The 72,089-nt window shown below is 42.0% G+C and overlaps 1 protein-coding gene and 1 long non-coding RNA gene across 6 annotated transcripts; one reads left to right on the plus strand and one right to left on the minus strand.

Annotated features, from left to right (window-relative positions):
* Positions 1-766: 766 nt before the first annotated feature.
* On the plus strand, positions 767-4,155 carry LOC309367444. Of its 2 annotated transcripts, XR_014167179.1 has the most exons (3): positions 767-1,762; positions 2,730-2,819; positions 4,015-4,155. It is a non-coding gene; the product is annotated as an uncharacterized lncRNA (long non-coding RNA). The 2 variants fall into 2 exon arrangements; XR_014167178.1 differs by having other exon boundaries at positions 2,730-4,155.
* A 2,526-nt stretch (positions 4,156-6,681) lies between these two features.
* HEY2 (hes related family bHLH transcription factor with YRPW motif 2) lies at positions 6,682-30,782 on the minus strand. Of its 4 annotated transcripts, none has more exons than XM_081907207.1 (5): positions 30,597-30,782; positions 21,847-21,925; positions 21,653-21,736; positions 12,842-12,923; positions 6,682-8,742 (listed from the first exon to the last, which is right to left on the minus strand). In XM_081907207.1, the coding sequence occupies exons 2-5, from the start codon at positions 21,868-21,870 to the stop codon at positions 8,069-8,071; spliced, it is 864 nt and encodes a 287-aa protein (XP_081763333.1). In that variant the 5' UTR covers positions 21,871-21,925; positions 30,597-30,782; the 3' UTR covers positions 6,682-8,068. The 4 variants fall into 4 exon arrangements, with proteins under 4 accessions (XP_081763333.1, XP_081763335.1, XP_081763332.1 ...); XM_081907209.1 differs by lacking the exon at positions 30,597-30,782 and adding an exon at positions 29,947-30,073; XM_081907206.1 differs by lacking the exon at positions 30,597-30,782 and adding an exon at positions 26,725-27,114.
* Positions 30,783-72,089: the final 41,307 nt, after the last annotated feature.

The following is a 72,089-nucleotide window of genomic DNA, read 5'->3' on the forward strand; positions in this document are numbered from 1 at the left end:
AGAAAGATTGAGATCCAGGAGCCGGTTGCTAAAGAACTTAACGCAACTGCAGCAGCGCGCCCGATTCCTAAAATTGGACGTGCAAGTTTTTCAATAGATGCAAGGAAGAAAGAGCGATGGGCATCCCGGGGACTGGAGAAGCCCGTTTCTCGGGCTGCATCCACCGGGCACGAGGAGGCGCTCAAACAGAAAGAAGTGGAGGCTCTGCGAAGGAAGGCTCTCGTCCTCCTGCGCTGAGAAACCGCAGAGGCGAAGAAGGGAAGAGCCGCAAAAGCAGCAGAGGGGCTTGGGGGGGTTTCGACGGCATCCCTGCGCAGCCTGCCCTGTGTGCAAGTTCGTGGCGGCGCACAAGTGGCTGCGTACAACTGAGAACTGGGTTTGGGCCAGGAGGGTGTGGGGATTGCCTGCTTCCGAGGGATGTTCTGTGTGTGGACATTTTACTGGGAATCCAGTCCAGCTTCAGCTTTGATCTGCAGCGATGTCGCTGTTTCAGAGCTGTCCTCTCTCTCGCACATCACCTTATCTGCAAATCTAGATTGTGTTTGTGGGTTGGGAGCCTTTATGAGCATCAGGTTTGGCAAATTTTATTACGGCCGCATAATTTTATTGATGCCGTACTAAATACTTTTGTTTTTGCGTTTCCACAATCAGGTGCTTTTTATCATTTTTTTTCTTTTGCAGTTAATTACAAACTCATGCTGGAGTTATGTAGGTTTGACACGTGTTGAGAATGTTTAAAGAATAAACAAAAACATGTGTGGTTTTTTTGGAGGGCGAGGGGTGAACAGTCATTGCTCTTTGAAAATTTGAATTTCTCCTTATTTCTATGAGCCATCGCTCTGCCCTGTAGGATATTTTGAAAAATATACTTCATGGTGAATCCGGAAGTATACCGCGCAAACAACGAATACGTTACTCTACACTTCTATCTCTGTGTTGAAAACACGGGCCGGACAAAGAGAACGCATTTACGCCCATTCTCGCGATATCCGAGAACTTGGCAGACTGGCTAGAAGGGCGACCTATTTTTTGTCAGCGGCTGACAAAAGCAACCTAGCCTGCTGCGCTGAGGAGGCGGAGCCAGCGTCAACGTTCAGTTGCAAAGCAGGGCACTAAATAGGAACGGTTTTAAGGTGCGGGAGCAGAAAGTCATGCTGATAGGTCATTTAACATCAAGAGGCGGGATGACATTTATAGGCGGAATTTATTCAGATTAAGGGAAGGTAAACCAATGGAATACTTTCTCATAAAGAAGCAGACAACCGTATTGCACAGCTCCCTGGTGGTCTAGTGGTTAGGATTCGGCGCTCTCACCGCCGCGGCCCGGGTTCGATTCCCGGTCAGGGAAGTTGCTTTTATTGTCGTTACGGTAGTTTCGATGTCATGTTGTTCAACGAGGATCCGAGATGGACGCAAATGTTCTTTCACTCCGTATATTTGCATTTTTTTTGCATTCAATCTGTGGGTGAACTTTCCACTTAAAGTACTATTCAGCTTCATAGCTTGCATCCCTATTTCTATGGAGTAACAGAAATGCAGTACTCCAAAGCCTCAACAATTTCTATGTTTTTACCAGTAGTAGTTGTAATTATTATGTTTTTATTTTTTAAAATAATTTTTATTAAAGATTTTCATAGTTTTACAAAAGTACAAGCATTATCTCTTTTTTCAGGTTGTGATTTCTACAGATCAGTTGCATTTGTTGTGAGACATTGGTGTTACATGCAGTAAAATTCTGGGAAGAAAAAGAGGGGGAAGAGGGGTGGGTACATTCTTTTATGTACTTAGTGTCAATGTGGGGTTTAGTATCAGAGTCACTTGGGTAGGTTCTCTTTCTAGTTGCTTGTTATATTTCCTGACCTGAGCTCTTTAAAGAAAGGGTAGGATGCAAATGTCGTAGTAATGATAATACTAGGTTCCCCAGGCTTCTTTTCCATTCTTCAAAATATTTTGCAGCATTCCAAAAGCCACTTGCTCTACTGTTGCTTAGAATAAATACAGAAGTATCCCACAAGGGGGCATTCTAGTCCCATAACCAAACTTTCATTTGGGCCTAAAAGAAATTTCTGTGTGTGTTTTAAATGTAGTGATGCGACTTACAGTAGTACTTAAGACCTGTGTGCACAAATGAAAAAGCAGCTGTCCAAGCTATTTCTTTGTAGGAAATTGCGAGACTCCTACGCATCATGTGTGTGCACGCTTTTGGTTAATAATTCTTCCATACCAGGAATGTTTTTGGTTGAATGAAGTGGTCCTGAGGTGCCTTCCTCCTAGCTGAACAAGACTCTACTTTTAAACGAAACCATCCTTTTTTATAAATAATAGACGGGAGGACTCGTAGCTCCATTGTGTGGTCCATGTGTTACATGAAGATCCCCAATTAAAATGATCAGAAGCCTTAGATAGTGGCTCGGACTCATGCTTTCTTGAACACAGAACAAGCGGAAATTTCACACTTGTTCAAATGTTGAGATGCTGTTCTCTAACCAAAGAAATACATATGTTAGGCAAAAGTATTCATGTTAATGAAAATAATGTGCAAAAATTGCAAAAATATTCAACAACTTTGTACAAAAATGCATGTATTGAGGGGAATTTGCCTGAAATTTGTACACATCTAAAAAAAAAAAGTGGGAAAATTGAACTTAAGACTGTAAAAAATAAGAAACTGAAGGTTCATCCATCCCTTGCAGAAACTCAAGCCTTCTGTGTTGTCGCTTTGTTAACAGAATTCTGAATCAAAAAATGTTTTCCTCCAGCTCCCACTGAAACAGTTTGGAGTTCTAATAGCTTGTAGCCACCTGCAGGGAAAATATCAGGTAACTGTTTTACACATCTCATATATTGTAAATCGCTTTGGGATGCCTCAGGGAAAGCAATTCATCAATGCAAGAAGAAAACAAAATGTTCTGTACAGCTAATATGTCCACTTAGATCTGTAGGCTGTTTGCAATGAACACTCTCGTGTTAATTCAGCGTCTTAGAGGGCCCTCACCCACAAGCAAGCACTACTGTGAAAAGTAGTGTGTTTGCCCCATATAACCTGTCCCCTCTTGGTCTATGAAGGAACGATGGCTACATGCATCGGCCTCTCTCTGCACTGGTACAGAATGCACATCTGCTGGGGGCAACTCCAATAGGTGCACTGGCATGACTTGCACATGTAACCTTGCTATTTCCCCATTGTGTGAGGGCACTGTAGTATATAAAACACGTGTTGTACAGGAGAGTGCCTATGCAAAAGGCTAGCTGGCAAGAATTTGCCTCCTGAGCTTCTAGGAAGCTACTATCTCCCATGTTTCTAGAACATCTTGCAAGGAATATGGGTTCTCAGCATGGTAGCTATGCTACAGCCCTGTATCAAGAATAAGGATTGCTTCATGTGCTAAGCTTTTTCTCTGGCTGTGTGTGCACATGAAAGGTGGAGCTGAAAATCAATAATACTGTATTCTGTATATTATGGGCAAACATTGGGCAAGATCCAGCTGGCATTAAGTTTCGTAAGTCCCATTGTGTGTTTTTCGGTTTCCCCCCACTTAGGTTTAAATCTCTCCTCCTAGAATCAATGAGACATAACAGCGCTTAACTTCTGGTTGGATCATACTCAGTATTAGTAAATATTACGTGCACAAATACGGCAACCTTTTCATTCTCTTTACATCTGGGAAGTCTTTGGCACAGAGCAGAATGGTCCACACAGCGAGAAAGACTGCCTGGGAAGCAGGCTTTACATATTTCTGCTAAATTATTTCTGTTTGTGTGTGTGTGCGTGTGGCTTTTGCTTATAATTCTGCTACTGCTTTTGGGCATCCTTGGCTTTTGACGGTCACATCAAAAGAGTTGTTGTGGCGTGAGAACTGGTCAGTATTGAGCCAGATAATGCCTGGATTTATTACTGAGGTCGGTTCCCATGATTGTCAGTGGGCAGCAGGCACTGACTGTCGTAATCCTCATTCTCTTAGAAAAGCACATTGTGGTTGAATAGTGATTTACTAATGTGACTCATTCTTCCAGGTTTACCAGGTCCTGAAGGAAGACAAAGTGGCACTTAAAGGAGTAGCCAAATATGTTTTTCCTTCATTATTACTGGCCACAGTATTTTATCTGTGCAGATCAGTGTTTGTGGCTTAATCCAATAAATATATTTGCATCTGATTTGCTCGGGAGCCTTGCAATTTCTTTGCCCCTCCTTCTTAAAAGAAGCTAGGTAAAGGGAATATTTTGCATCTATTTTTAAAAGCATCATGATGCTGAATTGTTTCTCACTGTCTTAATACAGACACTAAGCTTAGCATTTGAATTAAATTATTTGCAAAACATTACATGGTTTAAACAGGATCTAAAAGGTTTAGAACATTTCTGGATTTTATCCCTTTCTCTTTTATTATGATAGTGCTGTACAGAAAAATATATATAGTTTTGATGATTTTTTTCTACACAGCATATCACTACAGCCAAACCAGTTCTGTAATGACAGAGCACAACACTGGAATAACACTTATGTCCCTTTGAGCAACTAGATTGTCATTCCCATGTGAACCTCATTGCTTTGCTCCCTGACAGCAACATGGGCACAAACTGTAGGAAAAGCAGGTTTTATTTGAAAGGGCTCAACTCATTCCTGCTTTGTTAATTCAGCATCTTATTACAGTACAAGTCCTATCCAGCCCTAGCATGCAAGCAAAGCTTTTCACTAGCATTTTCTAGCTGACATGTACACACTTCATTCTCTGCTGACATACGCTTACTTTCAGTTCAGGCAATATCCTCTAGATATTGGACCACAACTCCCATAATTCTTGCCCACTGGCCATGCTGGCTGGGGCTGATGGGAAATGAAATCAAGTGACATCAGCAGGGCCACAGGTTCCCCAACTCTGGTCTACAGTGGTACCTCGGATAACAGATGCTTCAGGTTACAGACTCCGCTAACCCAGAAATAGTATCTCGGGTTAAGAACTTTGCTTCAGGATGAGAACAGAAATCGTGCTCCAGCGGCACAGCAGCAGCAGGAGGCCCCATTAGCTAAAGTGGTACCTCAGATTAAGAACAGTTTCAGGTTAAAAACGGACCTCCAGAATGAATTAAGTTCTTAACCCGAAGTACCACTGTACAGGCTTCAGCCTGAGTACCTTTGAATGGGGCAGAACCTGAGCCATAGTTCAGAAGTGTATATGTGAAGTTACAGCTTAAACTTTGTTGCTGTATTCAAAGTAAAATATAAAAGATGGAATCAATGAAATACTGTGTGAGATAAAACAAAATATAGTGCCTAGTTTTACTTTTTAAAAAAACTGTTCTGTTATGTGAAGGCCATCTAGGAGAAGTGCAGAGGTGATGTTCTTGGCCCCTCCCAGATAATTTATTAACTGAGATAAGAAGCAGAGTGCCAATCTACGACAGAAACTGTGTGCTCACTTTGTTGTGGATTGTTCATGTTGGGGCCAATGGGACAACTATTTTTGTTTTCTGTGTCTTTGCAAATTGCCAAGGAGACAGCAGGGATCCTCTAAGGAGGGTCCTTAGAACTGCAACACAGACAATACCTTTTAATCTGCTTGTTCCCGTGTTAATATAAAATGTGAATATTTCAAGTAGGGATTGGGAGGTGGGAGGCAGAGAGAAATTGGATTTAAAGTTTGCATTTAAAGACAAGCCTCACTTTCTGAAATAGCTGAACCCAAGACACAGCCGTCGATCAAAATTCACACTTTGCAATGCAGTTCTCCAACCAAATATTGTGCATAAAAATGCATGCATTCATGAAAATAACGTACAAAAATGCATCATACTAGGGAAACAGCTTTTCAGAAATCCATTCAAAAATGTGTATAGTAGGAGAAATTTGCACTGAGGCACTGATGAATTTTCATGAGGACTTTTTAAAAAAAATGCAAACTGATGTGGAAATGTATGTAAAAAACCTAAGACAGGGAAAATGAGAAAAGCCATTCCTAACTGCTAGCCATCTTTTTTGCTTTGTTCTAGGTTCCCCTTTTGGGAACTAAAACCATTGAGGACGGGGGAGAATGGCTGCAGTTATCTATCTTTCTTATTTATCATGTATCACCAAACACTTTGAACCAATATAAGGCCAGCCTAGATGTTACGTGTGTGGTTGTACCTCATGTGCTTGGTTTTCATTAATTAAATAGCAGCCATGGGGGCAAAGCATGAAGGAGAGAAGATTTCTCCCTGGAGGAAAACTAACATTAGTAGCTTCTGTCCTGGGGGCAAGTAGAAATCATTGGGGAAGCATGGGGCACAGTCAGCACTGTAGTAGGATTAACCAGCTTGATGCCCTCTCCATCCTGCAGCCCCCATTCTGGATCAGCTCCCCTGCAACTGCTATTTAACCAACAAAAGCTAAGCATACAAAGGACCAGTCATGTGCAGAACAGTGTGTCTAGATCGGCCTTCCAAAGTCACTCTTAGGTTTGGACATTCAACTGTAGACGTTTTCAGTAGCATGATGTCCCCAGATATGGGGTACAATCAAGTTATGCAGAAACTGAGAGACCACATTGCACACTCAGAAGTTGTAGAATAGGTTAGTACTGTGCGTGTGCACAAGCACACACAGACCAGAAAGTGCAGGAAGTTTCTCCATCTGGGCTGATCTGAACTTCTACCTCAGTCAGACCTTTCACTTCCAGCGCACACACCAAAACAAATCAGAAGTCAGTCAAAAAAAGACTTCATTTAATTAGTGATACTTAAAGACTTTTGCATAGAAAAAAAAGGTTAACAAAATAATGCACAATTTTCCCACCCCACCCCTGACTAGGAACAGTATTTTTAAAACAAATATTTTAAAAGTATATTTTGCATAATGTTTAACATTCTCACTGCTTATTGCTTTCTCCACACAGCAGAGAAATGAAGTGCATAATAATACATGCTGTGCTTTTATTTAACTTGCTTCCCCGACCCACCCCCAACAACAAACTTTCTAGCTCTTGAGTCAATGAATTAAAATACTTGTTATGTCATGTTGCTGCAATAAAATAAAAAAAAGCAAAGCATTTTTGTAGCACTGCTTGTCTGGGTAGTAAGAACATAACTTTAACTCCCAACACTTTTGTTTGGGTTGAGAACTGAACAGATACAAAAACACTGGCAACGGAGAAAGACAACCCAAAGGATCCTGTTGCCTGCATTACAGCTACTCATTCATACCAATTCCCAACAGCTGACTATGAAGAGGACTTGCATCCCATCTGGAGGATGCGGTATTTTCACTTGCAAAGGGAATCAAATAAGTCAGATTTATCCTGGTGTTCACGCATGTACATGTAACACACTTGGCTATAATTTTATGCCATCTAGTGCCAGGATGCTCGAAGTCTTGTAAGACCAAGCACTGGAAAGATCAGTGCTTCTGTCAATATCATGCATGTCACCATCTGACAAGTCTGCACAAAGAAAGTGAATTGGATTAGATTAAATTTAGCGTATACACCCTCAATTATCTGCTTGGCTATTCCATAGTTTGTAATCTTGCACAGTTAGGTTGCTTAGATCCCACTCATGTCAAGCGAATACAGCCTTAGGGTATACATTTTGTTCAAGAATGGTATCTCTGTCCTGGATCTCTGTACTCTCCTCTCCAGTATTATTTGCATACTTGGACTTTTATTATTTGCCTTGTAAAGAAAAACACATACACGTGCACGCACACACACACACCCCGCACACATTTGGAAGAGGTCAGGCACTTGCGCATTTTAAACTTAGCGTTCATCTTTCAGGTAGGCTTCTTTAGCTATAAATCCAGCGCCCCTTTAACAAATAAAAATGCATGGCAAGAGGATTAATTCTACACTCTATACATTTCTCAGGAAACGCCTACAGGGGAGTCATCGTTCTTGAAGATCACTGTGGTCCCGTCTGGTGAACAAGAAAGACCTCCTGTTCATTTTGACCAATATTAAGGCAGAATATGTCTTACTATTTCCCTCCCGTCTTCTGGGAATCCAAAGGGCTACTTGACCTGTTAACAGTCTTTGTGTGAAAGACTTTCTATTGCAACTGTAAAATGCCCCAGGAAGGCTTGCGTAGATTTTTTTTAGAAAGCTCCAACTTCAGTCCCCCAGGGTCGGTAGGGTTTACTGCTTCCGTTCCCACTGGCTTGCTGCGGGCTGGCAGATGCTGATACGGACAGCGGTGGGCTGATTGCTGTTGCAGCTGCCACTGCGGCCGCTGCACTAGGTGGCAGCATTGGGAATGCCCCAGCGAAAGAGAGCGGAAAGCTCTGAGCTGCTGCTGCCGCTGCGGCATGTACGGTGGCCGAGAGCGAGAGGAGAGAGGTAGAAAGTGGCGGGACGCAGGGAGCAACGCTGCCGGCAGAGGGCACTCTAAGCGTAGAATCGGCATGGGCAAAAGTGGCCGTGAGCAGAGCAGATCCATGGGGAGGCACTTCTGATGCTGTCGAGAGTCTGCATGGGGAGATGTCAGAAGTATGGAGTCCATTCTGCTGCAGTAAAGCTGCAGGGAGATGGTGGAAAGCTGCCGCCCAGTGGTGAGGATGCAAAGGGTGGTGGTGATGTGCCATGGTTGAGGTCATTGCTGCAGCTTCCCTCTGAGAAGCACAGGAACTGAGATGAGAGACTAGTCTAACTCTTAGAGGGTCAGATGTGTCTAGACCTTCCACTGAACTCAGGTATCTCGCAACTTCAGTTAAGCATTCTCGAAACCCAATGCTAATGAAATCCATGGCGAGAGCATGAGCGTCAAAGTAACCTGGAACACAGAAAGCAAGAAATGAATTTAGCGACCCAATGGGATTTCTTTGTTTTTTCCTTTTCTTTTGGTCTTTCTTGAAATGGCAGCTCTATAATATTCTAGCTCAGGGGTCAACCAACCTTTTCATCTGGGGGCCAGTCCACTATCCCTCAGACCTTGTGGGGGGCCAGACTATATTTTTTGGGGGAAAATGAACAAATTTCTATGCTCTACAAATAACCCAGAGATGCATTTTAAATAAAAAGACACATTCTACTCATGTAAAAACACGCTGATTCCTGGACTGTCCGCAGGCCAGATTTAGAAGGTGATTGGGCCGGATCCGGCCCCCAGGCCTTAGTTTGCCTACCCATGTTCTAGCTCTTTCTCTTTAAGGCTCCCAGAACATTTTTTTCAAACGGCTTTTGTATTATGCATATGCTCACTGATGGAACTGAAATGTGCTAAAGTCAACTTGCAACCAGACATTACAGTGAGAAAGAATTAAGACCATCAGTGTCTGAGACTCTTCAAACACACCCACCCACCCACCCACCCACCCCCACACATTTTGAACAATAGGAAAAGGATTAAAAAGAGTAAACTTCCAATGCAAGATTTTCCACCATATTGCTGAAAAATGCCTGTGTATGTCACATACATGGCCACATAATAATTAGCCTTTGAAATCCTGATCCTTTTACAGTGATATTTAAATACAATATTTGCAATATTTCAATATTGTGGATTTGCTCCTCCATACAACTGGTGCTTGCCATTATTATTATTTTAACAAAAACAACAAGGTCTTCTCTGGGTGGGTGAAACAAAGAGCATCTCATTCTATTAAAGCTGTCGAGGACCCAGAATGCAGCAGCTTTATAAAGGGGTGAATCCTGCATTAGGAATCATTAGGAAAGGGAAAGATAAGAAAACTGTCCATATTATAATGCCGTTATACCAAATTATTTTGCAAGATCAAATCTGAAATAAAATGTACAACTCTGGTCAGAGAGTCTCAAAAAGGATATTGTAAAGCTTTTGAGGCCCATGACACAACTGCTTTGTATTTTAGAGGAGTGCAGCTTGGGAATGTCAATCATGGTGAAGGACTACTAGTAATGTGAATATTTAAGACCATGTGTGTGTTAGTAGGAACAGGAAGACACATTACCAGTAGTTAACCAAAGATAACCATTTATCTTTCCAAAGAAAAAAGTGGCTGTTGTCCACACTGATCAAATTCACGAATATTCCCCCTTCAAACAAACATTCCCAGCATCATTTTTGAAAATACCAGTTCTTAAGGTTCAGCAACCTCCCAAATTCTTTTTAAAATCAAGTACAGCACAGAAAGAGTTTGTTTTGCACACATATGAAGTCGTGCAAATTGTTACAAGGATACTAAGAATGTATCTTTTATTTGATGTGCAGTGCTTTGGTCTCCAGAGACAATCTGAAATAGTGTAGCAGGGGGAACTGGCAAGAAAGGAGGGGAACAGTTGTTAATGTTCCAGCAACCTCCATGTGAAATCCAGTTGTACCTTGCTTCTCAAATTTAATCCATTCCAGGAGTCCGTTCGACTCCCGAAACAGTTCGAGAACCAAGGCGTGGCTTCCTGCAGCCAATCGGAAGCCACGCCAGACATTCAGCTTCCGAAAAACGTTCGAAAACCGGAACAATCACTTTTGGTTTTTGATTGTTCGGGACTGAAACATTCAAGTTTAAAGGTGTTTGACTTCTGAGGTACGACTGTAGGTTGGTGGGGGGGGGGGCATGCAAATGGTGCCTCAACTGGGAGAACGTGACTTCTGCCTGGCCCATTCCCCTAATAAAGAATTGCGCAGACAGGCAGAGACACACCCCCAACCCCAGGCGACTCCCTAGTGGAATAATGACTCATGACAACGTGTTATGGGATTAAAATTGGCCACAACTTTATTATAAAGATTCAGATGTAGGGAGACCTTGGCTTAGGAATTGGGCATTTATCCCTCCCAGTCCCCAGCCGGGGATCTGGAGAACATCAGGGTTATCCAAAATGTGTGCGGATTGGGCTGGCTCTGGAAAACATATGTTTAAGCAGAGAGCCCGCCCCCCCCATTTTGCCGCAACGCAGGGGAGACCACTGACAACCTATCGGTGTATGGCCAATGACTCCCCTCAAAACAACCCCTTTAACGGGGAATCCTGAGATCACCGCCGCAGTGGGGGCATGGGTCACCGCTTCATCCCCCCCCCCCATTTAGGGAAGAAGATAGACTAAAGGATTCTGCCCAAGGCCTGAAACTGACCTTTTGCTACGGGAAGGCAAAACCTGCCAATGCAGGGAAATTCCTTCCTTCTCAGTCCTTTAACAGCAACCAATGACGCAGCAGTGCCCACATACCTGTGGAGACGAGGTTAACCTCCAAAAGAAGGCATAACTGAGGGAAGGCAGGGTGGGAGATGCTCTGGAGCCGAATGAGGACTCCCAGGTAAGTTCCACCCTCTATTGTGTGGCAGGGCGGTCCCACCCTACCTGGCCAACTCCCCTGGCAATGCCCCCCCTTGCCAGGATTAGTTAACTGTCTGAGGTTAGGCGGGACCCTCCAGGTATCTAGCATGGGAGGGGGCAAAGCCAGGTTGTATTTTAAGGAGCCGCGTAGGATCGGGGGGGGGGGCTGCGCGCAACCACGCAAAACACGCCCATTTAATGTGGGGAGCGATCATTCCCATCTTAATACTAATGCTCATGTTAATGCTAATGCAAATGTGTTTATACCAGGGACGGGGAACCATACTGGACTCCCAACTCTCATCAGCCCCAGCCAGTATGGCCAATTGTCAGGGATAATGGGGTTCCCTAACCTTGATTTATTACAGGAATGGGGAATAAATAAAACAACAACTGCTACTATGATGAAGAAGAAGAAGAAGAAGAAGATGGTGGTGGCCTTCCAGTTCTGGATGTAGTGCAACTCCTATCACCCCGGCCATGAACCATACTGAACAGAGCTGATATCCAACAATATCTAGAGGGCCGCAAGTTATTCAACTCCAATTTATACGGAGTTTGAGGATGCTCAAAACCCTTCACATACATTTGCACAGGAACTCAGACAGTCATAATGTAAGGTATACTTCCGACTGGAGAATGGGACTGAATATGAGACACAGTGGCTTGGGTAAGGCCACCAGTGAATGGGAAATACTGTGGAAAGATCTGAGCTACACAATTTCCAGCACTAAAGTCCTAATGATTACATATTTACCAGTGTTCAAAACTTCCTATTCACTTTGTCAATTTCCATTTACAAAACAACAAAAATAAAGTAACCCACTAAAACATATTAAGTTAACTTTCTAGGCTTCCAGATGTTTGGCTTCTGAATTTCTGTGTGCAGTGCAACTAGATTTTCAAAAATTCTCTAAACCAAAGCAGCTTGCTTTTCTTTTTCTTTTTTTCAAAAAACGAGATAAGAAAAGAGACATTATTCTCTTCGAAAGCCACATTCCCAATTCCACATCGCAAACATGCAGGCACACAAAATAAGCACTGATTGTGGATAGCTCTTTTTCTAGGGGTATTGGGTTTCCTCTTAACAATCCAACAGAAGATCCAAGCTTAGATGCTGTCCTGGTGAATGAATGGCACAGCCTAATTTTGCATGGAAAACATTCTTTCTAGAACAAAGGGCAATACATAAACAATAAGGAAAGTTTCCTCTGGATCCACTTCCCGTGGTATAGCAGCTGCATAATGAATTTTAACTTTGGTTTTTCATGCAGCACAATTGTTGCCGCAGCCCTCCTTGTTTATGTTTGGATGTTTGGGGTATTTGTTTTGTCTCCCTTGTGCCGATTTCAGTGCTCTTTGGAAACCCCAAACAAATCTCTGACTGGGCTGCCTGTGAATGAAGCCTTTACTCTCCCACAGTGTTATGAAAGCAAACACAAGCCCAGGGTCAAGTGGTTCTTTTGTCCCCGTAGTTCTTTCCCACGAGTTCAACCCTGCCTTTAGCATTGATTTCCAGTCCTTTAATCTAGAACTGCCTATCCCAGCTTGTCAAAGGGAGCGTTTGCTGAGATTTCCCCCTGCTAATATTAGAAACAGTACAAAAATCAATTCCTTACCTTTCCCGCCTGTCGCCTGGAGCATCTTCAAATGATCCACTGTCATTTGCAGGATTTCTGCTTTTTCTAATTTGGCAGATCCCTTTGAGATAAGAGGCACAAACAATAAAGGCTTAAAAGTATTGCCTGCTTTGATTTGGTATACCCTCTTTTGAGCTCCATCTTATGGTTTCAATTTTCCCAACCATTAGAGCATTCTCAGTTTAATTCTTCTACCCAGCATCTGTATCCCACACTTTATTTTTGCACACAAGTACTATATCACAGTTTCTAGTGTGGCATAAACTGAGCACACATTTTCTATGAAGCACAGAGTAGTGCAAACAAGGAAAACATGTATAGTAGATATACACATTCACAACTTTCAAAGTAGCATTTTAAAAAATCAATATTATTATTTATTTATTTTACACATTGCCTTTCCCCACCAGAACTGGGACTCAAGTCGGCTTAGACAAAATAAAAGAAGCTTGAATAAAACAGAAAGATAAAAGCTTTAAAAATAGTTAAAAGGTAATTGAACTTTAATAATCAAATTAAAACAATGTAAAAAAATCCACTATTAAAATACAGATACTAAAAACATTGCAGCACTGTTAAAAACCCTTTCCATAAAAGCAGTCAGTTCCCAAAAGGCCTACTGGAATAAAATAGTCTTAACCTGCTGACAAAAGGAAAACAAGGAGGGAGCCAGTCTAATCCCACTAGAGATGGAGTGCCAAAGTCTGGGAGCCACCACCAAGAAGGCCCTCTCCTATGTCTCCATAGATGTGCCTGTGAGGGTGGTAGGACTGAGAGAAGGGCCTGCTCTGAAGATTTTGGAGCCGAGGCAGGTTTGCATGGGAAAATACAGTTCTTCAGGTAGCCTGGGAATAAGACACATAGGGCTTATAACTGGCACTTTGAATTGTGTCTGGAACAGACCAGTGGAGCTGTTGGAACAAGGAAGTTGTATGCTTCCTATAAGCAGCTCTGGCCAACAGCTTGGCTGCAGTCAGAGCTGAATCCAGGAACACACCCAAACTGCGAAACGGCATCTTCAGGGGAAGTGTTACTCATCCAGCACAGGCTGAAACCCAGTTCCCTGTTCTGCCTTCCAAATGGCCAAGAGCACCTCTGTGTTGTCTGGATTGCATTTCAATTTGTTCACCCTCATCCATCTAGTCCATTAGTGATGGCAGACACTGGCTTAGAACCGATACAGCTTCCTTGGATTTAGGTGGAAAGGAGGAACAGAAATAGGTTTCGTCAGCACACTGGTGCCACAAAACCCCAAAAAACTCTGGATGACCTCTCCCAGAGGTTTTATTGTAAATGTTGAATAGCATGGGGGACAGAACAGAACCCTGAGGCACTCCACAGGCAAACGGGCAAGGCATCAAACAAGAGCCTCTCAGCACTACTTTCTGGGGCTGGATCTAGACATGTCAAAGAAGCAATTCAGTTAAACGCGTTGTAAACTCATACAGGGAAATCTGGTAGGGAAAGATGGGTCTCCACAGCGCCACCTTGTGTCACAGTGTTATATTGCATATACAACGCATATAACACACTTTTTCTTTACCAAATTACCGGTAATGGAGTCCCTGTAAAACAGTGCTCCCAAGTCCCATCCCAGCAAGGGGGCCCAGAAGGATACCATGGTTAAGCTGCTGAAAGGACCAGCAAAGCCAACAACAGGGACACATTCTCCTGGTCCAATTCCCAGCATAAGCCACCCACCAAGATGACAAAGACTGTATCTGTCCTACAACCAGACCTGAAACCAGATTGAAATTGACCTAGATAATCTGTCTCAGTAAGAAAAAGTGCCAAGATCCACACCAGGTCTGAAAGGCAAAGAAAATCTCAAAGTTGCACAATCTTATTTGCAAGCCCCAATAAAATAAACAGGAGTTATAGGACAGCAAGGTATTTATTTCTGCAATGAGTTTTGTGCAGAACAATGTCCCAGTGAATTGTGCCTAATGAATGGTACAGCAGTAATACCTAACAAGTTTATGCTCTGCAGCTAAGGAAAAATATACTTGGTTTTAATACAAATTTTGTTTAGTTAATTATATATTTTTATTTTTAAAAAGCATTTGTTTACAAATCAGGAATTCAGGAGAGGGGTGGTGTCTTTATCCCTGTACTTACCAAAAGGCTACCCACATTGACCCATAACTTAGCGAAACTAGACATTCTTGTTCAAATTATTCCTAGTCTTCACTTGGATAAAGAAGAGTATAGCTTCTCATTGAAAATCTAAACCCAATTCTGTGGAATGGATTCCCAAAAACAACCTATGAGACTTGGTTCATCTTTAAAATGGAAAAGTGAAACACACATGGTCCACATGAACAGGAGCCCCCCCCATGCATCCAACAAAGTGTCCTTCATCTTTAAAGCTCATTGTAGCATGTTAGCCTTTAAATGTGCCACAATACTTTGATAATATTTAAATCAAAGGGGAGGAAGAACATGTTTCAGCAATACATATACTTCAATATTCATCTTGCAAAAAATATCAAAACTCTTTTTTTTTTTTAAATGGCAAGCTGCTCTAAGGCTTAAGTTGCAGTAGGCATGTTGATGCCAGATAAGATGCCCATCTTCTGGGGTCATAAAATCATTTTTTGATTTTACTCTCACGGAAGAAAAACCCTTTCTCCATTTCAACAGGAACCAAACCAAAAACCTTCAGAACTGCCCTTATCTGCCCTTTCCCTTTCGGAAGCTTTGGGTGGGATTTAAGTAAGTTGTTGCATGTGTGAAACAAGATCCACTCCCATGTTGGAACTTCTTCCCATCTCCTCTTTCCTGTGCCCCCTAAATCTTGGGAAAATCCCAGAATCAGTTTAGGGGCACATACAGGGGAGGGGTGAAGTCCCATTGCATGAGCTTGTTCTCATGCTCATTCCCCACTTAGAGCAACATTGAATTCCACCTGTTATTTTCCAGTGCCACCAAAGCGAAACACTTGAGTTATATAACAAAGCACCAAGCTACATCCAATGCTGGCAGAGGCCAGCTTGTTTAGACTCCAGTCTGCCTCAATCACATAAAAAGCAAAGGAGTGGGGCAGCCCAATTTATATAGTAAAAGGGGTCAGTGGATGAGTGGAAGGGACAAACTATTCCAGGGCCTGCTGCTTATCTCCCCACAGCCTCTCTCCCCCCACCCAAGTCACTTTATCCATCTTGAGCTCATTTCTGACATATGAAGCCAGCTAGCAGGAAAGTAACGTTGGAAGGGGGGGTTATTGTGGGAGGGATGTGGGTTCAGCACCCCCTACTCATATGTCCCTTTTACTCTCCCATGTGATTAGGTGTAAAATCACGGGTCTACCCCTACAGTGTGCAGTTATGTTCAGAGCTCCATCCAAGACTTGCTATGGCCATCCCAGTTCTATCAAGGCAAAGACAACCTACGTTTCATCTTGCATTACCTCAAAGCACACTGCTTTTCAATAGCACCTATTCACGCATTCAGCTGCGAGTCAAGCCATCGAGTGCTGCGCTTGAACATGAGAAGTCCAAGTCTGTGCATCTTACTGAGCAACCAACTTCTAAAAGTTCTCTCTCAGCCTAACTAACTCTCAGGATAGCCCTCAGAATAAACGAGCAAATAACTGTGAAGCAATTTATGCACTCAAAATTGCTCTAGACATATTCAGGCTCCGCAACACTCTCATCCCTAAAAGTCCATTATCTTTATTGCTGGAACTCCATACACAATTTAAATATTCTGCAGTAAATTTCTAAGACTGCTATATGCCTTCAAATGAAAAGCTTGTGATTTCTACTTAGCGACTCAATGATTTATTTATTTTTGTTGGAAGCACCCTCTGGTTTCTGCCATCAGCCAAGGGACCAAGGGCCAATGGAAGGCGGCACTCTTGGCCTCCCAGGAAGGGCATCATGGCAAAGGCAAGAGCAGCATAGCCCAATCCATTCTCCATTGAAGGAGAAATTGCAAAGAGCTTGCTTCCCTATGAGGAAGAACCCTCTGATCCAACAGGGGAACCAAAGAGAAACATGCGCTGGCCCAGGGTACAAGCTTGTGTGCGCGCAAGTGTTGGATTGTAACACAATCAGTCAACTGAAAGACTGGGGTATGTCTTTAAAAAAAAAAGTTTAAGCAGAAATGATCACCTTTCCCTTTGAAGAGCCAACTGAATGTATCTATATATAGCAGTCATAGAAGTTGGCTGAAGAATATTCAACAGTCTCTTCAGTTGCACCAGTAAAGAGAATGGATGTGTAGCTTTTCTCAGAATGACTTGGAATACAACAAACCTGAATACTAATACTATTTTCTTTCTTTCTTTTTTTAAAAAGCCATTTGATCAAGACTAGACAGCAATGAGAACACGTGGCCTGGAAGACTGTATGAAAGTTTATTCCGATGGCCCTTTCCCCGTATTATTTATTATTTTTATAAATGTAATAAGCACAGTAAGCCTTGGCATTTTTAGATTTTATATGACCCGGGTTATCTTAGATTGCTTTGCTTTGCTTTTCCTTCCCCTGTCCTTATCTTTCCCCTGTATTACAACTTGTACTTTCCTCAGTGCTAATCTTTTCCATTGACCCAACACAAACATTTTTAGCAAGAGCTGAGTAATAGCTGCCTGATGCTGGGTAATTTCCAGGAGCTTTAGAAGCCTTTATAATGTTTGTGGTTTTCAAGAAGTAAACAATGCAATGGGACAATCAACTGTTGTCCCTTGTCCCACTTTCTCTGACTAGCTCAGGACAACTCCATGTTCCCATGCTGCCAAAGTCTGCTGAGCTTTGCAAGTTGCTAAAGGTATAGTGTGGGTAGCAGGAATGGTGTTTTGCCTGCTCATAGTCATTCCCCCCCCCCCGCCCCATCTGCTTGTATCTGCATTAAAGGTCTAGTCTGTGCATAGTATATACCATATATAAAACACATTAACCTTCCCTACACTCAGATATGAGAAGGAGTTGCAAGAATAGGGAGATCTACATATGGCCTAAAAAAAAAAGTGCTTGTTTTCTTCCAATGTGGGGTCGCTCCCTTAATAGAATATTTCATGACCATCGGGGGCGGGGGCGGGCGGGGAGTAGTGCTGGGATTCAAAATTGGAGATGTAATATTTCCAGAAAATTTGAAGCCACTGGGAAGAGGTCCCCCTCCCCAGTTTGGGTAAATATATATACGTGTGGAATATTTTAGGAATATATATATATATATATATATATATATATATATATATATATATGCAGGTTTTGGTGTCCTCGGGTGTCTTCCCGTGTAAAAGTTGGGGTGTCTAGGCGACGTTTCGACGAGGTCTCACTCGTCATCTTCAGGCTGGTGCTTTCGGCTTCTTGTTACTGGAACAGAGCAGGATCTCAGTGTTTGAGTTCCTATAAATACTGTTGAGGGGGTGTGGTGTATAGCCTCCAATGTTCTGGGCAGAGAGGAAGTTCCCAGGCTAGTGTGCCTTTTCTTCTTTTGTTCCTTAATTACTTGAGGGATATCTTGAGTGATTTCTTGAGTGATATCCTGAGTACCACTTAGGTGGGTCATTAGGTGTGGATTAGTTGCTAAAGTCTTTGTGTCTTGACCTCTTGAACTTTGTGAAGAGTTTTTCTGAGAAGATGGCTGTACTGCACTTAGTTGTGCTCTGGCTTGGCTTCGTGTATAGGGGCGAGCTGTGGTTTTGTGGCCTGTGTCAGCCAGATCTGTGTAGGGATTGCAGGGGGGTGCAGCATATACACACACACACACACACACACACACACATATGGAATATATATATATATATTTAGGGTGTGTGGGTGTGGGTGTGTGCACTTTCTTTTTTTATAAATATTTTTTATTAGTTTTCCGACACAAATATACAATTTTATCAAAATTTCCACAAATTTAGTTCTTTTTGGACTTCCTTCAGCTTCTCTGGCAATCATCCATATTTACCTCTCAATTACGCATTTCTCTCTGTGTGTGTGTGCTTTCAACCATTTACAGTTTGAAAGTCACTTTGTTACCTTAGGAACATAAAATGTATTATGGTTTGCCATAAAATTATCATGTCTGGTTTATTATAAAGTACAGTTTAATCGGACAATAATCCCAAATTGAATTTACCATATAAGACGCCCCCTTTTGGGGGTGACTCAGATTTAAGAAAATGGTGGGGGGGAGATGTCTCTGTGTATAAGGCGCCCCCTAATTTTTGACATTATTTTTTTAGGGAAAAACCTAGTCTTATACATGAAAAAATAGGGTACTTTTTAAAAGAAAATGTTTACAAACTGAGCTACAAGCTGCTGAACTCTAAGGAACCTGACCCATAAGAAACTTCTTTGACTATGCCAGGTTATGAGGAGCAGGCAAAAAACAATAAAAACAAAAGAAAACACCAACATTAGTAAAACAAAGAAAAATATTACATCCCCTCCAGTCCTGTGTCAAGCAGACATAAAGCACTAATTTCCATAAAAAGAAATGAGGGAAAAAGCAGGGGGATAACCAAGACTCAATGACTGTACATGAAATTTAATTAGCTCTGTTTTCTCAACTATTGCTTTCAGTTTCTACTTCTTCCAATTCTTCATATTTGTCATCACTATAGTTATCGTGGCCCTGAGGGTTGCCCAGTTTCAGTGGCGTAGCGTGGGTTGTCAGCATCCAGGGCAAGGCAAGTAATTTGCGCCCCCTAACCCGTGGATTTGCACCCCCTAACCCTACCCCCCAGATGTTGCGCCCGGCCCCCCCTGTACCCCCCACGCTACGCCACTGCCCAGTTTGAACTGACCTTCTCTATCCTTCCACAAAGAAGGCCCTGACACCTTCTTGCTTCCCTAGTGCCAATGGCAGCGCCCCCTAGAGGCAGAAATACATCTTCCTCTTTCATTTGAGAGCTGCACTAAGGACTCTCTTGTCCTCTTGTGTACAGGAATTGTAATCGTCTGACACTGTTACATAGTCTCACATGAAAGTGTTCCTGTTAACAATAGCATTTTTGTTTGTAGTCCATTTTTTGTTTTTGTTTATTCCAAAAACAACCACAGTCAGATGGGTGGGGTGCAAATAATAAAATTATTATAATATTATTGTCATGTTATTCCAGACTAAGTGGTATGAACCTGAACCATGTAGTTTCAATTTTTGAAGGACAGAGAATAATTCCTCAAATACATAAACAAATATTCTCTCAGAGTTTCAAAGTTAACTCGTGTAAGTTGACTTCGTACAGGTTTCATTGTGTTATATAACATGATACTCATCTCACGCTTTCTTCCGTTCAAGCAATCTATTCCAGGAGCCTACGTTCAAAATACTTACCCCATAGAAAATGCATTGTATTCCCTTAGATTTCAATGACTCCACACTGAGGTCGTAATCCTATGAGCACTCATCAGGGAATAAATCCCATTTAACTCAGTGGGACCTACTTCCAAGTAGACATTTATGTACAGGATTCCACTGTAAATCATAATGATTGCTATTTCGGGGTTGCAATTACATTTCTCAATTTTGGACCTATTGCATCTTCAGCACCAAGAGAAGCACCTTGCTGCAGACTTTTCTCCCAAAGTCAAGGCATCACAACTGGTTACGAGTCAATAATGAGATACTAAAAACCCTCCAAACTTTTGTTATTGTTGAAGGGGCTTAATCGAGAGGTTGTGTTTTCATATTTAGAAATGATCCAAATACAACACTTGTGTTCTTCCGACTCTTATAAGCTGGTGACTGAAGTGATTTAATTTTTCTCCTGTGCATGCAACACAACTTCACATCACCTTGAATAATTCCACTGAAGAGTAAGGTTCCTTTCATCCCGTATAGTTCTATGATTCTACAAAGTCAGTGGAAATCTTTTGAAGTACGTTACGCTTAGCAATACTGACGAAACCTATTTGTGCTGCTCTCAGGAATCACAAATTTACATTTAAGAAAGGGGTTCTGCACAACATGTTTCACTTTTTTTGCGAAAGCAAGATAAAAATATCCAAAATAAATAAAACACTATATAGAAAGATCAGTAATTACAATGAGTGTGCCGACACATTACATCAGAACATGTCCAACACAAAGTTTTGGCTGGGACAATTCTGCAAGAAGAATGCTAATTTTATTTTTTAATAGATTAATTGTATAAACCAGCCTGGGATCTTCATAGATGTTGGGCAGCTTAAGAATGGAATAAATAACTTTTTAATATATAGGAAATATTTTTTATTCACCCTTCCTCATGTGATCACCCTGCAAAAACTTACATTTAAAAAACTGTATTCCAACTTGGACCATTTTAAAGAGCTGCAGCACTAGCAACAATTGTTATATCTCAACAGCTTCTTTTCAAGAATTTAAATATTTATTTGAGAGAGTTTATTAAATAGCCAGCTTATTAAGGATCTGAAACAATCAGATTATTTTACTAATTAAATTTAGAATTAAATAAAAAAAAGTATCAGAAAGGAGAGGGATGAGAATACAATGCTGTTAAAAGATTTATGCAGGAGGGTATTTGACATGTGTGGGTTTTTAAAAAAAAAACCTGTAAGGAATAAAGCACTTTTAAAAACAGCAAAACAAAACCACTACTGGAATGCATAGAAAGAACAGAGACAACACGAACACTATTGCCCTTAAGGGAACAGCAAACCAGAGAATAGAAATGTTTTTCAGCCTTGTGGAGAATTTTGCTTTTAATAGTTTTGCCACAACAAAGCATTTTATTGAAGTGCCTGCTCTGTGCCAGATCAGAACACATCCAGCCTTATTTTTAATGAGCTTTATGAAAGACCCAACATGACCAGATGAGTTGAGATACAGAATATTTATGCTTACTTGTTTTTCAAATGCTGTTGGCACAAGCCGCCTCAGTTCGGATAAACTGTTATTTATGCGATCACGGCGCCTTTTTTCTATGATCTATTGCCAAAACAAAGCAATAAATTGATATAAAAGTTAAGGTGCAAAGAAGGTAAAAACAACAGAAACAAATGCAATTGTTAGATTAAAAATATAAAGGAAACCCTTACCCCTCTTCGTTTTTTCCTGGCCATGATCTGAGATGTTGTCGTAGGCGAATTTGATCGGATCACTGAACTGGCACTGTGCCTGAGGAACAGTTGAAAAGGCATGTCAGGTACAGCATCCTATTGTGTTGTTTGTTGCAGAGGTCTAAACAGAGCCCGCTCAAGATATTTTTCCGCCCGAGGCGAAGGAAAAGGTGGTGTCTTCTGCCAACACACACACAGAAGCCAATTCGACTGGAAGTTGAATTTTACTCCAATTACAAAATCTTACTTTACAAATGTTGAAAATGAAGGACAATTATTCCTAAGCAAGTATTGTTTTACTCTGTCCTGTTTTGTACAACTTTTTTGTTTTCAGCTGTACTGGCAAAAGGACAGTCTCTGTACGGGTGTCAAGGCAAGCCACATGGAACTCACAGCTGTCTCCTCCCCGTACCTCAGCATCTGCCACCTGAGGCAGCTGCCTCACTTTGCCTCATCATAGGGCCAGCCCTGGGTCTAATGCCTCCCTCCTCCCACCAACACGAGGGCTATGTAATTTATATCATAAACCACCCTGTGGTCCTCAGATGAAGGACAGTATAGAAATTTTAAAAATAGTAATTATAATAACTTGAGGTTCTCTATATACTGTTGGACACCCAACTCTCATTGGCCCCAGTCAGGATGGCCAATGGTTAAGAGATGGTGGGTCCAACAACATTAAAAAAGGCACGGCTTCCCCATTCCTCTTTCAAGTGCTCCGTAAAATATGGAAGCAGGCAGAAGAAAACTTTCACTACCACTCTTCAGCCCCATCACACCATCTCCTTACTTTTGCTCACCAAGAAGTTCATTTAGAAAATAAAAAGAGTCCTCCCAAAATATTCCATGGTCCTGAGCTCACCCTGACTGGGTGACCTCAGTACCGGCAAATATGTAAAATATGCATTATATATGAGTTCAAATGTATTAACTATGTACTCAAAAGAACTACTGATTAAGTGTCTAATATTGAGCACACTCAAGCCTACTGCTTCCAATACAGCAGAAATAGATACTTGATACAAAAAGGACATGCCTCTGACTTGCCTATGTTTGGCAGAAATCATTTTATCAAGCAAAAGATATAGAAGCAGCAGTCTGAAAAGGATTAGGCTCACTTCCATGTATTTTGCCGAGCACACACACAAGAAATATTCACAGCTGATGCAAGGCACATGTATTTTGACTAAACTCACATCTGTGTACAAAAAACATTAACCAAAAAATGGTCATCACTTGGAAATACAAATATTCCACCGAGATCAATGAGATTTCCTAACTACGCATGTTGGATTGTAAAATGCTTCATATTCTAACAAACTTGATTAGGGTGCTTGGGTTTTTCTAAAAAGCAGAGTGCCCAGCCTTCAACAAAATTATCAGGCACTTCTGTTGTGCAATCTCCATTCATCTCAGAAGGATAACCTAAATTACAGCCCCTTTTAGTTGACAGTCGCTTGAACCACTAGACCAGGCATAGGCAAACTCGGCCCTCCAAATGTTTTGGGACTACAACTCCCATCATCCCTGACCACTGGTCCTGTTAGCTAGGGATGATGGGAGTTGTAGTCCCAAAAACATCTGGAGGGCTGAGTTTGCCTATGCCTGCACTAGACTGCTTTGAATCTAAGGCAGTCCATCAATTATCCTCATCTGTCAATCACATTGCTTTAGATAATTCCAGATTAAATATTTTAAAATTCTTGAGACAATCCAGTCAGAGTTAAATAGTTGTATGTCCCACTGATTACTATGTAAGCCATTTTTTTACTTCATTCTGAATAGATTGTTTCCTTTTCTTTTATAACAACCAATTGCAATTGCATATTCCATATATATCATCTGGACCTCAACGAAGAGGAAACTTTTTTTTTACTGACAGCCCATATATTTAGATGATCATTTCTGACATACTACAGGCCCTAGAACCTAAATTTAGCATGCAAACACCTGTTAGTATTTCCTCCTCTGCATTTATCCAGCTACATTTTTTGGCTTCACTCAGATAACGACATTAATTGGAATTAAATTTTTTCTCTGTTGACTTCTACGATACTATCCAGAGTAAGTGACTTGTGGCATAACATTACTGTAATTGGATTTAAGGTTCAAAACTTACACAATATTTCCATGAAATTCAGATGTAATTGTCCAGCTAATCTACACTAACCATCTTGATTGGGACTGAGACCAAACTACTACAGCCAGGGCGTTGTTTTTTTTCAGCTGAAGCTCACAGGAGCTCAGTTCTAGCATCTCTCAGGTGAACACGGTGGAAGTTCATGGTGAGCTGCAGTATCTCTTTTGCTAGAAAAAAATTGCACTGTGTACAGCCTATATAAATCCAACTGGCTAACATTAAACACTACTACTCTGTAGATACCCTGAAACAGGTTAATTTAAAATGGATTATAAAAAGCAATTGGATTTATTGCATCATGTGGATAATGCCTCTTTAAACTCCCAAATCATGACATGTCTAAGCAAACCCAGGAGAACAGCATTTTAAAAGAAAAAGGGAATCAATGACTGAAACAGTAATTTTACTGCTATCTTTTTACAGCATCTCTGTTAACAAAATTCTATCAAAAACTACTGCAGTGTGCAGGCAATCAATCCCCCCCCTTATTTTAGTCCCACTGGGCAATATCAAAGTAAGTCATATTCTGAGGGAACCCATTAAAATCAATGGACATGTTACTGAGTAAGACTAGGACTGGATACTACCAAGTTTTCAATGAGAGATTTAAGCATGCCACTGATATAATTGGGAGTTAAACATGTCTAACTCTGGCTGAACTTTGTTTTAGCTTTGCCTCTGCATTTTCATGAAATTAATTATTAAAGGCAGCCTAAAAATTAGGCACAATTTTTGTTTATTAACAGTGCAAGCCAAGCCATGTCTACTTAGAAAGTAAGTTCTCTACTGAGTAGGTGTCACTAAGTGCGAGGTAAGTAGAGCTAGAATTGCAGTGTTACTTATTCAGTTGTTTTCTACTTTCTTCAGAATCACAAACCAACCCCAACGACTCTATATTGAGACTTGGTAAAATTCAAATTTATTTAGCTGATTAATCAACTAATATAATTCAGTTGGTTGACAGCCCTCTTGTGAAAATATCTTATTTTGCTTTGATAGCAAGCACCCTTTCTTCAAACACTCTCACCACAAACATCTTAAGGCCTTGAGGATTGTTACACAAGCAGACGTAATGAAGCATACCTTGCTCTACTTATCTCAACAATGCTCCAGCTCCACCTATTATTCTGAAGCAACCATTTGATTTCTATAGCATTCTAATCAATCTCTCTTCTTTTCTAGGTTTCATCCATACTGCTGCTTAATGTGAATAGCCCGGTAGCTCCATTAATTATTCCTTGTCCATAAGAAAATCTCTTCTAAATCAATGCCACCCACACTTTCTCCTCTATTAATCCAGATGTTTGAAGTCTCCCTTGTTATGAGAAAATCCATATTGATGGGGAAGAAAGTGTGGGAAGGCAGTGATCTGCAGAACTGAAGAATTTATGGAGGTATAGGAAACTTAGTGTCCATATTAAACAACAGGAGGTACGGCTGAGACCTTAACTCCTTTCCACCCCATCCTTCCTAGCAGGCAAACCCAGGTCATTTGCTGGGAGGTGAGTTATACTGGATTTGCCTTCTTTTCTGACAATGACCTACTGTACAACAGTACACACCTAGAAAGATTCTAGTAACACAGGATTAGTATTATAAGACTGGTTCAAGTATTTCAAGGGATGCCTCCCACCCCAGTTCTAGTCTTGCAAGCAGCTGCAGCTCCACTTTACACAGAATCTACTAGTTCAGTACTGCTACTACTCAACACATGATAATTGTCAACAGCCTACAGGACAAAAAATGTGATACTCCATCCCCCACCTTCCCCTTTTTGCTTAACATCTAGCACTAAAGAACAGTTCCAAAAGATGTATATTGACCAAGACTATATGGCTGACTGTGATAAAAGTACAGTACAGTGGTACCTCGGGTTACATATGCTTCAGGTTACATACACTTCAGGTTACATACACTTCAGGTTACAGACTCCGCTAACCCAAAAATAGTGCTGCAGGTTAAGAACTTTGCTTCAGGATGAGAACAGAAATCGTGCTGCGACGGCGCAGCGGTGGCAGCAGGAGGCCCCATTAGCTAAAGTGGTGCTTCAGGTTAAGAACTTTCAGGTTAAGAATGGACCTCCGGAACGAATTAAGTACTTAACCTGAGGTACCACTGTACTCTGCTACTGTTGCTATGTTGTTGTTTTTCTGCCCAGACAATCTTATGCTCCTACACATATCCCCAAGAGAATTTTTTACAACTGAGGATGCCAGTTAGTGAAGGGAAAAGTAGATAGCTGGGTGAAAGAAGTGTGACGTCCGAGTAGGGTAGAAAATAGACCCCCTACTTTCTATTAGAAGCTAACAAAATGGGGTGCCATTCATCAGGGCAGGACTTCAGAAGCCCGTCAGCAAAATGAGTAAGTAGCAGGGCCACAAAGCTTAATAGCCTTGCCACGTTTTTGAAGCAAATTGTCTAATACATATTAACAGTGAAATAGCACTCTTACCCCGCTCCCTTCCACAAAACCATCAAGTCCAAATCTAAAATTGCTTAACTGCCCCTCTGATGCCAGAGTATCCAACACTGCACAGAAGTCAAAAAGGGGCGCCAAGAAACAATGGTCCCACAAGGGTGGGGGTGCCTTTCATCTGGCTCCCCATCCTCCTCTTCCACCCCCTCCCACAGAAAAAGAGGAGGCACGGTCCAGATTTTTTGTTCTTGTTGCAAATAAAATAAAAAAAAACCCCGGAACGAACAAACTTCGTCCTTACCCAGAGTAATTATTTTCACTCCCCACGTCTATAGTCTCGTCCATATCGCTGTCTGAGGTAGTTTCCTCACAAGGCCGCTTCATTGTGGCCCAAGGAAAGAGTCCAGCTTCCAAATCAGGAGATAAACAACGAGAACTCAGGTCTGCGGTTTCCCTTTTTGGACAGTGACTCCGGATTAAAGCCCGCCTATCCCTCCCCAGCCGGCGCCAGCGAACTGAATGGATTTCTGAAGCTCTTTCCCACGCTGCAGCTCAGCCTCGAGCACAAGAGCCCGCCCACAGGAGGGGCGAAGCCACGCCCCTCCTCCTCCGGCTGAGCCCTTTGGATTGGGGCAACGGAGGAGTGAGTGACAGGCCTCCTTCCGCGGCGCTTCTGCCCGCTTCTTTATTGGCTGAAGCGCGGCAGCGGTCCCGGCGCCAAACACTCCTGGGCGTCTTGGAAGCGTGGGAAAGCCCGGAGCACCTCGAGCGCGCAAGGGAGACGGGGAGGAAAGAGGGCGGGCGGGTGGCTGGAGCTGGCCGGGAGACACCTTCGGCTCTGCGGAGCTGGGCTGCAGCACGAGGATAGCTCGGGCAGGAACTGATCAAAGCGTGTGTTTCTGCTAGGTGGCTTCGCAGCCAGACTGCAAAAGGGATTCATAAAACCCACATAAACAAGCGCAGATGCATGCGTGAATAATGTCAGTCCGGGCACGCAGCGTTTACACTTCTCAAATCTGACCCAACACTGGAAAAAGTTCCAGAGAGAAAAAAAGTTTGACGGGTGGAAATAATTTGCACCGACGTATATATTACAGGAGAACACAAGAGAGCTTTAGGGAAAGATCCGGGTGGAGGGGGCGAGCTTTGTCTTATTTATAAAACAAAGGCAGAAACTGTGAGGAAGGACTGCTTGTAGGAGAGGCAACTCTTTGGTCGTCTTTGGGTACCGTCTACGGATGAGGAAGAAGGATTTTTGTCAACAGGCGTAGGATTTCCCCCTTAGGTTTAACTTTCTTCCTGCACTTTTGCAATGAGAACCACACACACGGGCGCCTCTTTCTCCTTTGCAGACAGAAAGCGGAGAGTGGGAAGAGAGGTCACTTTAGGAATAATCAACAGTGACACTTACAGGGTTCTTTAAAAAAAATGTTTCAAATATGCTTTAGGATGTCTTTATCGCTTTATCACTTGTTTGCCATCCTGGGCTCTTTTGGAATAGTTCTAGAAGGTAGGAATCAAAAATAGCTGAGCAGATTGAACATCTGGAAATTTTCTTGCAGCTTGAGATATAACACGTAACACCATAAAGACACACTTTAGAAGAAAAGCCCTTGCACAGCATCAGAGGCCGCATTCTGCTTACAAAGATGCTTGTGGCCTATTAAAAGGAGGGAGCCACAACAAACTTGGCAGGCAGCGTTTGCTTTAGTTTGACAGAGTATTTAAACCAGGGCTCCCCCTCCTATTTGTTGGCGTATGTGATTTTGAGTGTGTCCTCTGGCCATGAACGTCTACAGCCTGCAGGAATTTTTCAGGGGAAAGGAAAAGTTGGTTTCTTACCTCCCTCCACAATAATAAATAAATAAATAAATAAATTAGTGACTGTAGTCTTGGCTTCCTACCTCAGGTTCTACAAATGCCCGAACCTTCCTTTTAAAAAGAAAAGAAAGCTGGGATCCTTGGGATTAGGGTTCATGGCCTCTCACTGTATCTCTGTTGGCAGTTTCTTATGGGAACCTGTTCTGTCTTCCAGTTCACAATGCAACTGAGTGAAATGTGGTTGGAGCAGGGCCGGCTCAAGACAAAATGGCACCTCCCTTCCCCGTCATGGAAGAAGTGGAGGAGTGAAGATCGATGCCAGAAACAAAGGCACTGGCAGAATCAAGATCTACATTGGGATCCATTGGCCTTGTGGATTCTGCCACCTGAGGCAGTCACCTCACCTTGTCTCATGATTGGGCCGACCATGGATTGGAGGCAGGATTGGAATGGAAGAGGGTGGGAAATATTGGATTACCACTATATTTACATCTTGTTGCATTTACAGCTTTAAATATTAGCAACATCAATACAGGTCAACTAACACAGTGTAGTCCTATACATGATGGAATTCAGTGGGCCTTATTTCAGACTCAAATAAATAAACCCAAAGGGATTTATTCCAGCACATTAAGGCTTCAGTGCACTCTCAACTCTTCACATAGACATTATAGGAGCATTTCGTGGATTAGAAATTTTTAGACTTCTGGCTCCTTTGTGCCTAACTCATTGACATGGCCTGATAGAATATAAGAAGATGACATAAGAGAGAGAAGCGGGGGAAGGCAAACGTTAAAGAAAAAGGCAGTGAAGTGGGGAGTGTGAAAAAGAACAGAGGCAGAAAAGTGCAAGAAGAGGCGGGAATGACGGGAGAAGGGAGAGAGGGGAAAGGCCGGGCGATGGACACAGAATGGAGGGGGGACGGGACTTTACAATGAATGTCAAACGCAGAGACTCGAGGAGAAAGGAGGAGGCAGGCGGGCACAGAGGCGAAAGAGGAGCGGGTGGAGGGCAAGGACTGCCTTTGGTCGCCCGCCCGTGCTGCTGGCGGCGGCGGGGCGGCCTCCCCGTGTGAACAGAAACCCGACCCGTTTCAGCTCGGATGGCTTTTGAAATGCAACCTGCCTCGCGCTGTCCCCCGGCCTGTCTGTCATCCGCCAGGCCTCTCCCCGCAAGGGTGGTGCCCTTTCCCCCACGGTCTCCTGCGCGCCCGACCAGGCCGCTTCGTTGCCTGCATCCGCCCCGGGCAAGGGACGCTGGGGGCTCTCGGAGGCGCTGCGCGGCCACGCGGAGCGACATAACAAGAAGCCCGCAGACCTGAGCAACAACGGGGTTGGGAGCGCGGAGGGCGAGGAGGAAAAGTAGCAACTGGATTTTGGCGACCATCCTAAATGGAAATGCGTCCCGCGACGACAAGCGAGCGCTTGCAGACCAGCGGATGTAAAACCAAGCTGCTGTTCGTGCCCTTCACTCTCCGAACACCTAGTCATAGACAGAAGCCACTTGGGAGAGGAAAAGGGTCGGGCCTTCTTTTTTTCTGCTCCTTTTCTATTTTTCTCTCTTCCCTTCCCCTTCAGTGCCAAGATAATTCTTGGCCCCTCTTCAAAAGTCCCCAGAAGTAAATGCAGATAAAGCGTTTCTTACCGTTCCTTTTAGAAGGAAATTAGGACACATCTCCGTTTTTTGCAGCAATATGAAATACCTAGGTTTGTCACGAACTCTGAAGTTTGTGCTTCTTCCCGACAGAAGTATAGCAATGAGAACTTTTTGCGAAGGCACTTTCAGGCTCAAGGCCGAGCGCTCATGTTCGTGTTTTCTAAGCAAGCATCTGGGGGGCAGCTTGTTTATTTATTTTCCTGCATTTAACGTCTCCCCTCCCTTCCAACACGGGACCCAAGGCAGCGTGTTTGGGGCTCCCCGGCGGTGACCCGTCCGCGAATGACCGATCTCAGATCCGCTGATCTCCAGCAGGGCGGCCCCTTGAGCCTAGCGCGCCTTTAGGCCGCGCCACGAGACGACGTTCAAATCAGTCTCGCGAAGCTTATTGGGCCCTGCTTTGGCCTTTCAGGGACGTGAGAGAATGCGGGGTAACCGCACACGCGCCTTCCCGGGCCCCTTGGAGGATGCGGGGCGGGGGGGATAAAAAATTATGCAACCAATAAATAATAGCACGGTATATCATAAATGTTCGGCTTTGGAAAAACGGACGCAAATATTCCGCCTCTCCTGCTCCATATTTGCGTGCTCTTAAAATGCTGCGACATTAAAGAATCGTAATGGTGGCTTATGGGCGCAGTTGCAATGCCTCCAAGCTATCCAAGAACGTAAGAAGAGCCTGCTCAAACTATTGACCCATCTAGTCCAGCATCCTGTTGTCACGGTGGCCAACCTGATGCCAGTGGGAAGGCCGGGAAGCAGGATGTGAGGGGCGCAACAGCACTCTGGCCTCCTGCGGGTCTACTTAGAAGTAAGCCCTACGTTCACTGGCCCTCTCAGGCAAGCGTGCAGAGAATTGCTGCAGGCTTGAGACGCTTCGCCTTGGGCGCCCCGGGGCGTGTGTGTCCGGTATGTTTAGGTGCACTGCAGTGCAGACCTTTAAAACCACGGGGGCGACTTTTCGAAGGGCTTTTCGGATAGGTTAGCGGTGGCCATTTCCTGCCAATCAACAGAGAGCGCCCGCCAGGCAGAGCGCGCGCGCCGGGCGCCTGCTCTTTTGGCGCCCGCTGAGGCAAAAGAAGCGCCTCGCTTGGTTCCACGTTCAGCCCCTTTGCAATTGCAGAGCTTTCCTGTCGCGTTCTGGTTTCTCTTACCAGAGGTGCTGGCGTGGAGGCGCGAGAACTTCACGTAATATGCCATAGGTTTAAAAGGAAAGGGTATATGCTCACCGTGCTCTATCGTGTACACATAGGTGAAAAATTGTAAAGGGAGAAACGCCCCACGGCAAATGTGTGTGTTAAACGCCAGGCACTATGGTGTATGGTTAGGGAAAGTGGAGGAGGATTGGACGTGCAAATTGGAAAGTGGTGTGTGCGTGCGCGGTTGGTTGCGCGTGCAAGTTGTTACTGGGAAAATACAGTGTGTGAAATGAATTAAAAGTTCCTAAAAATCGAGTGCAATAAATTAAAAGCGAGAGACGGTGGGTATGTGCATCAAATAGGTTACAAAACACAGCCTTACCAGTCCCTTGTTTTCACCAACGCCCGGGGGCTGTGTAATTATATATAGTGACATGTTGCATGTTGCTCTTTCATGTGGCTGTTGTTACTGCGTAAAGGAACTGGGGGATTTCATGCCTCATTGCCTCTACAGGGACATCCTTCTCATGCCCATGTTTGCAGAGTTACTAAAAACTGCACGGCTACTCAGACACAACAAAAGCAACAGCTCTCCTTCCCCCCTCAGCAAAAACAAGCAGGAGTTCTCAGGGATTTGTTTTTTTAAAAACACATTCCCCACAATGGACTGATTTAAGAACTAGACACCCGCGCGCACACAAAAACCTCTCTCTCTCTCTCTCTCTCTCTCTCTCTCTCTCTCTCTCTCTCTCTCTCTCTCTCTCTCTCTCTCCTGAAGGGAGTATGTTGTGGGAGCTGTACTTTAGTTAGAAAGCAGTCCAGAATTCTGGAATTAAAAAAAAAATCAAAATGTAAATGGTCACCATTTCACTTTTGTTTCTCAGTATATATATTAAAATGGTTTGGGTTTTTTTTTTAGAAAGTAACATTAGGCATGATTCTAATGGTTATTTAAATTAAGTATTAAATCTTAACTATATTAGATTTTATTATTTCCATATTGCTGCTTCTGTTGCTTATTGATTAATAAATGAATATGATAGAATTGCAGCTATCCTAACTCCAGCACATGAAGTCTACTGTTAGTTGCCTCTTTTAGATCTAATGACGCCCATGGTATATCGGGGGAGGGGGAGATCGGAATTTACGTTACACTTTTTATATAGTTCTAAGAAGACGTGTATAGGATTGTGGTATGTAACAGTAATGTCCCTGAATATTTTATTGTATTTGTTGAGAAGCAAACTGTCTTGAATTTACAAACTCCACCAAACATTTCAGCACTAGATTTTATCAATTTGTTTATGATTCAAGGGTTCCTCACTTTTTCCTAGCATAGTCTGATGAGTTCAGGAGTTATGCACAGTTAATCTAAGGCTGAAATCCTAAGCATTCTTACTTGGAATAAAATACTTCTTACTTGGAATTTAAATAAATGGGGATTGCTTCTGAACAAATATTGCTAGGACTGAGTTATGACCCATATAAGATTGTTGTAGCCTAAACATATCTGCTTGGAAGCTGGGATAAACAACAACTGCTTCCAAATAGCTATATTTGGCTTTAGATTCCAAGAAAATTAATGGAAACTACGTGTGCTTAGGATTAGAGTGCCCGCCAAATTTCATAACTTGTCCAGAAACCAAAATACTTGGATTTAAGCCACGTTACAGCCATATTTTAAACACTTACATGGGTAGAATTCAAGGTGGGAGATGATGTGGGGTGGGGAGGGGAGGGGTAATGGCAAGCTTTTGAAGGCGTAAGCCAGTTTGACGTGTGTGAGCTTTCTTTAAACAGGGAGTCAAACCATTACATTTTCTTGTTTGGCCACAGTTCATATTCAGTTATAAATGTGACTGAACTATTGTACTGAATTCCAGATAAAGGCAAAAAATGTTCATGGCAGGTCTAATTTCTGAAACTTATTTAATCAAGTACTGTTGCCTCGATTAATTTTCTAAATCATTTCTCCTACAATATTTTATTAAATAATTGAAGGAGTTAACTTCTTTAAAATATATATTTTTGGATATGTGTTATACCACTGAGTTATGTCATCTAAAGTTATACTTCAGCTGTTGTTGAAGTAGTAAACTTTGAGGGCAAGTCCAGAATCCCTCTTAGGGATTATCTATTATTAATTTATTCATTTCATCCATTTATATACTGCTTAATCACCAGAGTTTCTGAGCAATTGTAGTTAGCTATGTAGAGAAATTATTATTATCTTTTATGGAAAAGTCATTCTGAAGTGATACATAAAGCCCAAACACAAGTTTAGTACCTCAGTCGGAACAAAACCTGAGTCTTGTTTAATTGCTTGACTAAGAAGCTACACGTTGAGTTCCCGTTGCTCGGTCCCTGCTCCTGCCAACCTAGCAGTCTGAGAGCACATCAAAGTGCAAGTAGATAAATAGGTACCGCTCCGGCGGGAAGGTAAACGGCATTTCCGTGCACTGCTCTGGTTCGCCAGAAGCGGCTTAGTCATGCTGGCCACATGACCCGGAAGCCGTACGCCGGCTCGCTTAGCCAGTAATGCAAGATGAGCGCCACAACCCCAGAGGTCCCGCAACTGGACCTAATGGTCAGGGGTCCCTTTACCTTTACTTTAAGAAGCTATGCACAAAATTAGTAAATAAGAAAAAGGCAGTTCATAACCGTGTGTTACACATATATGCATATCCTGAGTTGATAAAAGATCTAGCACTATGAGTTCCATCAAGGGGTAGTGGAGTCTCTGCTTGGGACAGGTGTCATCTGAATAAGAAGTGTCAGGCTCTGCCTCAGTATGTAGGGAGACTCCAAGGATCCTACATCTCCTCCTTGAGGATTTAATTGGGTCTGATTGAGATATGAGTACTGGTAGAGCCTGACATTTTGTCTGTACAGTGAACATTGGCATGGTATCTACAGTTGATCTGCGGCTTCAAGGAGATAGGAACCAGCACATCACAGGGAATAACCGACATTCCATTTTGCAAATAGAATTTTTAAAACCTTCATTGTCTGCTTCCACAACCAAGTCAGTGGCCAGCATGATATCAAAAGGCCCATATTTGTATCCAGTGTTAGTCCTACTCAAAAGCAGGCCCATGGAAATTGATAGGCATTAGGTCTGTCAATTTCAATGGGTCAGTGAATATAACTTAGTTTGATACAGCCCTCAGAAAGTAAAAAAAACCTTCATGCATATTATTCATGCATATATTATTATTATTAGAATTAGAATTTGTATACCACCCTATACCTGGAGGTCTCAAATCTGTAATTGACAAGGAAGTTTTAGATTAACAAAAAGGAAGAAGTGCCAAGGAGGTGAACTGAAGATGATAGTCATGTGAAGAACCGATAAAGTAGCAGTTGGCATGATGCTTAATTGACCAATATCAAACACTATCAGATGAAGATATGACTACAATGGTGCTTAAAAAAATCGACCTGCTGTCCACTTAACACAACTGCTTTTAAAAATTAACTTTTTAAAAAGTTTTTTTCTTGTCCCGTGACAAATAGCAGCTTAGGGATTCTCATTGGAAGTGCAGTTTGGGGATGCAAAGTGTTGCAAAATCTCTTCCTGCACAGCACATACCTATTTCTTATCACACATCTGTGCCTGCTATTTAGTAAAGGAAAAATAAAGCATTCGATCACACATAATTGCCGTTACCAAGCCTAGTTTGTCCCTGAGTTGGCCGATTTTAAAAAGTATGTCCCTTTCCATTTATGGCTCTGAAATCAAACATCTGAAGGGAATGGGAAAATATTTAACAGATACTGGAGGATTGTGTGCATTGGAACTACAGGATAGGAGGAAATATGGTGAGGATTCAGGTACCAGTTGGCTTTTTAAAAAATTCAGTATGATTATGTCTTAGCTCAGTTTTGAATTAGGCTTTAAATATGTACTGGGGGTAGTGTTTTGAATTGCAGCTGTTGCAATAGTTAATTGTATTTATTTAGTATACAAAGTCCCCCTGGTTAGACAAAAATGGAAATCCCTTTCTTCTTTGATTACTTTGTATAGCCACATTGGATACTTCACTTAAATATGTTGAATGAGGATGGAAAGCTAGCGGGGAGATGACAGCATTGATTTAGAATGTGTCCTTCATACTTAATTATTTCAAATACCAACACAGCAGTGGTTATATTAGTATCTGTACCACTGACTATTCCCAAACAAGCTAATAAACAAAACTCCGGTGAAATAATTAGGATGAAAAACAAGCTTTTGTGGAGTTCTGCCAGAAAAATGAACCAATTCCCTCCCCCCAAGCCTTTCTTTCTTTAAATATAATAAAACAAAACAGCATGGAAATGAAGAGTGTCACAGTTCTGAATCAAAATCAGATCCCTAAACTGAAGTTTAAATACTGCTCTCCCAAGTCACTTTAAATACATTTTTCTGTCTATCTCTTCTCCCCACAGCCCAGACTCACTAAAACTATGTTTGTTTGATAGCTAACAGTACTGCCTTTGCTTTTGGGGGTGGGCTGTGGGTGGGATGCATGTATCTTTTATATCAAAATTATATTGGCAATTCTTATTCTTAAGGAGGCGTTCATCGCTATGAGCTCAATAATCTGTGTGTAGTTCATATCAATGAATCACATCACCTTTTCTGAAAATACTGTTAGAACATTCACAATAGCTGTCGGTCAGGCCCTATAATGTAAATAGTCAAACTGTAGTTCATGACGGATCCTGTATATTTTTATTTACTTTCTCATTTCAAAAGAAATGCTGGAATGATTGTGGGACCTTGTGCAGTCACAAGAAGTAAGACTCATGATCTTGTGAATTAACAAAGGAAAAAGCCAGGATAAATTATGGCACACTTTACCCCACAGCTATGGGGGTTGGTGAGGTTAAAAATAGTAGAAATACAAAATTTGATATTCTGTTACCTAAATACTGTGGTTAAATATACTATGCAAGTGCTAGTTGACATCCACACATTGCTCAACTTACTTATCATTATTTATTTATCAAATATACAGTTTAGTGTAAATAAGACAATGCATCAGTTAATCTTGAATTTTCACTATCCAAACAGTTTTTTATATCCCTATCCAAACAGGGATACTAGTAGCTAACAGAACCAGACTAGTCATGAAACAAAGTGTTTTGGCAAGGGTTACACTTTCCTCCCTTGGAGCAAATAAGTTATATGATAAATGTCAATTGTACATTGAAGTAAATTAGGTGGGCATTTCACTGAAGCAAGGAAGCTTCTCATACCTGGTTAATCACAGCAAAATGAAAGGTTTACTGGAAATCAAATAAGCAGGCTCAAATGGTTGGGGGCCACATTGAAATCACTGATTCTCCTTAACACGAAGTTTTCCGACCCTTGCTGTATAATACATAAAAAGCATGTTTGCACAATATGTACAGCAAGACATGAGCAATCTGTCAGTTTCTGAGGGATACATATTTTATGCTACTTCAAATTGACCATCACATTTTGTATTAAGTTGTTTGATGTACCATGATAAATTTGCATGTCATGAAAATCTCCAGGTTTACTTCAGCCTCCTTCCTCTCCACTTATTGTTTGATGATTTACTGTCATCCATGTTAAATCAGTTTATTGCACAATATTCCTGCCCAGAGGTCCTCTAACTTTTTATCCCATCCTCCTGCACCAAATTCAGGATCCCTTTGAACCTTCTCTTATGCTTTCCTCACCCATCAGAGAATAATAGCATTGTTATACCTTTGCAGAGAGGCTCAGGATCAGTTCACAGGCCACATCTTCCATCTCTAGGATGCCACAATATCTGTATTGTCTGTATTGTCATGATGCAGTGATTTGCTGTACTCTTCAGGAAAAGTGAGCTTGGTAATTGCGTATAGCCTTGATTAATCCAGTATCAAGACCACACCAATGATAATATTTTACATTACTTGTCCCTTCTCATAGATGTTTATAGTCAGTCATTTTGTTTGTGAGAATTATGGATTTTACTCCTCCATGGTCCAGATGACAAATGGCCTGTTATTTATGCTTCTGCTAAGAGTATTCAAGCCATAGTTAACATACAGATGGCCATCACCTTGTGCTGTCTTACCATTTGTACCAGAGGACTGACTACAGTATTTGAGGATTCAGTTGCATCATAAACAAATAGCCTTTAATGCCCTTTCATAATATCCAGTATTTTTTTTAATGTTGGGTATTTAAAAAATCTAAAATGGGGGATATATTCCAAATGACATAGCTTTTCCAACTTCGATGGAAACAGCATTTAAGGCCGTTGTGCTCCAGTCCTGGTGAAGCTAGCTAAGGAATAGCTCCTCATCATTTCAACATGGCATTTGTCTTTTCACGAGACATTCTGTTGGCTTGATCTATCCTAAATTGATGTTATTCTTTTCCTCCTAAGCCTGATCTGAGCAACGTGTGACCTGCCAGTCCAAATGCAGTCCACCAACCCCAATGTGAGAAATGAAGTTACAGGGAACCAGGCAGAGGGCTTTCTTGGTAGTGGCACCCACCCTGTAGAGTGCCCTCCCATCAGATTTCAAACAGATAAACAGCTGCACAACTTTCTGAAGACATTTGAAGGCAGCCCTGTATTGGGAAGTTTTTAATGTTTGGCAAAAAATTTTAATCTTAAACTTTTTATGAATGGCTAATATCCGTCCTTGTGAGTTGTGAACTGTGTTATACTACTTGTGGTTTGTACGAGTCCGCTGTTTTATTTGATTTGTTTTGTTGTGTTGTGTTTCATGATGGGCGTAAAGCCGAATAAACATTTGTTGTTGTTGTAATGTTTGGTGTCTTGCTGCATTTTTATTATGTTGGAAGCCATCCAGACTCGCTGCGGCAGCCCAGTCAAATAGGCTGGGTATAGGTAAATAATAATAAGAAGAAGAAGAAGAAGAAGAAGAAGAAGAAGAAGAAGAAGAAGAAGAAGAAGAAGAAGCCAAACACTTGACCGCTTCTGGTTTCTGCTGTCCCAGGCAGGCAGCAAAACCAAGGAGTTTATCAAGTCCCCAAAGTGTTGCTACAGATAGATATTTGGTAGTTTGCATTTCACTTGACAGGTCAATGGTTCCTCAGTCCCTTTAAATCACTGGCTTATCTCTTCAATGATGTGCCCAGGAAGTAATACAAACGGTGACAGGCTGAGATGGTTGTAGTGTTTATGGCAGATCAATTTATTGATCCAAACCATGATTCCAGAATGCTCTGGGATAAGTGTCCACCGCAGGAGATACAGTAGGGCAGCAGACAGGAAAATGGGGAATTATGGATGGAAGAACAACAGTCTTTCAGTAACTGAGCAAGGAAGGGGCTCTAAAATGAGCCTGTTCATCTTATAAGCATTGCCTGAGTCCAGATTCTAATTTCTAAGAGTCCCAGGCATCTGAACACAACAATAGGGTGCATGAAAGAATGGAGCAGAACAACATTTGGCACATAGAAAGGCTATGTATACAGTAATCTGCTGTTTCTATGTTTTGTTTTGTTTTAAATCTGCACCATTACCTTATACTGGAAATACATAATTCTGTTACATACACAATTTGCAAACTAAGCGCATGTCTATGCATTTCCTTAGACTGCATATTTTTTTCTACTTCTGCTCACTGTAGAAAGAAGGAAGGAGCTATGAAATCTTGTTCACCAAATGTTTCATCAGTCATTTCCAATGCACTTTTAAAGTGGCCCTGCTTCTAGAGCTATATACACTTTTTTGGATGTATACTGTTTTTAAATGAAGTTGCCAGAATGTTGACATTTTCAGCCAAAACTGAATTCTCTGGCATTTGCATGGATTTGTAGAACTAGTATCCTGCTTAGGCTAGTTCACCCACTTAGTAGTCCAGTCCTCCTAAAGCAGAGCTTTCCAAACTTTTCGTGTTGGTGGCACACTTTTTAGACATGCATCATTGCAAGACACAGCAATTTTGTTTTACTAGAAAACTGGAGATTAAACTAACCCCTTTCCATCCCCGGGAGGAGCACAGGGAGAGTTTGTGCGACACACCTACACACTGCAGCCGACGCACTAACGTGTCACGACACACAGTTTGGAAAGCTCTGTCCTAAAGCAAAATATCTAATTACGGAGTTTTGTATGCAGGCTTGAGCGCAGTTCAGAATGCTCCTAGCTTTATTAGTAAACGAGCTCATGAGTGTTTCCTCACTGACCTTTCGCCTCAGAGTCACCTTTTAAAAAAATCTGCACCAACCCCACACAGGCATGCAACATTTCAGTCTGTGAGTGTGCAACAGAGTTAATGCAGGGTGCCAGATTTGGGGTGTGACATTTTATTGAAGTGCTTCTTAGTCGTTCGGCTTCTTGCCGGTGAGTTTTTTAAAAAAACCCAAACAACTGCACAGGCACAATCAGTGGGGATTTTGTTTTCTTGATAGGTGGATTCCAAGCATTAGACAAAGCTCTTTTGATTTTGACACCCAAAGGGTGAGAGGAACAGTTTACAGTAGCTTGGCTGTTACTATCCTTTAACAGTAGTCCTTCTGTTGCTGATAGGAGGAGAGGTTAGGCCAGTTCTAGTATTCTTTCTGCTTTTTTAATTGGCACATAAAGATGGTTCATGGGCTGAAGGAGTGAAGCTTTGATGATAATACTGGAGGTTTTACAAAATGCTTTCTTGTCCTTCCAAGAACAAAACAAAAAAGCTTGTTTTATGAATGTATACAACAACAGCAAAGAACATTGGCAGGCAGGAATAACCAGCTGCACACATATAAGATGGGGAACACCTGGCTTGCCAGTAGTACATGTGAAAAGAATCTAGGGGTCTTGGCAGACCACAAGCTTAGCATGAATCAACAGTGTGATGCAGCAGCAAAGAAAGCTAATGCTGCTCTAGGCCACATCATCCAGATCAAGGGATGTCATAGTACCACTCTATTCTGCCTTGGTCAGACCACACCTGGAGTACCTGGGAACCACAATTTAAGAAGGATATTGACAAGCTGGAACGTGTGCAGAGGAGGGCTACCAAGATGAATCAAGGGTCTGGAAACCAAGCCTTATGAGGAACGGTTGAAGGAACTGGGTATGTTTAGACTGGATAGGAGGAAACTGAGAGGAAATATGATAACCGTCTTCAAATATCTAAAGGGCTGTCACATGGAAGATAAAGCAAGCTTGTTTTCTCCTGCTTTGTAGAGTAGGACCCAAACCAATAGCTTAAAGTTATAAGAACAGAGATTCTAACTAAACATCAGAAAGAACTCTTTGATGGTAAGAGCTGTTCAGCTGTGCAATGGACTCCCTTGGAAGGCGATGGACTCTCCTTCATTGGAGGTTTTAAATAGACAGATGGCCATCTGTCAAGTATGACCTAGTTGAGATTCCTGCATTGTAGGAGGTTGGACTAGATGAGCCTCGGGTTCCTTCCAACTCTATAATTATATGATTCTATGATCAGATTTCAAGGGATGTGGGTGGCACTGTGGGTTAAACCACAGAGCCTAGGACTTACTAATCAGAAGGTCAGCAGTTCGAATCCCCATGATGGGGTGAGCTCCCGTTGCTCGGTCCCTGCTCCTGCCAACCTAGCAGTTCAAAAGCATGTCAAAGTGCAAGTAGCTTCGGCCAGTAAAGCGAGGTAAGATACGGTCTGCTGGGGCAACTGTCTGACGAAATCACGATGTCAAGAGGGGTCAGACAGGGTTGTATCCTTGCCCCCCTATTGTTTAATCTATTTAAAACTGAAGAAGTCCTAATGGGCCCTGATGGACACCACCCTAAGCTGGGGGCAAGAAGTACCCCACTTCTATTATATGCAGGTGGTACTGCTATCCTCTTACGCACCAAATTTGGGTATGTTTGTCATTGTTGCTGCCATTGCAAATATAAAAAAAAAAATCTACTTTGGTACCATGGTAAAAATCCCCAATCTGCAATGCAAGCCACTATTTACAAACAATGTGATGGTGCCACATTATAAGAGTTAATCCTGGCTGCAACATTAACCTATTTTCTTTCCTTTTTTAAAGGCTCTGTATATCATTGAATATGATTGATTTATACCTGGAGAGAAAAATTGCTTGTTTTAGACTGGAGCTTTTATGCTACTTTCTATTAAGATGGAAATTTCATGACCTGAGTTTTGACTGCCATATGCAAAAATAAATAAATAAATAAATAAATAAATAAATAAATAATCATTTTCAGAGTTTTCTAGCAACTAGGCTGTCTTAGGCTACCCAAGTACCAAAAAGACAACTTTCCAAGTTGTGTGGAAGTACCTTTCCCATACTGGAATACACTTTGAAAAATCCACTTAAGAGACTGGCGTTAGGTAAAAATCTTACCATTTGTAGCTTTTCTTGCCATCTGTTTGCAAGTCGCAGTAAATATTTGCAACTGATTTTTTTAAGGCTAACAACCCATACAATGTGTTCAGAGTCCTGGGGCTGCTCTTCAGGTGCACTCACTGTGTTCAGTCCAAATTTATCTACCACCTCTGCAGGGTCAGATCCTGAAGAAAACAGTTTCTTGTGGGAGCCATCCCCACACCATCATGGCACCCAAAAAACCTGCTTTACCTTGATGCCAGAGCAGCTTTGCTCTTAAAAAGTTGCTGTCGCTGAATTAACGAAGTGACAAATGAATGGATAGATACACAGAACCCTCATGTAGTGCTTACATAAATAGGAGTAAAAAGGCAAACAGTCCACCAAAAACATAGAGGAGGATAAGATTGACAGTGAGTACCTACTTGTCTGTCCATTGATATCTGTGTATGTATCTATGTACCTATCATTGGTTGCTCATGACTTAGGTCGGGGTGAGTGGAGACTGGCATCCTCTTAGCATTGCTGAAACTCTGCTTCTTGGGATGCGGCAAGGGGGCAACAGCAAGGTTGGGGGAACACCAGGTTGGCTGGGGCAATCCCACAGGTGTCCACAGGTATCTGTGAGACTGCTAAGACCGTGTTCATGGAAGACAATCTTACTTGGCTATGAGTGATCGCCAAAAAAAGAAAGAGACCACTTGGAAACCCACCAACCTCACCATGCTCCATTCCCATGCTGACAAGCACAGTAGTGCTGCTGCCAGGAGAACACATTTGTCACCAGGGTTGCCAGCAGCTCAATTCCCGCTCCCCTTGCAAGTGACCACCCAGAGAGCAGCAGGTTATTGAGGCAGCAGCAAACAGGCCCAGCATCAGCTCTCAGGCTGGAATGGGTATTCCAGGGCCCACCAAGCTTCGCTCTGGTCACCACTTCACAGCATCCTTTCTTCTTCTTCTTCTTCTTCTTCTTCTTCTTCTTCTTCTTCTTCTTCTTCTTCTTCTTCTTCTTCTTCATCTAAAACGTAGGGGGAGCCAGCCAGGCATGTAAATGGTTACAGATGGTCTTTTTGTTATTTTTACTCTCTCTCTTATATATATATATATAATTCTATGACTAAATGTTGCTTATTTCTAAGTAAATGTGTTTAGCATCAGGGTAGCAGGAGCAAACTCATTTCTATTCCCATAGTTATGATGGAGTTGTGGTGTCAGCGTGTTTAAAATGGGAAGCTGAACATGCCCAGAGCATTTCTTTCTTGGTTTTAATCAGGGTTTAACACCTTTTTGTGCATAACTTTTTTTTACTGACGCTTTTTTTTTGTACTTTTGCTTGAACATATCTGAATTGTAGAAGCAGTTGTACAGCAGGCAGTGGTGCTTAACTGTAGGTGCTTCACAGATGAAGCAATATACATGGCCTTCTAGACTGTGTGTGTGTGTGTGTGTAAGACGACTAACTCCAGAGTCTAAATCTACCCCACTGCTGATATACCACTGTTTGGAATTTTAGTTCCAAAGCTGGGAGAAAGCCAGGTTCATTCGATGGCTGAAGAATGTGCTTGGAATTCTTTCCTTTCAAATGCATTCATGTAGAAGTGCGTACCTCAGGAGCGAGGGGAGCCTAAGCATTTTTATAATTATTTAAAAGAAATCTTGCTTCCAGGAGTGTACAATCACCCAATAAGATATATAGAGAGGTGAAGTTGCAGATATAAGGGTCTATCTACGAGGACATGTCTGCAAAAGCCATTTCATATGAATTTTGTGGACTTATGCCTATTATGTTCCTTCAATACAGCTCAGAGTGCAGTTGTGTAGAATACTACTATTGAATACTAATATGGTGGTATCGGCAATTGCAATAAATATCACCGTGTTCACATCTGTTTGGCCTCTTTAAAAGGTGCAATTTGCATTCATATAGACAAGTGTGAGTGTATTATATACAGCATATATATATATATATATGGCATAAAAAAGCAGTGAAACCAAATAAGGCTGCCCCTTCCCTCCAGCAGCAATATGCTGTGATTTCAGAACATCAGATTTCAAAAGATGAGGCCAGCTGATCTTTCTTTGCTGACGGTCCTCCTTGACTGCAGCTGCTGCAACTGACCCAGCAGGTCTTGTTCCTATGGCAGTATCTTTTTAGTGCTGCATTCAAATGGGCAGCGAGACGATGTCATCAGGATGGGACGTCTTTTTTGTTAGTTTTTCTTTAAATTCATTGGTTGCAAAAGTCAGACCTGTTTCAAGTCTGTTAATAATACAGTCCGTATATTACAAAGAATGCAGAAAAGAATGAAGGGTATTTTTTTTTAAAAAAAGAATATGACTGCCTTTAAAAGTCTGCTAAGGCTGCAGTCCTGACTACACTCACTAGGAAGTAAGTCCCATTGAACTGAATTGGGCTTAACATCTGAGTATGTGAGTAAGCATGCTTAAGACTGTGTAATGCTGCAAAATAATAAAAGTTATCTGCTTGCTGCAGAGGGAAACACATATAGGCCCTGGGGTGCTTGCTTAAGTGTCCTGAAAGAGGAGTTTGCCACAGCTTCTTTTGTGACCTCCTTCATTATTCAGTATAATAAAGAATGAGTGATGCCTGTCTTCACCTCCTACAATGCAGTGATGTGTGTTAAATAGTCTGAGGGCCTGGGTCAAAGAGCGAGTGAAGGAGCGAGGGGAAGGGTCACTGGCATATATGGAGGTGCCTTTGTATGTAGGACCCAACCTGCTGTTTGATTGCCTAGCCTCTGCTGGAGACGAAAAACAAAATATGTTCTCACAGTTGTTGAAGTGTTACAGGTCACTGTGGATACACCAACAATTAACTGAAACAAGGGGAGACCAGGAATCCACTATAAACCTCTTCGTAGCACAATTTAAAAGAGCTACGTGTCAATTAACTGCTCACAATGAGTGTGTTCAGACGTAATAGCAAACAACAGTTTAGTGCCACAAGGAGGAGTCTAGCCTCTCCACCAGGATTGTATGCTCTTTCCCTCCCCCTGCGGTATGGCTGTAAGGAGATCATAAACTGTCATATGAGTTTTAGATGGACCATAGTCTACTGAAAGGGACGCGGGTGGCGCTGTGGGTTAAACCACAGAGGCTAGGACTTGCCAATCAGAAGGTCGGCGGTTCGAATCCCCGCAACGGGGTGAGCTCCCGTTGCTTGGTCCCTGCTCCTGCCAAGCTAGCAGTTTGAAAGCTCGTCAAAGAGCAAGGAGATAAATAGGTACCGCTCCAGCGGGAAGGTAAACGGCATTTCCGTGTGCTGCTCTGGTTTGCCAGAAGCGGCTTAGTCATGCTGGCTGCATGACTCGGAAGCTGTACACCGGCTCCCTCGGCCAATAAAGCGAGATGAGCACCGCAACCCCAGAGTTGGCCACGACTGGACCTAATGGTCAGGGGTCCCTTTACCTTTTACTAGTCTACTGAGCTTGAAACAAGTTGATCTTAAACACCATTAGTGAAAACAAGCCAGGTTCATGAATTAAGGGTTGAGGGTGGCTTGCTTTGGAGGGTGGCTTTGCGTATTATTTCAGAAAGCGTTGATTAAGTAGGGTCACCTTTAAATGCAAGCTGAATCAAATTTCTTGCTAATCCCTATTCTAAGCTGGAACTGTATGTAGTCACACAATCTAGGAAGGGAAGTAGTGAAGTGTAAGTAAGACCCATGTTTGGTTGACCACATTTCAGCAAGAACAGGTCTTTGGTCAGAGGCAGAGCGCAAAAGAAACACAAGTTTCACACGCAGTGCAGTTTCTCCATAATGGGCTCTTCCACACTTCTGTTTGCGTTGTGCCTAGAAAGCACAGGTGCAAGTGATCTTCCCCTTGCCCCACTCCTTTCCATAGGAAAACCTGCTCCTTAGCGATAGATTGGAACAAATAGCAATCTGCAGGAAAATCTGTATTGCTGTTTGCTCTGATTAAGTGTTAAAGAGCAGTTTCCCCTGGGGGGAAGCAGCTGGACAAGAGGAAGTATGGATAAGCCTAGTGTTGCAGTGATAGAGGGGGGGGGAATGCAAAGGCTATTTGTCCTGCTTCCAGCTTTTATTAGGACATGAAGTGCTTGCTCTTGAGTAGGGATGGGCAAATCTGATAGTTTCAGTTCTCCTAGTTTCTTGTTTTTCCAGTCTTAAATTAAGTTCTCCACATTTCTGCAGCAATGTGTGAAGTTTGCTTTTTAAAATCTTCAATGAAGTTCATCAACATTTCAGTGTAGATTTTGCCCATAAAAGAGCACATATATGAAAATGATACAATTTCCCCCTCTTTATTTCTGGAAAACTGAATTGGATCATTAATGACCATGTTAGAATTAACAGAATGTTATTCTAAGGCAGAAATGCATTTAAAAAAAACACAGTCAATGGCATGAACATGATGAATTCCACAATGAAAATCAATAAGGGTAATTAGTTAGTCAAAAAAGGCACTTGGGCCAGTCACTTTCTGTGGGTAGAATCTGTGATCTTTGTTCAACTGAATGATTGAGAAGTAGGGCTTAGGCCCAAGTAAAGTTATCATGAGCAGCAGAATCCAATAAGGAGTAATTTATGGACTGAACTGTGCTGCATAGATAATCCCCTGGAATTTTCCTTTGATTCGTGTAACTTCCATCAGAACAAATCTCTCAGCAACACAAACCACATGAACTGGATATCACTTAGAATGAAGGATGAAAAAAGAATCATGTTGGCTGAGAGACATCAGTTAATTCAACAAATTCTACACAAGGGCTGTCTTCCTGCTTTAGAAAGGAAGATCTGGACATGTGGGTGGGTGGGGGAGGGAAACCCCTAACACAATTGCTGTGAGTTGTACTATGCCACTGGCGGCACATCTCTCCATTTGTAACAACTATGGCCAATTAAATAGTACTCATGGATCATTTTGTTTGTGTGTCAGCAAGGCAGAGCTGAACAGCTCCAACCCCCTTGCCTCTACAGCACTCAGCAGTTACTAGGCTGCTCTTGTGCTAGAAGCCACATGCTCTGCAGACATTTAAGATGAGGTACAAGAGACTAGTAGTGACTTTGCTTTCTCCCTGGTTCTTCAAAAGCTGTACCCCTGTGTTGCACAAGTGCTTCCTATCACTTCAGTAAGCGTAGAGGGTCAGAGCACACTTTTTTCTTACATGGAAGTTCAGGCTCTTAGTAGATGGGACACTGCAAGATCACTTCCAGATGACCTGCTTATTGTGCATTCATCCTGATCCATTGGCACAAAGTTTGTGGGAGGTTAAGCAATGTGGGCTGTTGAGCATTCTTTTGGGTATATTGGTCGTTGGATCAAGCAATCATTATCTGACACTTCCCAGTGTGTTTCCTTGTCACTTTCCTTATCTCAAAAAGCCCAGTTTTGGGAGAAGTAGTGGATTTGTTGTACATGAACACCAAATCAACTCAAACTGTGCAACTTGAATTTGCTGGTATGTAACTGGATTACACCTGAAAATGGTGACAGTCCGGAAGCACCCTAACAGCGCCTTTTCAGTGGCCAAACCTAGATTGCCTTGCCTTTTGAAGTTCAAATGGCGGCTTATGCTGCCATTTTCAATCAGTCATTGAAGAACTTTCTAAATTGGCGGACTTTTGCTGCATTGCCTTAAATAAGATTGTTGAAGATGGAGTGGGTTTAAAAATAAATAAATCTGCCACACATGCCTTTATTGTTGTACCCTCTACCTAAGTGGGATGCAACCTATTGTGCATTCAGCATAGAAAATGAATGCTTCGGATTTAAAATTTATTTTTGACAAAACTTCACATTAAATTCCCTTCTCTCCATTTGAGTAGTTGAGCTCAGACTCCTTCCACAACTGCCAAAACTTTGACAGGAAAAATAAGCAATAAAATAATGTACTGAATTTCCACTATATGGGGAAACTGTTTCTTTTCTATTCTCATATTAAACGCCAGACGGCTAACAAAGAAGGAGACATGTCTAGTAAAAGAAAATGTGCAGAAATAAGTCAAGTTAATTAAGGAGCTCCCACTGCCTCTCTTTGTCTTCTGCATGAAAGTAGTAATGCTTTTGAAACATTGGAGATGGTTTCGCTGTGAATTTGTGAGGTTAGGAATACAGCTGGGATGCTGAGTCTGTGGCTTCAGTGGTATGAGCAGAATGTGTTTGATCAGTCTCCCCACTTGTATTAGACAGAAATGACATGAAAGGAATATGGTGGAAATAGGCAAGAAGGATGAGCAGGTTCTGTGGGACAATTCTGAAGGATCTGGTTTTCAGAGACCTTTCTCTCTCCGCGCCCCCCCCCCATCCACAGGCTCTTCGCTTCAAGCATTTCAAATAAAAAGCTTCTGCTTTTATTTTTGCATCTGCCTACATATTTCTGTGTTTTCTCTAATCTAGTGACCAACTCGGACAATATTTCAGCACATGCATGATCCATATTTTCAGTAGTTTGTCCTTTGGGATCAGGAACATGTATCTGTATCACATATAATAATAATATAAGAGCGTCGTCGCTCTGTTCTAATTGGCTGTTTTCAAAGGTTCTAAAAGCAGGGGTGGCATGAAGCTGCTCTAAGGAAACCATTGTATAATGGGGAGAGAAACAAATGTGGGCAGGTTAATGTGACAGTTTTAGTTCTTTGGTGAGAAGGAAAGAGAATGAACTGGGGAGGGGCAGGGTGGAACTGACTTGGAGTAAAGGGGAGGAATTAGAGGGAGGGAAGCATGTGCGTGTGACAGTTTTAGGCCTGCAGTGATGGTGGGGGTCAGGGAGAAGGCTGGAGAGGAGGTGGAAGAGGCTGAGGTTAAAGGGCATTTGCAGTACCGTGAAGAAGCGCGAGGGGCATTAGGAAGAAGGAAGGGGAAACTGGGTCAGAGGGAGGGAGGTTCGGCTGGTGAGTCACATCTTGTTAATTGGCTGATAGAAGGTTAAAGACCCTCCAAGTGTCCCTATTTTCCAGGGACAGTCCCAGATTTACAGAAGCTATCCCAGTTTATGATTTGATCCTGGAATGTCCCACTTTTCCTTAGGATGTCCCTATTTTCGTTGGAGAGTATGGAGTTTTGCGACTCACCAAGCAAAGGAGATAAGTAACTATGCAGCCTTTAGAAGACATCTGAAGGAAGTCTTGTTTAGGGAAGTTTTTTTAAATGTTTGATGTTTTATTATGTTTTTATATCTGTTGGAAGCTGCCCAGAGTGGCTGGGGAAACCCAGTCAGAAGGGCAGGTTATAAATAAAATTATTATTATTATTATTATTATTACTACTACTACTACTACTACAACTACTACTAATACTACTATTATTGAATAGGACATCCCTATTTTCATCGGAGACATTTTGGAGGGTTTGGGAAGGACTGTGGAAGAGGAGTGTGTTTGTGTGTGTGAAACTTTTATGCTCCTTCAATGGAGATTTCTCACTTAGGCTGACTGTTGTACTGCCCTAGAATAACTCCTTATGGATTCAGTAGGGCTTATTCCCAGGTAAATTACAGTAGCATTGCAGCCTTTTGTGATGAACTGTTGGATGGGAGTTGGGTCCAGAGACAATTAATATTGCCCAGGCATCCTTACTTTAGATTGGATTTTACTTCTGAATGCTTAGTTTTAAAGTCTTTAGTTACCATGTTTATATTCCTCCCACTCATATACTATATTAATCATTATCATTGTTCTGCTACCAGCGATATGAAAACTCCACATATCTGGAAAATACATTTCTGACAGCACTTATGACTGTCAACTTTCATACTGGTTTCCAAATGTCTTCAACATGCTAAAAATCCCCATTTTTATGTGTTATGGTACTTTTATGCAGAGATATGTATATAAACAGCAAACATCCACATTGGTCGCTTAAGAACCTGGGATTTTACTTGGGTTTTAACTGCCAGAAATATGTTTGTTTTAACTACTTTTATGTAAAATAACAACAATACCAAGAGCTTTGCTAAATCAACCACAGGACCAGTATGGATTTCCTACGGCTTTTTTAGGGAAGTCCCAGCAGCCCTATTCCTGCCAAAATTTAGCTCTAAAATATTGCAGGCCTACAGTACCTGCAGTGTACAATCCATATGTTTTGAAACCACCAGCAGACTCCTAAAATCTGATGTGGACGACTGTAATGAAGGATTAATGTAACAATTCTGGAATGTATGTTGCATGTAATACCAACCCTCTCCATTAGCCCTCTAGGGATGTTGCTGACATTTTAATATATTGACCAGAAGAATACCATTTTCATGTGGTTTGCTGCTGGGGTGATTCTGGAGGGCCGAGCAAATTTGATTTGTTTGAAAGGGTTTTTAGAGTTGTTAGATTTTTGTATCCATATATTTAATCTGGATGCTTTGGTTCAGTACAGTATTTGTGTATGGAACATTTTTATTGGTTCATTTTATGTATTTCACACCTTTCTTTTCTTTCTTTCTTTTTTGGAATGGCTTATTTGCTTAGGACTTAGGTCAATAAAGACCAATAAAGATTTGACCCGAATACTTTCCTTGCATGACATTGTAATAATTTATGTTTTCTTAACAGTTTGGGTCATATGTTATGAAAAGCAGCCAGCATAGAAACACATATATTATTTTGCTTTAATCTGTTCCAGTGATGCTTGAGTGAGTTGTATTTGCACAACACACACACAAATTGTAAACATGGTTTGGGTGAACCCAGGGCTTTTTTTCAACTGAAACTTGCCCGAACTCAGTTCCAGAACCTCTCAGGTGGGCACCGTTGCCATTCTAAGAGAATGAGTTGCGGCACCTCTTTTTCTAGCAAAATAGCACTGGGTGGACCTGTACTGAATTCAGTATGTGATAACACAGTCACATTATTGTTTCATTCTTGAAACAATTGTCCTGGAATCAAGCCACATTGGTTGTGCAACTCTCTATGTGTCAGTCAGAACTTCTTCACACAAGGTGACTTGTGATCTAGTGTGGTATGAATGCTTTCCTTAAATTTATAAGCATTTGTTGTTTACCCTTTATCATGCAATCCCAGGGTGGGTTACATACAGCTCAATATAATTGAGCTATGTAATGCATTATGTTCTAGTATCATCCTATGGCCCCAAAGGCCTGAATAAAAGGTGCATCTTGACCTGACATCAAGCTTGTACGCATTTTGATGTCAGGTCAAGATGTATCCTTTTACACAGGCCTTGGGGGCGTATAGGGTGATCTCAGAATATCCCTCCAATTTAATGCTCACGTATTACATAGTTTAATTGTATTGAGCTGCATGTAACCAATTTTCTTTTAAATGAACACATTGCATTGGGCCCTGCCCTCTGGAGCAACATAAAATACTGTGTGCCAAATGTACAACCCATATGTAGCATATTATACTCTTGATATATCATCCCTCACTTTCATTTGGATAAGCTTATTTATTTATTTATTTATTTATTTATTTATTTATTTAAAGATTTGTATATTGCCTTTCAGTGGAACTTCCAGAGCTCCTCACCTTTACAGAACATAGTCTAGTAACTAGTTTCATAGGCTGAGCGAACTATTTGTCATTTATTACACTCAAAAAATACTGTCTCGGTTTATATAGTATATATAGTATAACATACAGTATAGTATAACTTGTTTACAAGAAAGGCTGTCTTCTGTTTTGGGAGACAATGGAAGACTGCTCCTTCAGAGATGAAGTCAAACCAGTGGTGTAGTGGGGGGGGTGTGCTGGGGGGACCTTAGCCCTGGGCAAATTCTTTTTGAAGGGGTGCAGCCAGGCATGCCCATGACAGGTTCCTTCATTGAGGGAAGCCACACCCAACTCAGCTGGGGCTGGGGCAGCAGCTGCCGCATTTCTTTCTCCTTGGGGCCACTCCTGGGTTGGCCAAGAGGGAGGGGGAGGGCACAGCCACCAGCTGGCCGCTGCTGCACTCCTGGGTCAGGCTTTACTTGGGGGTGGAAGTGGCAGAGAGGAGGGGAGGCAGTGTCTGCTTCGCCGCTCCTCTCCTCTGCTGGGATCTGATGCAACTGAAGATCTCACAAACATAAATCTAGTCTCTTGGCTATTTTTGGCATCTGAGTCTAACAACATTTCCCCTTAAACTATGAAGAAAAGAAACGTTTAAAAAGTACATTTGACAGAAGATAAGAGTGATGTGAATTTTGTAGGCAAGATCCACAACAGGACACTGGATTTGTGCCCACATAGTTCCTCCTTCCATATTTGTCTCTTGCTCTGGTAAGGCATCTATCATTTGGGGTTTGTACATTTTAGGGAGTAAAATTTGGCCTGGGGACTCCAGTAGCAATTTTCTAATCTCAGGGAAGCCCTGATGTAGATTATCAATTGTGACTGAGGAGATGGCTTGTGCCTTTGAGGCTCAGTGGGATGAGAAGGGTAAAGCACTGGGAGGTGGGGGGGAATGATAGGGAAACCTGAATTATTCAAAACAGCCTGTAGGCATCTTGCTTGAACATGCATGACCGATGTGTACTCAGCAGATGACCCTAGGTCACCATGGCCTTGTCAACATCAGAAGCTGAAAATGAGCAATACTGTGGTGACATTGTTAAGAGGCACTTAGTTATGGCCCATAAGAACAATGGCTTTTTCATGCGTTTTCAACAAAGTTAACATTTTCATGAACAGTTCCTTCTGTGTTTCTAAGAAGAGGCCTAACTTCTTCACTGTAAAATGGTAGGAATAATCACTGCATTGAAAGAAATGTCTTCCAAAATGGCCATTCCAGTCCTCCAAAATGGCTATTCACCCCCAACCCCTTTATAATTTTTCAACCACCTCAAATTCCCTGTCTTTTGGGACTTTCAGGGAACGCCTGCAGTCCTTGCTTACTGTACTGCTGCTCCTAAGGGTACAATTTGGGAACTTCTTCATTCCTTCTTCTCTTTCCCCTCAAACTCCTCACAGGTTAACCGGCTTCCAGCAGAAAGTTGAAACCTCCATTGATTTAACAGAAAGCTCTTTTAAGGGGCATTGGATGAATTAGACAGCCATGGACATCTTTCTATAATATGGACTATAGGATCTGACTCACTCCTACAAATAAAATTCAACTAGTTATCTTGTGTCAGTCTCTTTGGATTTGACTGTTTGTTTGTTTGTTTGTTTGTTGAAATGCCACACTACCCTTAATGCGTTGCCTGAAATTGTATGAAGAAGTCCATAGACAAGAAGCATGTTTGATCTGGCCACCATATTTGGCCATCTTATCTTCAGTTCCAGGGAAGAGAAGAGACAGGGGAAATATGAGAAGGGCACAGATGAGGAAAAATGGAATTTGAGTGGGATCATTATAGCTTTCAAAAATAAGTAAAAGGCTTGATGAGCAATGAAAAGGGACAAATCGGGAATAAAGACACTTCATATTACAGCGAAAGTACATTTTATTTTCCATCATCTGTACTGCCTGGGAAAGGTAAACATCATTGAAACCTGTTTAATTGTCATGGCATCTCTTACAATCCTGGCAAACTGTACTGTACTTTTGTTTGTGAATGTAGTGAGAATTGTTAATAGGAGATCTGCAGCCTTTCACAGGAGCTGTGAAGTCAAACACATTTAGAACTGGTTTGAGTCCCGAATGTTTAAACAGTCTTAAAAGATTGGAGTGTTGGAAGGCAAAGTGCAAATAGAAGCAGAGTGAAGAGAAGGTTCAGTAGGACTACATAATTACTAGTGCTTTATATCTGAAGCTGCTATAACTCTTATCAGCCTTTAAGCTTTCATCACTCTGTTTTTTTCCTTCCTTGGCCTGATCTATACATTATTGAAGGTGCATGCGGAGTGCTTTTCCTGTGTCATCCCCATGTTGTTTTTTCTGGTAATGTATAGATAAAGTAACAGTATGGGTGAGTCTAGCAGATTATCTGTGGAGGAATACTTACGAATAATGTTCTTTACAAGAAAAAAAAATCAGCTCTTCATCCAGCTTAAAGACGCTACCTATAAATGTCCGGTGAATTTTGTAGTCAGCAATATTGCTGTGGCATTTTCCTGTGAAAGACAAGTCTAGCAAGCTTGCCTTGTTATGCTCCATGTCAGTTGCAACACAACTGTGAACACTGGAAACACATGTGGTATACATATGATACATATGAATGTTGTTCACTTTTAGGGTACGAATGAGTTGTGCCATTCCTGCTCCATCTCAGCAAACCCTGCCCATGCCGTGATGGCTATCCCAGTGTTATGGAATGGTTGCTACATTTGGGGCTTTTCAGCTTAGGGGGAAAGGCAAGGGAAGGAACATGCTATAGGGTTATAAAATTATACACACCATGGAGAAAGTAGGCAGGAAGATATTTTTCTCCTTTTTCATGATCCTAGAACCTGGGATCATTCAAGGAAGCTGAAGAGTGTGAGATTTGGGACAAACAAAGGGATGCAGTTCTTCATATAGTGCATATTTAAACCATGGAATTTGCTTCCATAAGCACAGAATTACTAGGTTAGATAGAACTTTGATCATCTGCAACATGTCTCTTCCTATGTTCTTATGTCATGATGGTAGAACCTATTCCTGGTGCTGTTGCCCAGCCCATGAGGAGTTCAGCAGAGCTGCCTCACAACATCTTGTATTAATTTCTGACAAAGGCACGATGCAACAGGTTGTGATGTTGAGCTGTGGCACTGTCCATTGTGCTTTGTCATTCAGTTGTTAACTTTCTGCAGGTTTCAGATCAGGCCTCAAATGATCTTATGAATGCCCCTTTTGTGTTTATTGCAGTAAAGCTTTAGTCTCCAAAAACCCAAGAGCCTGCTATATTTTTGGGACTGGTTTTTTTTGTTAACTTTGGTGTTCCGAATACCACTAATGTAAAATTCTTATTTTACGGACAGGAAGTTAACCTTTGTGTATTTGTATATATATTTGAAATAAGCTCCCTTTAAACACTACGGATGAAATGCCACAAACCATGATATGACCAAAAATATTTATATTTGAAGCAGTGCATTCTTGAGGCAAAAAGAAGACACAATCTGTTCTTAATGTTTGCCTTTTCCTCCTTTCTTCTGTTGAATATGAGGCAGTTGGATAATTGTTTCCCTGTGCCTCTTACTGAAGTGGAGCATTTTCAAAAGTCCAGCTCCGATGAATATGACTCTGGTAAGGGTATGGTCTTCTTCAGTCTTCCCTTTCTGTCTTGTGAAACGTACTGGTTTAATCCTGCAGCCCATAAACATAGTCCACCAAGCACTCCTTTAGCACAGTCCCCATTCTTGTCAAGAGAGCTTGCCTGGAAACAATGTGTGCAAAATTAACAAAGATTGCACAGAAGCAGTCGTTGAGGAAAAGCAGCATGTACATACATACATACATATACTAGAATCCAACTCCTTATTTAGAATATTTTCTAAACACGTCTGTCAAAATGTACTTTAAACAGTTGGTAGCCCTAAGAAAGTAAGCTTGAACTACAGTTGTCACCGAAAGGTCTCTATTCAGGCAAAGTCTGTCCGTCTATCTACCTGTCTACCTTCCCAATTCAGGCTTGACCACAATCATGAGGAACAGCAGGGATATGCTGGCAAGCCTTGTCCCCTCTGGTGTGTCAGAGATTTAGTCAAAGGGAATTCTGCTGAAGCCTTGTTGACTCATAGAGGCACCCTCCCTGTACCTTGGGATTTAGAATTCTGCATAATCATGGTGCTAAAGCATGAGTAGAGGTTCAGAATAATGCCCTTCAGTCTGTGGACAGCTGTGAAAATGGGACTGTGATGCGCTGGAGGAGGGCAGAGCTTGTCAGAAGCAGCCCCCTCCCCCCAGTTGTTAAAATGTAAGAGAAACAAATAGGGCTAGTTATGCAGATATTTTACAGTCAAAGTCCAAAACTACCTTTACTATGTTGACAATTTATCATACATCCGGTCAACTGAGTAGTGGTGTTGTTGGTAGTGGTCAGCACTGATGAGAAATGATTTCTTGTGGACAATCTCTGTATTGTTGGATATCCACCTCAACATTTGAACATTTGCTGTAACAGAAGCTTCTGCTTAAAAAGATTCCCTCCACCCACCCACAACTTAGTTTACACCTGCTAACCACAGAATATATGATGACAAAACACAAGGCTGGTTCCCCCCACCCCCTTGTGTGTGTTTGCAGTCATCCCAACTTGGTGATGGTGGTAAGTGACATGGGTGGTGGTGGTGAAGGAGGCTGCTGTGATCACTTTCTCATGTACTGGAGGCAACATGCTCTTGTTTTCGAAAATGAGTTTGTGTTTGTTTTCCAAATGCTTTGTAAATGATTTGTTGCATTAAGCATCTCGTGCAGGCATCTGGTATTCAGCATTCCTCATAACGTCATGGTTTGCTCACACATAACTAACCACTCATCAACACATGACTATCCTAAAATGTTAGCAGTGAAAGTTAACAGGTCTGGAATAAATTCTCTGGGCACGGATATGACGAATACTGTTCCGTATTGCAATTTTGATGTTTCTCTTGACGAAGTATTGTTGTTGTGTTGTGTGTTTACTTAGTTTCAAGCCTGCCACAGCCAAAACTTTCAGAATGCCAGAATGCAATTTTGCCCCATCCCTGTGTGTGTATCATATAGTAGACACCATATCCATTTGGTTCTGGGCAGTCTCTGACAAATGTGTAGACGTAGAGGGTTGGGGTGGCCAAAAGAACAAGTGTATGTAGATTGACCCTCCTCTTCTCTTGAACAATTTCCTACCAATGCCGATCTGTCACTCTTGGGCTTAACACCTTTAATGAAGTAGTACAGTACATTAATAATATTGAGAAATATTTATTGATTCTGGAAGGGGCTGTGTGCCCTTCTGCCTTGTCATTGCAACTACATACACTGCTGGAAAATTGCCATGCTTCTTCTGACAGCAGACTGCTTGGGAGCCTAATACCAGGCTCCATATAATAAAGGGTTTTCATATTTTGTAGTGGTGACAACCATAGGCATTTTCAAAGGCAAGACCCCCACCATGGACTAGATTCCTCTAGGAGGGGGCCAGCCTTGCCATGTAATTAGGCTTGAGAAGGGGAAGGGAGAACCCTCCCTCCCTGTCCCCCCCTCTCTCTTACAAGCCCTAGCTATGAGCACCAAAGAGGCGCCAGGGCCTCCCAGCACTGCTCTCATTAAAAGAAAATAGCAACGGTACAGAGCTTGTTTACTTATTTGTAGTATCTCAGTGACGATGGTTCTCTGTCATCTGTTTTTGCTTTTGTGCTTTTTATGAAGAATTGAAAATATGCTGTCATAGTCATATATATATATATATATATATATATATATATATATATATATATATAACTGTAGAGCAAAGCGTACCCTTGCATGCCAAGGACTGATGTCAAAGTAGTGCCTCTTTCATTTCGCTTCTCTGTTTCCCTTTGAAACAGGATGGTACAGAAGGACCACGAAATGTTTGATCTTAATCCCACCACGTTTTATTAAGTAAAGCTGGATATTGTAGAACTGGTAAGACTGAGGTTGCAACCCTCTGCACGCTTACCTGGAAGTAAGCCCCATTTAATACAGTGGGGCTTACTTTTGAGTAAGCATGTGATTGGGGTATGAGGAGTTGAATGTGAGTTACCAGAAAGTGACAGGCGAGGAGATTAATATGTTCCCGGAAGAGTAGACCAGGGTGGTAGGAAGAGACATAGGACAGCTGCTTTAGCAAGATGATGACTCTTGGCTGCACAAAAATACCATCTATGAAACTAGCATCTTCTGCTATTCTTCTAAGACGAACCTGCAGGAATTCCATCATTTCCAGTTGCTTTCACATTGTGCAAAATAATGGTACTCTATCTGCAAGGCTTGATGTCACTGACCTTCTGTTCTTTGGATTCCTTTTTCTCAGTCCCCACTATGTCTACTGCTCTGCTTGCATTCACAATCTTTTTGAGCTGGGAGGGGGTGCCATCTTGTCCTTTGCTTCAGGCAGTAAAACCTCTTGGACCAGTCCTGTACTAATTTTGTTTCTTCTCTTTAATGAAGCACTAAAGCTGAACATACATTCTAGATGGCTGATTGGGTACACAGAAGTACATAATATCAACCTATCCTATGAAAATTAGGGTGGACATTAGGGTTTCATCCAGCTACTGTATGTTGTTGAAAATAAATGTGTATAAAATACCCCCTAAAGTGCGCAGGTTGAAGCCACAGGGGAAACTTTCCCACTTGATTGGTGGCAAAATGGCTATGGACTCTACCACCTCAAGACTTCCTGCAAGCAGAAAACTAAATGTCAGAGATGAGGATTCTGGCCTAGCCTCATTTTGAAAAACTCTGTGCTCTTTTGCCTTCTTCTTCTTTTTAGTCTTTCTTAAAAGCATTTCCTATTGGGATGGGGTGTGTTTGTAAGGGGCCACCTATAGTTTGCCAACCTATGTGCTGGTTTTGTCCACCAGGCTTGTATATGTGAACTGAGCCCCTATCAAACTCTTGAAATATACTTCCTGTATCTCCAGCCTGAGAAAAGTGAGTTTTCTGCTGGCAGTACATTCACAGCAAGAAGACAAAATGTGCCATGGCACCTTGGAGTCCAGCTGGTTTATTGGGGCATGAGCAATCTCCTACACAAAGGGTGGAGCACTTGACAGAGAATCCCAAACTGAAATCCAGTAAAGACAACCACTGTCAATTTACCAGGCCTTTTTTTTGTTTTGGTGAATTAATATTTTCCAGGGCCTTATAGCTCAACAGGAATGGTTGTAATTATGTCTTACTGTGTTTGCTTGTGACTGAGGACATATGGAAAGATTAGCCTTAAGAATCTTACTCATGATTCTCCCTGGAGGATTACACCACAGTTGTTGCTGGTCTCCCCCCTCACCCAACCATCCACCCCCACTGTGGCCGCTGTCTTTCTTTTCATTACATCAAAGTTAAGCAGAAGAACATTTTCCTCTGAAAGTATGTGCACCAACAGCACTAAGCAGATTCTGGCAAATGTGCTTTGTTTAAGAAAAACCAGGAAATGTGGAGGAGGTGTTTTATTCATTCATTCTTCTATTTGTTTTTAAAGGCTCGTTCCAAAAGGCAGCATAATGTGAAGGGATGTTTTAGGCCAAACATGCAACCCCTTGTCATTTACTCCTGCTACTGCAAGCTACAGGCACATGGTCAGTCTGGTATGCATGGAGCTTCTTGGTAGCAGTGAGAGAGTTCAGTTGAGAAAGAGTAAGCATGAAGAAAACAGAGACACAAATGCAATACACGGTAGGTGAAAAGTAGAAATTGTGAGAGGGAGCTTTTAGTTCACATTAAACTGAAACAAATGAGACCATAGGAAGTCACTTTTCCTGGTTCTGGGGGCTCAGGTGTTGGAACAAGAAGCAAATATGTTGTCTATATTTGGATACACTTTTCTTTATTGAAGATCAAACTTTATTTTTAAAAAGCAGTGTATTAGCTGTGGTTACCATAGCTGACCTGTTGCTGCATGGTTTTGAGTACTCAAGTCAAGGTGAGTCATTTTGCAGTTTCCACTTTAACAACCGTACCTACTGCTTAGCATTGCTACATTTGGTTCTAGGCTTCCCTGGACAGCCACCCCAACCCAGATTTCTTGTGGGGATTAATAAGATATGCATCTAGAAGTATCTAGGGGGCATGTCATCTGTTCATACTGCATTGCCTATAGTGGGATGTGCCTCTTATAACCATCCACATTTCTGTACAACTTAATTTCACGTATTTTCTAAGTGTAACTAGAACTTCATCAAGGCAGTCAACCTTTTAAAAAGAAGTGTGAGCTCAGTTTAGTATTCAGGCATTTCTCCTTCATTGGGGAAGGCTGTAGAACGAGTGTAGGAAGGAACTGGCTGCATTTGAAACTTTTTTCTTTCTTCCTCTCTTTCCACTTTTTTGCTCTCCTCAAATTTTTAACACAAGCAAAAGGGGGGAGACAAGAACAGGGAATAGAATTATCCACCCAATGATTTCTATGACATTGAGGGTCAAGAAACCATCTTTCAGCCCTTCCACTCACACATTACATGAATGCTTCAGAAGTTGTTATGGTTCTCCAGGCATAATTTTAGGTGCCTAGTTTTGTTTTGTTTTGGAAGCCTACATGTCTTGGGTCCTCAGGGAATGGCTTGCCCATTCCACCCAAGTTTATGACCTCTTGGAGAAGGCCTCTTTTTAATCATCTTGTTTATCCTTCAGTAGAATCTATATAAACAGATAGATTAATTTGCATTCTCAGCACACCAAGGAGAAGTCAGATAACTGAGTTCACATAACCACTTCTGCCCAGAAAGAAAGGATCTGTATATCTCTTCAATCTGATCTTCAGCATGTCAAAGTAGTATGCTGGTACTTCTTCAAACTGTGCATAGTTAAACTATAGAATTTGTTACCACAAGAAGTAGTTATGGCCACCAACTTGGACAGCTGTAAAAAGGGATTAGATAAATTCATGTTGGATAAATTCCTGTGATCACTAATGAAGGACCCTGAATTGTCCTGAATAAAATTCATCTGCCTGTGGGCTCAATTAAGCCAAGGTTTTCCTCTTTTAAATCCCACTGATTTCAAACGGAAATGAAGAAACTGTTAAATCAATGAGGTGTAATTGCTTTTAGATTCTCTTCCCTCTCTTAGCATTTCCATTGCCTTTTTATGGTGATTTTATAGTCAGTTTCCTACTGGTTTTTAATATTTTGTACCTGTTCTCAGTTTATATAATAGGGAACTTTAGAAATATAAGTATTTGACACTGAAGCTCCTGTAGAGGCTGCTGCTAAGATGGTTTCCTGTTTGGCAGATTCATTCCCACAGCCTCTTTCACTGAACTGTAACTCAATCACCGTGTGATAGCCTGAGATGAAGGGAGTGATAGAAACACACAGTTAGGCAAACCTCTTTTCTTTTTAACTACAGCCTTTCAGCCAATCATTTCTGTACGTCAGCTATACTTACAAGCGACCTAACCAGAGACAAACACAAATCAATAAATTAGCAATGAAGGAATGATCCATAATCTGTTCATGCCTCGCATGTTGCAAGAACAGCTATCAAATCTATACAGTACCAGCAACAATAACAATGCAACCATCTCTCACAAGCAAACACACCAGAGTTGTTTTGCAATTTTCATTCATTCTTCTTGTTTACAGAGGGTTAGCCCACTGCAAAATGTTGAGAAATACCATTTGCGGGAGGGGGAAAGCTTTGTTTTTTTCCATCTAAAAATAGAAAAGTATGTTGATTTTTTCTGAGCTTGAAAAGGAGCTACTCAAGTTTGGAGAGGGAACATAGAAGATGGAAGTTTCAGAGAACACATGTGATGTGATGCTAAAACATTTCACTGGGTATAAAAGCGGGATTTGGCAAAGTGATCAGATTCAGTAGACAAGGAATTCCTAGCTTGCAGTTCCATATTTAGGCACAGGCCGGAGGATACAGGACTGAGTTTATGCCACTTGCAAGGTTTTATACTCCAGGTTTTTTTTAAGAGCTAAACTGGATGAAATACCCAAGCCTACCAGTTCTGGCTGGTAAGATAGCTGCAACCATTCCTAGACTGCAATCGCCTGGCCACCATGGTCCATGCACTGGTACCCTCAAGGCTTGATTCCCACAATGTAGTGTATATAGGGCTTCCAGTGTGGTGTAGTGGTTAAGAGCGGTAGTCTCTAATCTGGGGAACCGGGTTCGCGTCTCCGCTCCTCCACATGCAGCTGCTGGGTGACCTTGGGCCAGTCACACTTCTGTGAAGTCTCTCAGCCCCACTCACCTCACAGAGTGTTTGTTGTGGGGGAGGAAGGGAAAGGAGAATGTTAGCCGCTTTGAGACTCCTTAAAGGGAGTGAAAGGCGGGATATCAAATCCAAACTCTTCTTCTTCTTCTTCCCTTTTATCTGGTTCAGAAACTGCAGCTAGTGCACAATTAAGTGGCCAGACTGGTTCATATCAGCAATATGCTGCTCCTCTGCTGAGAGAATTGCACTGGTTGCCAATTTCCTTTTATGCCAGGTTTAAAGACCTTGCATTAATTCACAGAGCCCTAAAATTTTTTGGCTCAATGTACCTTAAGGTCCATCACCTGATCCCTTATTCTCCACCTCAATAACTGAGATCCTGTGATAGGGCACTTCCTGTGGCTTCCCATGTCCCTAAGATTCAATCAGGCTTTTCAAAGGACTTAGCCTTTAGTATGGCCTGCTGCTGCCCAGGGAACCCCCTGCCAATAGAAATTCAGCAGGAATAATCACTGCCTTCTATTAGATATCGCCTCAGAACTGTATTATTTAGACAGGTCTTTGAAATGAGAACTTGCTTTCACCAACCAGTATTTACAGTATGGATATTTTTACTGAGGTTATGACTGAGGAGGTTTTTTTTGCTGGTATTTTATTATTGTTGGGTTTTTAATGGTGTACACCAGCTTGTAGTTTTGCAAAAGTGTGGTTTATAAATATTTTCATATAAATAAATGCAGCATAGCATCACTGACCATTTTACTTGGTTACAAAAGAAGCAAATGTTACAACCTACAGCACTGCAAAAGGGCTTAAGAGGGTCCTCGTAGTCATAATAGGGCTGGCTGGTGGACTCTTGCCTCCCCACAGTATTGCCTTTAGCCCTTGTAGGACCAGGCATTGGGTTCCCATACGCCTACCCATGCAAATAAGAGACCAGTGAGGCTGGTTTTGGGGTCAAAACAGGTCACAACTATGAGGTAGGCAAAACCATTGGGTCAGTGCCAATTAGTGTGGTGGGCAAATTCCTACCCGGCCCCTTAAAGAACGACGACCACCAAAGCTACAGCAAAATCACTGACATCAGCTTAAACCGAGGCCTCCACCGCCTATCAGGAAGGGGACCATTGTTCCTGCTCCCTTGTGAAGCCTCTGCTATCCTGCAACGCCTCTGCACCAAAAGGGCTGAGCGGACTTGTTTGACATTACCACCAGTGCCAGCTAGAACTCTACCCCAGTGCTGCAGAAACGACAATCTTGCTTTTCATCTCTGCAGATGTTCTCATCCAACAGCACTAGCACATCTGCTAGGATAGAGTGAAGGGCTGGTGGCTTCATGGTTGTAGCACCACTGGAGGGTCCAAATGATGGCAGACACTGACAGCAATGCTGAGTGGGCACCTAATGGCAGTGGGACTGCAGGCTGCCACAAGTAGAACATCAGTCATCTCCATGATCAGAAATAATAATACTAATATAGCCTATAGAACGGAGCAGGTGCAGTCATTTCCCAGAAAGTATAGCTGTTGCACTCTCATGCTATGCTTATTTTCCTTTTCTTGATTATACTTTGCACAAATTTAGGTCTTGCCGAGCAGCGGGATATGCTACAAAAATAAGCAAGTAAAATCAGGGCTTGGAATGTGTTGCTGCAAAATTCCCATGGGAGATTTAAAAAGTAAATTGGGGACCTAGGCAGATAATAAAAACCAGAAACTCTGGCTGTGCATCCCGTGGGACAGTTTAGTTGACCCAGAATAAACTAACCGTGTTTGGAAACAGGAAGAGATTAGGATATAGGAGCCTAGTTAAGGAACAGATGAGCAGATTAATGTGTTCAGCATGCTATCCTAAAGTGTGAATCAGCACCACACATCAAATAGCAATATGGTAACTTGCAGTGCAGACATATTTTAAAAGGTGAAACAACAGATCTTTGTATTTTGAGATAGGATAAATCTCTAAAATTAATGGACAAGCCATAATGCAGGGAATTGTTTTCTGGGATATGAATGCATGTCTATGCATTTTCTATTTGATAATAAATTTTATCAAGATGAATTTGGGGAAATGGTGGCATTTAGTCAACAAGTGTGTTTTGGATTGTAGCTTACAGTACCTATTTTAAATTATATACTGTAAGCCTGCAGTCCTAAACACACTTACTAGGGTGTAAATACAGTTGTACTTACTTCTGAGTAAACAGGCATAGGATTGCACTGCACGCATTCATTTGCATCTTTCCCACAACAGTGTGCCACTATCGTGACCAGAGTTGGATTAGAACCCCAAATTTGAATCTGTTCTCAGGCATAAAGTTCACTTTGGGGCAATCACTATCACTTAGAGCTAAGACTACTTACCACCTGGGTGGTTGTGAGAATAACATGGAGTAGCACAGTGGATGCTGCCCAAAGGAAGGAAGGAAGGAAGGAAGGAATTGATGGCTTGGCTGGACCAAGCTAATTTGCCCAAAGGAGACCGTCATGTTACAGCAGGGGCAAGGGAACCTCTTTCTGTCCAGGGGCCACATTCTATCACAGGCAACTGTCTGGGGGCCAGTGGTAGGTGTGACCAGATGCAAAACTAGCCAGAGCAATGGATGCTACTTTGACCTTTGTACAGTGTGCTACATTCCAGTTACACAAAAGCCAGTAGTTTGACCACTTTTTCACTCCTATATTGAGCTCTCCACATTTCCACATCACTTAGCAAAATTTATTGTGATTTTCTCCTACTATACACATTGTTGTATGCAATTTTGCTGAATATGCTCATTTTTGCAAAGCAATTTCCCCATATGCAATGCATTTTTGTATGCCATTTTCATTAATATGCATTTTTGAACATTTTCTTTGTCTGGTGATCTGCCTTGCAAAATTCGAAGATGAAGGAATTTTCAGACGATGGCTGTGTTTCGGCCTGTGTATTTGTTTAGAATACAGATTATGTAGTTTAGTCTTGAAATGCAAACTGATCTCTGCCTGCACCTTTCTCGCCATCTTCCTTCCAGATAAGCAACAGCCATTATCACAGACCACAAGGACCCAATCCAGAGAGGAAAAGAACTCAAAGAGGGTGTGCAGCAGGGCTGGGAAAAGGTATGGCTTGGGAAGTGTCCTAAGGGCCACATAAAGAGGCTTCAAGGGCCACATGTGCTCCCCAAGCCTGAGAGCCTGCATAGCTCAGTTGGCCAGAGCATGGTGCTGATAATGCCAAGGTTGCAGGTTCAATTCCCGTATGGGACAGCTGCATATTCCTGCATTGCAGTGGTTTGGACTAGATGATCCACAGATAGAAAGCCTTCCAACTCTACAATTCTGTGACTCCCCACTCCTGCATTGCAGCTTCTGTCAGATCTCATCATAATCTTTTGTGACAGGTTTTCCTGTTTTATAAATCATGAAAACCTCCCCATCAGCTACCACTTCATGGGAGGACCCCACATCTTAGCTACCCGTAAGCCCTCTGTCCTTGAAAACAAAAGCTTTGAAAAATTAGGAACATGTTTCATCCCTGGCTATTTATACAGTACGTTTCCCAGTGGAGAGTAATGCATTGGGGTGTGCATGTGCGTGTGTATGTTTAGCTGACTGACTCCTTTTTTGTGTTGTTATGGCAAAAATCTGGGTGCGAGGCTGCTCTGCCACCCAGTTCGTCGGACTAAGTCCGCGGGTCCCTGCGGAGGAAAATGAGCTCAGCCGGAGACAGGAGCAAACTGCAGAAGATCCAAGTTTATTGGCCAACAGGTTCAAGACGAGATTGAACAGTGAGAAAGGGGTGACATGAGTTTTTGAAAACTCCCTCCATGTCCCAGAATACAGTGCAAAACACGTCATGAATACATTAAAGAGAGGTTTGGTTACACAGATTACATCATGAATATATTAAAGGGAGGTTGGGTTACACAGATTAACATATGGAGGAGGGAGGGGGAATATGCAGAGCTACACTGGATTAACATAAGGAGGAGGGAGGGGGGAATATGCAGAGCTGGAGATATGCACAGATAAACACTTCCTGGGGATGAGAAAAGAATAGTCCCAAATATGCATAGTCTGGCACCTGACATTGCCTGGAGGAAAGGCTGATCAGAGCAATTTGAAAGGATTAAGGTCTTGACACCTTGCTGGAGTCCTAGAGTAATTGAGCAAACTGGCACGCTGATTTCCTATGAATCTTATAGATTTTAGTCCCTTTTGACATTGACAATTTGGAAATAAATTGATATATTGTAGCGAAGAAGAAGGTGAAGAAGACATGCCCCCCCCTTTCCGTAACAGTCCCCCATTCGGAGATAGATTTGCATTAAAGTTCTGTAAGAACTTGCAAATCCTTTCTCCGCACCCTAAATCTCGGTGAAGGTAGGGTAGGGGTGCCGTGTGAGTGGGAATAGGCCCTAGTGGAAAAGGAGGTGGGTTGAGCAGGGCAGCAAAGGAGGGAGCAACACGGATCAATACAATGTATGTTTATGTTATGTAGGTATGCACTAAGTAATAACTTTGTATCTATCGTACTAGATGTGTGGGTTTGTGCAAACCTGAAAGGGGACTTGCAAATCATGCCTCTTAAGGCCATTTGCAAGTATAGTAGTGCAGATAGCTGGATATAGAATATCGCATAAAGGACACCTGTTGTATTTTGTTCAATAGTGGTCTATGCTTTACATTTAGCAGGAAGGTCCACTACTGACTGAAAAAAAAATGCAGTTTGCTTTGTCCCCCGCCATTTTTGTGTTCTCAGGTGTCATGGTAGCTTTTCTGTGGTCTCACAGTAGTGGCAATCCCTGGTGAATCCACTTAGGGCTTTCATATTAACCATGTTGCCTGGCACTCACCACAGCTGCCACAGGTTTGGACACGTCCTGAGGGAAATATCCTTGCCTTGGCTTCCTATGGGGGTTTTATTATTGGTTTTGCAGTCATGGGAAGTCGCGCACTTGCACTTTAAGGACCAAAAGCTAATTGCAGCCTGGATACACTTGCCCAATTCAAACTGAGTCCAATTTGAATTTATCTTTCCCCATGGTTCTCAACTCTTCAAACTAATCTGTTAAAAGAAAACCATTCTTAAAAGGGGCACTCGTCCAAATAAGTCAATTTAACTTATAAGGGATCATTCCTGCTAAATCAAGGCATATACACCTTCCTGAAGCTTCTCCTTGGTAAAGCGAGTTTTAACACATTTTAAAATGGGTAGGGAAGGTTGGCCGTGTGCCAGGTGGGACAGCGAAATGTGGTTATCTAAACATTGAACTACACAATAGCCTGATCCATTAGAAAGCATAAAATGTATGAAAATCCTCCATTGGGGTATAAGGAATAAGACAGTATACATTAAACATAAGACAATTACACACACACAAAATCCTCCCTTTGTGGAAATAACACTGTCAAACACATTTCAACATTCTTACATAATAACACATAATACACAACAAACTAATTAAATATCAGTTGAATATAAAGGTCAAAAAATGTCCTTGCAATTCAACTCCTCCCCTCTTTGTCAGCCCCACTCCTCCGTCAGTCTATATACTTTGAAAGAGATAGCTGGGGGCATTTTGAAAACTGTTGTTGCAGGTCTTGTGATGGCGAAGAACTGAGTTGAGGGGTTGTTGCTGCTTTTTTCATCATTGCACATCTGTAGGAGTGATATCCTGTAAGGGGGCAGGGTTTTGGGGGGACTTAAAAGACAAAAGGAAGGATCAAAAGCCCCCTCCCCAAGTAAATCTCCTTGAGTTATCTTAGCACGTTAAGCATTTTACTTATTTTAATATTATTATCACATTTTCATATAATTACTGTTATTATCTGCTAAGTTTGTTTGCTTTCCTTCATTTAGGTTTTTTTTTTTTTCATATTAAGTAAAAAAAAAATTACTCCACATGTAGAGAAAGAGAACTATAAACAATACAAGAAAGGCATCAGATTCAGAAAACATATTAAGTAAAAAAAAAAAGTACTCCACATGTAGAGAAAGAGAACTATAAACAATACAAGAAAGGCATCAGATTCAGAAAAGAATTGTTATTAAATAATACAAAGATATTATCAAAACAACACAGATTACTACTGGACTAAAAAATGGAAAAACAATGGAAAAAGGCTTAATATTCAGCATGTGCTATCTGATAAGTAGAACTTGATGAAAATGACTTTCAACATGTGATGGACATGTCCCCAAAGTCACACACACAATGACCTATGAGGAACCAAAAATAAATAAATGCTAAGACACACAATTTTAAGAAACCTGAAGTAGCCTGTTTTGGCATTCTAACGTCCCAAATGAAAATAAAAGAGTGTTTCCACAAACACTGTTAGGTTGTGCTTCTCTTAATTTCGTAGACATCATGGAAAACTGATTAAATAAATGAAAAGAGATTATTTGTAACTTAAAGCGTCAAAGGCACGAAGAGATGGAAGTCACAAATACAGCAGGGATTCAGACATGTTTCACAGAACAGGAAAGAAAGTTGCTGTGGGAGAAAAGAAGGGACAAAAACCTTTGTTATTGGGGTTCACATATCCTGTTAAAAGGGAAAAATTATTTCATGTGAGAAGCCTGTCAGGAAATGCTGTTCCTAAAATGCACACAAAGGGAAAAATTATTTCATGGGAGAAGCCTGTCCGAAACTTGGCACACCTTTTGTCTTGCGAAGCCCCTGGAGCAAAGGACACATTAAGGGTGATTTCCCTCAGTGGCTCCAAGTTTTACATAAGGAAATTAGGATAAATTTCCCCCTTCAGCCAAAGCTCCTCTCACTCCCTACAGTTCCCCCCTCCTTCCTCTCTCTCTCTTTTTTAACTGATCTAGCCTTTGTGCATGTGCAGAGTTCATGTCTCAGCAAACCTTTTATACTATTGAAAATATTGCATCCTTTGGCTAAATTACCTTTTGAATAAGGGAAGGGAAGGGTATGGAGTAGATTTTAAAAATAGGATTAGATTTTAAAACAAAAAAGAGAAACTCAGTGATTCAAGTATTCACCAAAGCTAGCAATTTATTTACAGGATTGGTCAAGGCTGATTCTGCTTGATTATGAATTTGTATGTGCTTAAACGTCGAGTAGACTTTTAAGTCTGATTTTTGTTAATAATAGACAAAATGATAAACACTGTGATCACTCAAATGCCTGACCTCACCAGTTCTGCTTCAAAGCATCACGGCTTTCACCTCTTACCCTTAAAAAAAACAAAGAACAAATCTGGGCTGAATTTCAACTCATCACATGCTTGTAGACGCATGGCCCTCCACACAACCGCAAATTGGGAAAGTTGAAAGGGACCCTGGGGTCATCTAGTCCAACCCTAAAATACAGGGTTCATAACAAGATTTGTACTACCAGAGAGAGACACACATACTTATGTACACAGGCACAACTGGGGAAGAGACCATAATCAATGCTCCTATCATGTACTAAGGAAGAGGAAAATAAAAGTACCCAACTTTATACAGAGCCCCTTTAGCAGATCTTGAAGCTAGTTTGAGTGAGAGTTTGAAATGATATTTAAAGGAAGATTGAAGTGAACAGTTTTCATAAGATAGGGAGAGGATCTCTTATCAAGCATAGTTAAAACAGCCCTAGACTTGATTTTAAGGGGAATACACAAGTGTTGCCCCCCTCCCCTCTTTGCAGTTTCCTTTAAAGGAAGCTTACTTGGGAGTAAATTTACCTGGCACAGAAGTAAGAAGGGAGAAAACAACTGAGGGAGGCAGAGTGAAACAAAGGGGGGGGGGCATTTTCTAACAAAAGAGGCCAGGAAGTCTTATAGAGACTGATATCAGGAGCCTTACAATAACTCTTCTGTCCAACCAAATCAAAGTTAAAACTGGACTCACATATTTTCTTAGAATGAACACCATACTTTCATAGGCATATGCTTAATGAAATACATGCACTGCATTTTAGCTTGAGAGAGCAGTTGGCTCAACTAGGCTTTTGCAGCAGAAACATTTGGTTAGCTTCACCTTCCAAAATAGACTGGAACACAGGTGTACTCACAAACTCAAAAGTTACAACAAAACACCATTTACCATTAGACTTAAACCACCCTCCTCACTTAACTAGAGGAAGGAGGTGGGGTAATCCTCCTTCCAGAACACAAGTAGCACATATACAGGATTTTACCACTTGGGAGGAAAACTCTCTTTTGGAGCCTCTCTCAAATAACAAACATTTGCACACTCCATTCTCCATTTTTTTGTTTTGTTTTAAGATTGAACTCTCTTTTGGAGCCTCTCTCAAATAACAAACATTTGCACACTCCATTCTCCATTTTTTTTTTGTTTTAAGATTGATAAGGCCCAACATGGCTTCCTTAGATTTAAAATTTTGAAGCAAGCTTGCAGTTTAAACTATGCACACTTAAGAAAGGCAGTCTGCCAGAGACAGAAGGAACAGACAACACACATAACAGACAACATGTAAACATACATATGCTCATATATGTATTAACAGACAACACACATAACAGACAACATGTAAACATATATATTCTCATCCTTTAGTTGGTTATTGCAAGGAGTTGGGCCGCTTCCTTTAGCTTCATTAAGTGAAATTAGTAGGAAGGTCCCACATGGTTTTAAGAGCCTCCTTGCCTCTTCAAACACCACCAGTTAACCAAACTGGCAGGGCTCACAATGCTTAGTTGACTGGGTACCCCTTTATATATGCATGCGTTGTTGTTGTTGCTTTTTGTTGTTGTTTTCTTTTTTGGGGGGATAGAGAAGGGAGAAAGAGAGGGGTTGATTAGGATTTGGGTAACTTGTACAGGGGCTATAGTAAAGAGGGGTCTTTCGTCGCTTGGCGACTTCCTTAGTGGGTTTTTAAAGAGCTCTAGCTATCCGGTTCCTTATATTTCCTTCCTATTTCCTTAGTCAATAACCTGGGGTCCTTTTCCACTCTGCCGATCCTGCCCAATTCCTCATGGGCTATCCCTCCTGGCAACCTCCTACCTATCGCCACAAACTCAGGAAAAGGGGCCCTACTGAACGCCCGCGCCGTGCGGTGCCAGATCGGGTGATCCCTGGATAGAGTTTCGAACCGAAAATCCCCCTTCTGGGATTGGATAGAAAGCCAGACCCCTTCCTGCCCCCTAGAAAGGACGCTCGGGAAGTTCGGAAGAAGAACTCCAACCCCTTGCTTTCAACTGGGACGTCCGTTGCGGAGAGTCGGCTGTTTTTCAAGTCGGGTCTCTCCGTCTTACTTTCGGACTCTCAGTTGGTGCGGCTGACTGGAGGGTTTGAGAGGAGAAAGAGATAGAGCTCAGAACCCCCTTTTTGGGTCGAGCAGCAGTCCACGGTCTCTCTCACCAATTGGACCAAGAGACAGGCGAGAAGGAGCGATAGAGAGGAGGGCAGAGAATTCAGTTGCCAGGAGATTTCCACCCCTTTCCCACCAGTGCACTGGATTTTCCTTTTCCTCACTCATACTCACGCGTCTTCTATGATGATCCCAGGATGAATAAGCCGGCTGGATCCCTCTTTGCTCCCCGGCTGAACTCCTGGGGCTTTCGATTACCGCCCGGAAGATGGCCGGGGGTCCAAAGGATCTTCCCAGGCAAAATGGCCTGGTGCCGGCTGAAGATTTCGGGGCCCCCGGTCAGCAACGCGGGAGAACCGCATGCCCCACGTTGGGCGCCAACTGTTATGGCAAAAATCTGGGTGCGAGGCTGCTCTGCCACCCAGTTCGTCGGACTAAGTCCGCGGGTCCCTGCGGAGGAAAATGAGCTCAGCCGGAGACAGGAGCAAACTGCAGAAGATCCAAGTTTATTGGCCAACAGGTTCAAGACGAGATTGAACAGTGAGAAAGGGGTGACATGAGTTTTTGAAAACTCCCTCCATGTCCCAGAATACAGTGCAAAACACGTCATGAATACATTAAAGAGAGGTTTGGTTACACAGATTACATCATGAATATATTAAAGGGAGGTTGGGTTACACAGATTAACATATGGAGGAGGGAGGGGGAATATGCAGAGCTACACTGGATTAACATAAGGAGGAGGGAGGGGGGAATATGCAGAGCTGGAGATATGCACAGATAAACACTTCCTGGGGATGAGAAAAGAATAGTCCCAAATATGCATAGTCTGGCACCTGACATTGCCTGGAGGAAAGGCTGATCAGAGCAATTTGAAAGGATTAAGGTCTTGACACCTTGCTGGAGTCCTAGAGTAATTGAGCAAACTGGCACGCTGATTTCCTATGAATCTTATAGATTTTAGTCCCTTTTGACATTGACAATTTGGAAATAAATTGATATATTGTAGCGAAGAAGAAGGTGAAGAAGACATGCCCCCCCCTTTCCGTAACAGTGTGTTGTTGCTGCTTCCTCCCTCCCTTAGGAGAAAAATATGGCATCTTAAACTAAAGCACACTTCAGTCAGGCTCCCCCCCACCCCGCACTGCTCTCTCTGCCAGCAACAGCCACAAGGGTCCTTTCATCTTGCCTTCAAAGTGTGGAGGGGGAGGGGACGGGGCATATAAGAAAGGGAAGCAAACAAACAAATGAAAAAGGGGGGGGGGAGAGAAAAAAGAGGGAGGGAAGTCCAGTAAATAAATATTTCCCACCCTGTCAGGAATTGTTGGCCAGTGGAAAATTACGCAGGCAAACACAAAACTGTGCTTGGTTCTAACTTGACTACTGGTTCCCCCCCCCCTCCTTCTGTGTAGGAAAATGGTGTGTTGAGCACACGGTGTTTTCCTCCTCTTCGTCAGTGGCAGGTCATGCCTGTGATTTCACCGCCTGCCCATGCACAGGAGAGCTGGTGGGTCCCCCAGAACGTGCGCATGCAGCTATAAACATGTGTGATGGTCACATGCTGCTGTGTGCTGCTTTTAATGTTGAAGAACTCTCCATGTAGGGAAAAGGTCAGGTTTGAAGTGTCCTGCAGTTTCGCACTGTTCTCGGCTTTTTTTCTTTTTCTTTTCTATTTTTTTTTTAATCATTTTTTCGACATCCTTGCCACTTCCCATGGTGGGAAGATTCTTGTCATCCCTCACATATTTTATCCACAGAAAAGGCTGCCCTGCCCTGTGCTTGGTGGTGAAGGCTGTGCCCCTGGTGTGCCACACTATCAG

Source organism: Podarcis melisellensis, assembly GCF_964234715.1.
Source record: "Podarcis melisellensis genome assembly, chromosome: 3".
NCBI classification, from domain to species: Eukaryota; Metazoa; Chordata; class Lepidosauria; order Squamata; family Lacertidae; genus Podarcis; species Podarcis melisellensis.

Excerpts from the sequence above, each read along its gene's own strand:
- HEY2 (XM_081907206.1), bottom strand. The coding sequence starts at position 26,807 with ATGAAGCGGCCTTGTGAGGAAACTACCTCAGACAGCGATATGGACGAG. Across the intron at positions 21,926-26,724 it reads AGTGAAAATAATTACTCTGG|GCACAGTGCCAGTTCAGTGA; the intron begins GTAAGGACGAAG and ends ACTGTTCCTCAG. Across the intron at positions 8,743-12,841 it reads CCAGGCGACAGGCGGGAAAG|GTTACTTTGACGCTCATGCT; the intron begins GTAAGGAATTGA and ends TCTGTGTTCCAG.